We start from the raw sequence: 72089 nt of genomic DNA, 5'->3' as shown, positions 1-72089 counted from the left end.
ACTTGCTGGCAAAGAGAGCATCTTCAATAGAGCGTCTTGGACAAAAAAAAAACTTCTTTGCTGCACATTCTTAATAAAGTTCAATTATATAACATAAGAAAAGCGTTGATTCAAGAAGTTAGAATAAAAAGAAATAATTGCAGAAGACATACTTTTACGTGACCAACAAACTTCATTCATTTTGATTCCCCAATTTTCTGGAACTCAGATTTTCTCAGCAAACAACCATGCCACCCAACGAGAGTAAACAGCAAACCTGCCAATAGCACAGAATGCCCTGAGAAGAACACATGTGTGGGAAGGACTTTGTATGCCAGATGCAATCCTGGCGTTTCCCAAATACACACTGGTTCCCAACTCAAGTCTGGTGACTGGCTCACACTCTTCAGTGATACTAAAAGCAAATACTTTAAAAATATTTTAGACACATTATTATATTTTTCTATATGCTTAAGTCCATTGCCTCACTTGTATTTTATTTGTTATTTGGGGACATTTTGCTGGGATAGTAGATCTGAGCTATGATCAGAAGTCATAATGTTTAGACACACATGAATGCTGTGGACAGTATGGGAGTAACATGATCATTAGGGGTGTGAACTGGGAAAGGGTAATGTACAGTCAGAGAGGAAGGGCTGCCTGTATCCAGAGATTTTATAGACTGCAATCAAGCCCACACATGCGGTTATCCTTGCTTCATTTATTAACGCTTTAGGTGAATACACTTGAGTTTCTGTGTCAACCAGACAATCAATGACTTACTTGAATATTTCATTTCACTTTTGTCACAAATTAGCATTCCTACTTTAGAATCTACTGGACAAGCCGGGCTCGGTGGCTCAGCCTGTAATCCCCCGCCTTTGGGAGGCTGAGGTGAGTGGATTGCCTGAACCCACGGGTTCGAGACCTGCCTGGGCAGCGAGACCTCATCTCTACAATAAATCAAAAAATCAGCCGGGCATGGTAGTGCGCGCCTGTAATTCCAGCTACTTGGAAGGCTGAGGCGGAAGGATCGCTGGAGCCCAGCAGGTCGAGGCTGTGTTGGCCGGGAGCAGCCACTGCACTCCAGTCTGGGCGACAGAGTGAGACTCCAAATCAAAAAAAAAAGAATCTACTGGACTGCTATGAAATAAAACTCTGACGCTTGGAACAACAATAACGGAAACCAAAATTTTATGCTTTGTTCTTTTACAGGCCCTTTTAAACCCCAGGAACAGGTGCTTTAAATTAAGCTGCCGAAGGCCAGCAGGGCCTGACTTTATTATACTTTGGTGAATAATAGTCACTGTTGTCACTGGAATTTTCTACAATTCCAGAAAATGTCACTAGCCACATGTCAGCAGGGTTCTTTGTCTAATTTCTACAGCTAAGGTGGCAAGAAGGTTATTAGAAGTAATAGCAAATTTAAAGTTTTATTAGCAGTAAACTGCAAAAGCTAATGGTGATGCCAACACTAGATAAAATCATTGTCACAGTTAATTCTGAACTCCTTATTTCAAGCTTAATAATAGGAAACTCAATGGAAAGGATATTACACGCCCCATATCACTCATGAGTGCCGCAGGCCTGAGTAACTTGTTATTTTGCTCATGAGTGAAATAAAATGCAGATTATACTGCCTGCTATCAGGGGCATTGTTTTAATTGAGGGTGTATGCATGGTGGTGGGGGAGCTCGGAGTAGGTTCTCCTTTTTGTCAGTGTTCTAAGAATGTTTTCGTTTATAACTGTGACTTGGCACATCGCTTTCCTATTATTATTTTTGTGAGTGTACTTTTAAAGTTATCTTTGTTTCAGCTCCAGAGAAATGAAAGTGAGCTAGGGAGAAGGGGAGGGTAGCAGTGGGTGCTTCTCACCAGCATTTCTGCAAAAGTGCTTCTCCAGCATTCTAGCGCCTTTGTCTCCAGTCCTCAGTCAACAGAGGCAAACAATGGAATATGTGTGTTGTTCTCATTCCAACCCTGTGTGCCAGCACAAAAAAGCCCGTCCATGGACATTCACCCCAGGCCAGGAATACATAATACAAGATGCACTCCTCTAGGCTGTACATTTACCCAGAAAATAGGTGTTTCCAAGAATCAAGATCACATGGGATTTTGTGTTCTTTTCCTAAAGTATGTTGCTTCTTGCCTTTCAAGCAAGTTGAAGCGATTTCTGATCCAGTGCCACAAACCATCCAAACACACTGTCTTGTGAGCTGCGTGCACATTCCTTCTTTAAGGGGTGCTTTCCCTTCACTTGACAGGGACTGTCTGTGATTATACAGGGCTAACTTCAGGCTGCCGCGTGCGAGGAGACGACTATTTTTAAGCAGGTCCTATTCCCTTTGATTGAAGTTGAAATTCTAGGACTTCCACAGCCAAGATCATTTGTGCTTCTCTGAGCTTCAGTATTCCCTTTGAAATATTTGTCTGATGATACGCCGTACGGACAGAGCTGCCTATAGTTCAGTTTCTGAGCAATTATCACTCCGTGGCAATTTGACTTTATGTAGCAGTGGAGAGCTAAAATACTTAAGACTGTAGCCTGCCAGCCTAACAAAGCTTTTAAATAAGTTAAGGGCGCAGAAGGAAGGAGAAGTCAAATCTCTGGTTTCTCATCTAAGTTTGTAAAGCATACAAAATCTGGGCTCAAAACCCTAGCACTTATGAGCAACTTCCTCGTTAGCAGGTAAAATCAGCCCCCAAATTGTAGTCTTGCTTGGTTCAATAATGCTATTCACCTAGTAGTAGGATGAGTTTTATCTTCAATCATGTCCTCATTGCTGTTTTTCTGCATCATATTTTAATTTTCAGGCTTTGTCCTTTAAATGGCGTTTTCATGCTAGCCAAAGCACCAAGCTGTGAATTTATTGAGAAATGGGTGTGTTCACAATAAGACGATGCCATTACTAATTAGTCCCATTCGTTTCAGGAAAAATGAAGCACTAGATTCCCAAATTATAAACAAACTGTCCTAAATTCCAAAGATTATTATTGCCAGGAAGGCAAAGTGCAGGGCTATGAGAATTTGTAAACATGTATAACTTTACAAGATTGATGAGGACACTGATGCACACGGTGTTCATCTCCACTCATTTCCTATTCATGCACACCCTTGTTATGTTTGACAAAGAAAATGGTATTGTGATGCTCAAAATCCTTTTTTTATTAAAAAAAAAACAGAAAAGATGTCAGCCACTTAAACATGATATTAGGATTTCATCTTATTTTTGTTTTACAGCAAGAGAATTTACGAGAACTATCAATTCCCCCTAAAAGATCATTTTGATGAATTGTTATACCTACTTTTGCATAAATGCCATGATGTCTGGTCTGCTTCTATTTAGAGTCTTTTGGGATCTATAGAGATTTGTAATAGTCATAAGAAATTATCTTGTAGTGTGGATCATAGCATTGTCTTCTGTGATAGACAAATATCCATTTTATTTAAGACAGAAGTTTCTTTTGTCATTTTCTTGGAATTGTTTGATGGTTTACTGACATATCAAAATCTGCTGATAATCATATGTTAATATAATTAACGACACTTTAAACTTGTGTTATTTTCAGAGAAAATTTTTGTGACTTTTTCAGTAATTTTTTAAATAGTATACTTTTAAGTCATTTAACAATCTAACCCTAAGCAAAAGCCTTGGTCTTTAAACCTTTTGATGACCCTTAACAGTCCACAGTTTGTTTCAAAGTTAAGTCCACATGTAGTCCTCACTATGCTTCATTCAGTCATTGAATGTGTAATATGCCTGCTTCTTAATGTGTATATATTCATTATTTTTCTTTAAAATTATAGTTTTACCATGGAGAAATGAATACAACTGACAAAATGTCTATCTCAGTGGAATTCACCTTATCATAGGGAGATACATGTTCATATAGCACACATATGGTGATAAGTGCTATGGAGAAAAATAAAGCCGAAAAGAGAGAGTAATTAGGGAGATCCTCTCTGAAAAGGTGATTTCTAGTAAAAGGTTCTAAAGAAAGTGTGGAAGTAAGTCATGCAGCTGGGGGCTGGAGAGAATGTTCTAAGCAGAGGAAAAACCAGTTGCAAAAGCGTTTGGACAGGAGCCTCCCTGGAATGTGTGAAGAATATCAGGGGAGTCAACATGGCTGAGGTGGAGTGGTCAAGGAAGGAAGGACTGCAGTTGATGAGGTCAGAGAGATGGTGATGATAGGCTGTATGCTTGGAGAAGGTGGGAGTCCTTGCGTGGCTTCCACCCTGAGTCAGATGGGCAGCCATTGAAGGATCCTAAACAGATGAGTAATGTAACCTACCTTATGATTTAGAAGGGAACACTCAACTACCTTGCGAATAGATTATTAGGAGCAAAAATGGAAGCACAGAGACTAGTTTAGAAGCTGTTGCAATAAGTGATGGTGGCTTGTATCATTAGTGGAGATGGAATGAAGATGTTAGAGTCTGGTTATATTTGCAAGCTGAAACAGACAGGATTCGCCAACTAATTGGGGAAAAAAAGTGAGAGGAAGAAAGTCAAGGATGTGTCCAAGTGTTCAACCTGGGCAAATGGAAAGATAGAATTGCCATGAACTAGAAAGAGAAAAGTCGGGGAGAAGCAGATTTGGTGGGGCAAGTGAGTCAGAGTTTACACACTTGACACCTAGGAGCAGGGCTTGAGTTTGTTGGTCAGGGAAGTTTTCACAGGGATGTCTTTAGCTTTAAGATTTTGAGGCCATGAATAAAAACAGAGAAGAAATGAATTCCAAAGATTGAGTTATCAAATGGTCATTGCTTAGAGTTCAGAAGGATAAGAACTCACAAAGAAGACTGAAAAGAAATGATCAGGAAGGAGGGACAGAATCCAGGAGACTGCTGTATCCTAGAAGCCAAACAAAGAAGTAAATTGAAGAAATGAAGCGAGGTAGTAAAAAGTGTGTGTTTATTTAGAAGTAAAAATAATTGATTCATTCCAAAATAGCATGGCATTTAATATGTCAGTAAATGTATGTAAATGTTTTTAAACAAAAAATTCTACTCTGAAATCTAAACAATCTGAGTAGTATAATCATTGAATGAAACACTCACAAGAGATGGTAGTCAAATCCCCACTTTATTTATTTGATAGTGTCATGAGCTCTCGAAAATTTGACCCAATTCTGTTGAGATTCCAAAAACGATTTTCAAATTATTTTGGTCTTTTTATAGTGTCATATACATCTAACATCATACCTGCTTTGGGGTACAGTATTGTTTTTAATGCCTGACACTACAAAAATTCTCAAATTTTAGAATTCCTGTTAAGTATCTGCTTTTTGTTTGTTCTTGGTTTAGACTGTCTGATGCTGAAGGTCTCATCTTTGGAAACCTTTTCTTGGCATGGCTTGTGAGAGTATAAGCTTTGAAATAATTAGGACACAAGAATAGTCTTGTGATGTGAGTTTATTTACTGCCTGTGATTGTATTCATCCATTTTGGAGTCATGTCAGCAGCCTTACAACTTGAAGTACCACCAAGTAGGGGACTAATTTTTATCTAAGAATGGTGTTTCTATTTTATTCAGTTTGTACTTTGGTAGAGACATAAGGGGAGTAGGAAGATAAAGTAGAAGAATATAATTTGGTAAGTACCCATTATAATTCCCAATTAGGCCCAACCTCATAACTCAGAAGCCAAACTGAGTCTCTGAACTCCTGGGCTCTCCCATTACAAAAGCCCTCTACTGACCTTCCTCCTCAGTGACTCTTATGGAATGTTGCCTTGTTTTAGAAGGGAGAGTATGTCTTCCTATAGCTTAAATGTCTAACTTCTAGTTATTTATAGCAGATGTTAAATGGCAGGATAAGTGGGTAAATGAGGAATATAGCAAGCACACAGAGACCCGCAGAACTGTTCATGCTCTACGAGTCATCTGTGGCTAGCTCCTCCAATCACTGCATCTCTCCTTTGCTAGAGACAGCACACTCCCAACTACTTTTCAATGCCTCGCCCCAAGACTCCAAATTACATGAAAACACAAGGCTGTACAAGGTTCTCCCTCCAGTACTTGACATCATATCAGTTGATAAAGAATGAGAGGCTCAAACTACCTAGGTGAACTGGAAAAAAAATAAATGGGAAGAAGGATGACAAGGTGTGAATATCTTTCAAGACATGATCATAGCAATATCTATAACTCTATAAGATTAAACCTTACTTGGACAATAAACAAATGGGTGGGTCTCCTATGATATATCAGCAGTATTGTTCATAGTACTGAGCAGAAGTAAAGTCACCAGATACAAAATGAACAGCAAAAGCGTGGAATAGGAAGCAGCTTTATAACAGATGATAAAGCTAGATGTTCCCAGGAAGTGACAAATAAGATCATCAATTTATCTTTACCTTGTGCTTTCCAATAATGGTGATTCATACATTTCTTTATAGTCTGAATGAAAAAAATAATATAAAGAAAGAGCCAACAAACTAAAGGCCTTCCTTCTACTAATAATAGATTATAAGGTCAAGGTCCCCATGAGTTTTACAGGCTCCTTTAGAGAAAGCACACCATTAAGAACATACCCCTTTAAGTGATCAGGATATGTTTTCGTGGCAGTACAATGCTTTTAGGCAAAGAGATAACAGGGCTCCAGAGACAGAAGGAAGACACAGGATGAGAAAATAAGGCAAATGATAGGTGTGGCACATACTTAAATGTGAGAGTCCCACTCCCTAAAGGTTCTCAGCTCTCCAGTACCTTTCCACTGCCGCCCGTATGGTGAAAGACCACAGAAGACTGTGTGTCAATAAGGGCTATGTAAGACTAGGTGATGGAAGAGGATGAGAGAACTAAAAAGTAAAATGTTGATTGCAGTACTATTCACAATAGCAAAAACATGGAACCCACTGTGCTGCCTATCAAAAGTGGACTGGATGAGAAAATCCGGTACATACACACAATGGAATATTATGCAGCTCTAAAGAAGGCAAAAATTACAGACTTCGCAGCAACTTGAATGAATTTAGTCTATCATACTCAGTGATCTATCACAGAAACAAAGAACTGAGCACCACATGTTCTCACTTATAAGAAGACCCTGAACATTTATCATAACACTATAAGAGAAGGTTTGGCAGTAGCAGGATGCTGCCAGCGGATGGGGGAGACACATACATCAATAAGCGTAACTGATCTCAAACCAGGTGAAGCAGGAATGAAAGGGAGGCCCAAACTCTACCTACAATGACCACTTACGTACCTAATCCTGAATTGTACCCCACATCTTTAAAAAAAAAAGTAAAATGTAGATAGAATTAGCAGGGTAGATGATGATGACAGATTAGATAGATAGATAGATAGATAGATAGATAGATAGATAGAAGATAGATGATAGATAGATGATGATAAATGATAGATGATGGATGGACAGACTGACGGATTGACAGACAGATAGAAGATAGATAGATAGATAGATAGATAGATAGATAGATAGATAGATGATAGATGATGATAAATGATAGATTGATGGATGGACAGACAGATGGATGAACAGACAGATAGCAAGATAGACAGAAAGATAGATAGAGCTGGAAAACAGGCTTACTCTTCCTAGGCATTACATTCTGTTGAACACTTTTCAAGACCTTGTGAAGTCAGCATTATTAGTATTATTGACCAATGAGAGCTCAGGAATGCTAACAATCTTGACTTAGACACTAAAGCCCATATCCATCTGGGCCAATTGTCTCTATAAACTTACTTTTTATCGCTCTCTTCCTCATTCATTCAGCTCCAGCCACGCAGGCCACCTTGCTGCTCCTTAAATGTGCCAGGTACATTTCCACAGGGCTTCCACACATATAGTCCAGCTGCCTGCCGTGTTCTTCCACTGAAGAGACACCTGGTTCATTCCTTTTCCTTCTGTCTCTGTTCAAATGTCACCAATTCCTCTCTCCATCTTGATAGCCCTGTATGGCATTCTCTGCTTTACTTTTCGTTAAAGTATTTCTCACCATCGATTCCTTCATTGCCCCTCGATTCCACCCCTGACACCCCCAAAATAAGAAGAGCCTGAGACAAGAGCTTGCATATACATACTTTATTTTGGAAGTAATGCCAAAGAGAATGGGAAGAGTGACAGGACAAGAAAGGAGAGCTAATCTAGCAGCACATTAGCAAGTTGGCTGCAAATAGGGGTGATTCAGGTTCAAAGTGATTAGAGACCCCTGAGGAACTTGTATAATACATTTCTGAATTGTCTACCTGAGGTGCAAACTTCTATCTCCCATTGTTTAATGGTCATTCTATGGGTGTGCTTACTATACTGTTCAGGATGACTGAGCAGCTTCCTGTAAGTGCACCACATAGAGTAGACTGAGGGCAAAAGTTGGGGCAAGTTACTAGCTGCTCACATCAGCAACCAGCTAGTTATGGTAACAATGGCTGGAATAAAATGGTCCTATGAGAGGATGTGAGGAGGAACAGAAGAAGTTCCTGAGAGAGTCCATCTCTTGCACCACTGAGACTTCTCACAGAGCCTTCAAGGCAGTGGCCAGTAGCAATTTATACAAGGGATTTGACATAGAAAATTTATTGGTAAAAGCTAGAGTCCCTGCTATTGCAACTGGTTTCCAGGCTGTAACTAATATGCACCATCCTTTCCCTCCATGCACCCCAATCCCGTTTCCACATTCTTATTCACCACTCCAGGTGATCTAAACTCACTTGTCTGGAGGGATGGCCCAGACTGTCATCTCCAAGGGGTCAGAGCCTTAATTACTACGTCCTGGTCAGGCCATTGTCTTCACAATGGTCCATTTTCTGTTATTACCAGGGAAGTCCCAGGGAAACTCCTGGGTTCCAAACATGCTCTTCTGTGATCCCACCATGCCACAGCAACCATCGCTCCGCATGACAATCGGGTTTAATTATCTCCCCCAGCATGGTGACCTCCTTCTCTGCCTTTAGGATCACTAGCATGAGAAGTTCAAATGGCCAAGCAAATGGTTGTAGTTTCAAGCTTGTGAAACACTTGCTGTGTCCTGTAGTGAAGTGCGCTTCTGCCCCAGTGACCAAAACTCCTCATCCACAGAGCCTAACTTACAGGAATGAGAAGCACACATGTCACAAGTGAGTCAATCTGAGTGATAACAGGCCAAATCTTCTACTTCTTGGCTCCAGACGCTTGTATTTAGAGGTCAGAGCACCATATATTGGCCATTAATGTGGCTCAGATACACATACAGAAGAAGAATTTTAAGCCAACATAATATGGTCCCTCAGTTGGTACCTCAGCATAGGCTGTAACATACCCTCCCATCATTCTCTTAGGCAGTCATGGAAGGCAAGAACCATACCTTTTCACCATTATAGGTCAGTACATAGATTAGGACTTGGTACACATTAGGCATACAATATGTCAGTGAATCAATGGATTAATCAATCAGTCAAGCAATATTTTTAGATTGTCTGGGATATTCAAAATCATAAAACAAAATGATTGAAATTCATTATAAACACATATCTCCCATGAATAAAATTTGAGGCATGATCTCTTAGATACAAATATAACTAGTACATATGATGTCAAAAAATAAAACTAGGATAATTGAACAAGTAACAGTTTCGTAATGTATGTAGTAGTGATATATTAATGTATAAACCATATTTATTTAATCTTAAACACGGCAATATAAGGGGTACAAATTCACTTATTTTTCTTTGTCCTAAACACTAATGAATTTCATGTATGAAAAATCTCATTAAGAAACATGTTCAGGAATAAATTGTCAAAGTCCTACTCTACCAGATTAAATGCATGATAAAATATTTAAAATGACATTTATTGCATCAATTTTTTACATAACACTAGAGAGAGTTGTTAACATAACTTACTAGCCAAAACCTTGCTCTCTTTTCTTTTCTAGCATATTTCTCCAATAATATATTTTGCCTACTACTGCTAAAATATCAGGAAATAATGTCTACAGGACTAAAATGAAATTTTGCAGAATTAAAGAGGAAGTTGTAAATATGTTATGTTTTATACGCATTTGAGTTCTGCCCTTGATAGATCATGTTGAGTTCCCTGCCAGAGTGATTTCAAGTACTTGGGAAAATAAAGTCAGTATATATGTAATTTCATTTTTGAGAGGAGTCACTTTATTGTTAATCACGGGGCAGTTATTGAGCTCTGACAGCTCTAAGTGCTGAAAATATTAGAGACAGTCCATTTTCTGTGCAATTATAAAGTATAAGTTGGTGAGAGAAGCAATATAATCTATTTACCTAGCCTAATGGCAATGTTTCATTTTAACTAAAATGTCGACACATGTTGGTCTCTGCACATATGTCACCAGCATCTAAATTCCACCATGGGGTTGAAAATTTTAAAATGAAATCTTAGTCTTTGGAAGAGAAAGAGCTAAAACTGTATACATAAATGTAAAAACAGCCTATCCCAAAACACACCTATCACAAATATAAGAAATGCTTACACTTGCTTTATCTTCTTTCTGCTTTCCTTAAGGTCCAAATGCAATGCTCTTGGCCAGGCTCAGTGGCTCAGCCTGTAATCCCAGCAATTTGGGAGGCCGAGGCAAATGGATTGCCTGAGCCTACGGGTTTAAGACCAGCCTGGGCAACTTGGCAAGACCTCATCTCTACAATAAATCAAAAACTAGCTGGGTGTGGTAGCGTGTGCCTGTAGTTCCGGCTACTTGGAAAGCTGAGACAGAAGGATCGTTGGAGCCCAGCAGGGCAACACTGGGGTGGCCACGAGCATGCCACTGCACTCCAGCCTGGGCAACAGAGTGAGACACTGATTCAAAAAAAAAAAAAAATGCAATGCTTTTATTCAAATGAACAGCCTGAGCAGTTCAGCTAGATACTCAGTCTAGCCCTTTCTTTCTCCAGCTAAGCTCTTACCAGTTATCTAACTCTGAGTGCTGCCTTCCCAATTAATGAAATTATTTTAAATGTGGCTTCTGTCTGAGTGCCTATGAGTTTTTTGCTATTACTAAAAAGACAATAATAATTCAAAATGATGGCAATAATAAGCAAAAATTTAAGGCACTAGCACCCCCTTTCTGAAACAGAAAAACAATTACATAACTTGGTGCCTCATATTAACTTGGAGGTCACACTAATCTCATAAAAATGGCAAGATCCATTTTTTCTCAGATGTTGCAAGATGCTTTCATATATAGTGCACTCATGCCAAAGACAGCCAAGTTTTTAATCCAGGCCAGTTCAAAGGAAACCATCAGTGAAAACAGGCCAATAGGAAGAAAGGAGAAATTCTGATGTCCAGCACATACATTAAACTCAATTATATATGTTACATAATAACAGAAACTTAATTCAGTAGAGTCCTAAATTTTTATGAATTTCTTTTAAAGGTTTGAAAGATAGCTTTTGAAATGAGCATTATAAAAGTTAACCCCCCATTTTCTCATTCCTCCCTTCAGTTGCTAATGAGCATGGATTTTTAACCCCATTCATTAAGAAATGCTTGTGCTTTAGAATGCTCTTGTTGGTTGCAAAAACAGTGATATGAAGAAGCTCCGAGAAGTGTATTACTAAAAAGTCAAATTGTCTTCAATTATCAGCTGTCTTAAACCCACACAAGTCCTGAAGAATTCTCTTGTTAGTGCCACAGGGTACTCAATTTAAATTTGGAGAATCAACCCGAGCAGAGTAAGTTTGAATTCTTGAAGTTCCCGGATTCCCTGGCCTTCAAACATTATACGCTTCAGAGTCCTTACATTTTCAAATGACAGAGAAACAGAAAATCATTCTAACGTTTCGCGTAGCTCTTCTCTCTAAGGGCTTCTTGCAAAGAATTCGCCTGTTGCAATTATACCACAAATTAGAGATGTGAGTTTCCCTGCCTGGCCCCTTATAAGAACCTTAGCCTTAGCAGAGAATACACGCTCTCGACTCTGCAAAGGTCTGAGTCAACAGCTTGTTGGGCTTTGAAGAACCTCGGCTGTTTTTGCAGCTGGGGCTTTTTTCTCCTTTGGCGTGTTTCAGGACCACTGCTGGCTTTCATTCATCTTCATTCAGCGGGTTTCATGTGACATTTTGGGGCTGGAAACATAATGTGTCAGAAGATAGCTGTAGCTCCCTACTGCGTTAGTTATTGTTTCCTTTGTCAGAAGGTGAGTGAGCACAAACATTTTCCAATTGCTCTGATTTTCAGACGGGTTTAGATCTACTGAGCCATCATAGATGCACACGCCTATACCATTTAGAAACACTTGATACAGATTTCAGAAGAGGTTTCTAAGTTCAGTCCTATACAAATAAAGTTACTATCATTTATCCTTTTACCAGAAGAGGCCTACATTTCATGTCCTCTCCTTGGTGTACCCCTGATCAGTATAAAAGGAACAGATGTGGTGCTTCTGAAAACGCTTCTCATTTGGGTTCAAAACAGCAGCTCACCTTTCTGCTAGAGGTACACATTATCATGATCAACAGAAGCTGTCTCTTGGGATTTGGTTCTGCAATCCTTTCTTGGGTCAAATTCCCATTAGAATCAGAATTAAGTCCTTAGTGAAAACTTAAATTACATTATAATATTCAGCTTCATAAGTTCCACCAAGGCTTTGCCAAAGGCACTGAATGATTTATGATAAACTTAAAAACCTCAGTCCCCTCTTCCCAGGGTGTCTTCAATTAATTCTTTGAAGAACTCTATTCTTGATTCCTTGTTGAACTGAAGTAATAAGGGGTTTAGAGCTTTTATATTTTTCCTCAATCTTTTTCTTCTTAACTTAGAATATCTGCAAGTGAAATATCATTGATTGGATCTTTTAAAAATGTATCTTTTATAAAATGCTGGTTAAATATTATCTTCCTCCTGCAGAATTGTATGACTTATAAGTTTAAATTCTCTATGTCATTTCAGTTCTAAAAATCATATTAGTAATATTAGAACTTGCTCACATCCATTACACTTCAGCCTGAAGAAAGATCACTTAGAAAATAAATCCTGATGAAATTCCATATTGGTCTCCATTTGATTTCCCGATCACTTTGGATGTAAATGCATGCCATGGAGAATGGGATCTATGGATACAGACAGATTGTAGAATTTAAAAGTCTGATTTGTCTTCTTATATGGAGAAACTGAGTCCTGAGCAATTGAGAGACTTATACCAGGTCACGCTTTCATTAAGGGCTGTGTGAGTCCTATTTTCTATTATGGGCTGTGGAGTCAGAAGAATGTAGCTTTAAACACTGGGTCAACTAATTAGTAGCAATGTGTTTGTCAAGACATATTCTACTTAGCTGTGCCATGAATAAATCACTGAGCTTCATATTCTTAACTAGTCAAATAGAGATATCTATATTCTAAGATGGCTGAGAAGATTAAAAAATTGTATTTAAAAGCTCTGGCCCAAAATAGTCATTCAATCATGGTAAAGATTAAAACTATTCATTTTTTTATAAAATCAGCCTCCTAAAATCACCTTTCTGCTCTTTCTCTCTGATGTATTCTTCACACAGCTTACAGAATATCTCTCTAAAGCACAAGTCTTAGTATAATTCTTTTTAAATATTCTCAATGGCTTCCTATCATCAATCAAATTACCTTAAAATTTCTCCTAACAAGCAAGACCCTGCATATCAGGTCTCAGCCCACCTTTTAAAAATGATTTTTTTTTCTGTAATAAGGCTTCTTTCAAGTTTAACTAACTTGTTTTCCATTCCATAAACATTTTTCCACACTGTCCTAACCAAAATGCTCTCTTGTCTATAAGGGATTTGTATATTCTTCCAACCAGATGAAACATGTTCAACAGAAGTGGGGAACAGAAAGGAACCAAAATCTACTGAACAAGTGCCGAGCACTTTAAAGATGTTTCTTTGTTCACACTTTTTGTATGCCACGTTACAGTATTCTACTTCTCACTGTGATCATTTTTGTACTTATTTTAGCTCTCAGAGTGCTTTCCCTTAAAGGTGGGAATTATCTTAATTCTAGCATAGAACCTTTCCAAGTAGAAGGACCTAGGGAAACAAATGCAAATTGAATACCTTAACATATGGCCGGTTAAAAGATCAGCCAGCATATGGAGTAGAGGGCCATCTGAAGCAACTTGAAAAAATCATGGCAGCTTACTTGGGATAGAAGAGCCTCCTTTCTCCCATCTTAGATCATAATCAGATACAAGCTTTTTTAGGAAAAGAGGGCTCAAGCGCAAAATATCATATGGCATATTGCAATTGTAACAGGGCATTGACCTTCTCTCTTCTTCTCCAGGCCTAATTAGTTAAATGGAGAAAAGAAAACAAAATAAAAGAAATGAGAAAAGAAAAGAATCACCAAACTAGTTCTGAAAAACATAGAATTATTTGCATCATCATATGATAATGTCCCCCAAAAAGTTCAAAAATATACGAAACTAATTTCTAAGTGTATGTACTTGGTTGCAATGTAAGCATTTTCCAACATATTTTAGAAAATGGACAATGTGGTGAGTTGAAAAGATGAGTTTACTGAAGGAATTTAACTAGGTGCCTACCCTACATGTGTTTTTATGATCATAAGCTACTACTTACAAAACACATCCACTCATATACTATTAGTCCTGTCAGTAATTGAACATAAATGTTAGCATGTAGGTGGACGGATCTGATGAGAAAATCAGTCACAAAATGTTTTTTCTGTATTTTCTTTCTTGTCAGAAGAATATCAAGATGCTCCTTTATTTTAAGGAATAATTTTCTATCACTGGTGCTGAGATTCTCTAAAATTATAGAACAATCATTCCAGCCTTTCAATACCATTAGGTTTGCTGGACTGTAAACTCCAGGGTAAAGAACACAGCTTTTTTGCTCAACAGGGTACACTTATTTTTAAGCTTAATGACTGAAGAAAGTAAACTCCCCCAAAACATAGGTTTTTGAATGCATCAAAAGAAAAGGAGAAAGATATTTAGAAGAGATCTATAGTTTATCACCTGAGTGCAAAAGTAAACATACAAAGTGGACTCTAGCTTTTCAAGAGATGTGAAATTAACTGACCCCTTTGAAGAGGGTCCTCCCCGCTTCATTGTCCCCCTCCAGAGAGGGGCTGTGGGATGCCATTACTCAAGGAAACAGTGAGTTTTGATTTCTTCCTGATAGTCTATTATCTCCCTTGTTTTATTGAACCAGGGTCTCTCTGCACCCTGGGGAAATGCTGGCAGCTCATCAGGATACCATTTAGGGACTGTTTAGTTCACAGTCCACAAGGCAGCTACTGGGAGAAACTGGATCAATGTGTTTTATGCCTCTGAATTTGGGGAGTAAAGGAAGAAGTCTACAATTCTCATCATCCTTTTTTAAAGAACAACCTAAAGTCCCCTATTTGAACCCAGATGGGACCATGCAATTACAAAATCAGTAGACCCCATTGTAAGGTGGTCCAGGGGAGTTCCTGTTTTCGTCAAATATCTCTTCAGTGTTCATCTAACATATACTCTGGCCTCTTGCACTCAGTTTACAAGGTTTCTAATTAAGCTCCAGAGAGGATGATATAGTTCACTGAACTGAGTCACTATGCTGCAACTGGGAAAGAAGAGGCATTTCTGTTTTATCAGAAAAATAAACACTTTCGTTTCATTTCCTCTGCCACACATGTTATCTCTTTGTCCTGTCACAACATTTTTTATAGGTTTTTATTTCAAAGGATTACCTTGAGATTACTGTCAACGCAAGCCAGAGGGACGTCTCCATCTAGAATACAGGGGCGGTTTTTTTCATCTAAAAAAAAATCTCACCACAGACAATATAATATCACTGAAGTAATCTCTCATATTAAAAACAAAGAGACCATTTTCAACAGTACTTTTGGCCAAAATTTGAGGGAAATAAAATGGTTATCAGCAACAAAGGCACAATTTGCCGACTTGATTTTTAAGTCAAAATTTTCACCTCTGAAATGATTTCAGAAGCTCCACTAATTTCTGCTGTTCCTTGTAACATCTGTAGGGAAAATATAGTAGGCTGGGTCATAATTCATAGTTTAGTAAGAAAAATGCTGCCTAAATAACATAAAGATCCTCCCCTTTCTTATGCAAGGGGAAAAACACTTTTGTTATTATTCAACTCAAGCAAATGCTCATAACCATGGAATTAAATATTTCTGAAGGGTTCATTCCTGAGCTTTCTGGGTTGAATTATGCTTTGCTCAGAACTATACTTCATGTCACCCACATGTCTTAAGAACTGGTGCCTTCTGCTCAGCTGTGCCTTTTTTTCCAGACATGCCGGATGTCTATGCAATAAGTGTTCTGAAACTTCAAAGACTCACAGAGCACTCTGTACTTTCTCTTCCACCATTCCATGTAAACACCATTAATAACCAGACTTTTTTGCCAAGAGGCCTCCATGCCCTGACTTTGGTCTATTTGTTGTTCACATTCACTTTCTGCCTTCATTTTGCTGGGTAAAACCATCTATCCAGCTACTTAGCACTATGTGTGCTTCCTACAGGGGCATAGACACTGACCAAAGCCCAGAATAGGCACGCATGGCATCCTGATCTCTCAGTTTTGCCACAGGCTCCCATACCCCTCAGAGTATACTTACTCAGAAATTGAACACACACGTCGTCAGAGCCTACCCCATATCAAGCATTGGCATCGGTCAGCAAACAAGAAAAAAGGACAAAAGTTCATGTATCTAAAGGACTTAAATTCTGGTGAGGATAAATACAGAAGATAAGTAATTAAACAAGATGATTTTAGATAGTCATAAGCTACACAGGCAAGAAATCCCAGGAAAATTGCTAGAGAATGACTTGGAGGTAGGAAACACCCAGATAGGGAGCTAAGGGAACACCTTTCTGGGCAGATGGCTTTTGAGCCGAAACCCGAAGGAAAAAAAGAATCTAGACATCCTAAACCCCAGACAAAAAAGGCTTTTGAAACAGAAGAAACAGGCACAAAGCCCCCAGGGGCGTTGAGAAAAACCGAGAGAAGCCAAGTAGGATGGAAGTGTAAAACGACTCATAAACTGGAGAAAATTACAAAGTACAAACACTTCTATGCCTGTGAAAGTTCCTTATGATTCTTTCACATTTCTCTGAATCATATCAATGACAAGTTTTTGTAATAACTCTCCACCAAATGTGACTTCTCACACAGAATTTTCACAGCTTATTTGAAAAGTTAGGGATAATAATATCCATCTTATAGGACACAAGGGCTAGTGGGCATGGCAGACCCTACGTGTTTCCTACTCAAGATTCCGTCTCCTCTTACTTCTAAGATGATACAGCATTTGTTTGTAGCGGCCATGTGGTCCCTTAAAACTACATGTCTACATATAAATTCCTACATACATCCACAAACTCCACTCCCCACCACCTCCCCCTAACAGACTGGCGGATATGCCATCTGCAACCCAGTGATACTAATGAGAAGTAAGCAGAATAGGTCTTAAAAATATATATTAGATTTTAAAAAATATTTTCATAAGGAGGTAGATCTGACCTGCACTTTACATTTCCCTTGACTGTTTCCTCTGTTCTTGCCTGGAAAAGGAATGTGATGCTGGAGGTGAAGCAGCCATTTTGTGACCCTGAGTTTGCTATGAGAATAAAGTCACGTATTTAGGGTAGTTGACAGTTGATGGGAACCTGCATGGCTAAACCATCGTGAAGGCACTACATAAACTTTGGATTCTCTCCTAACTTCTTGTGCTTGAGGAAATAAATCCTCACCTATCTAAGTCATTGTTTAGTTAAGTATTCTACACAACTACATAGCTGCATGGAGCCAAATGCAGAATCACGTAAATAGTCACAAAACAGGTATAAGGTCAGGTGTAAGGTCATCACCATTATCATCTATGTTATTGGTGTGTTTTAATGGAACATTGAGTTTGTTTACAAAAGAGGTTGTGCCTGTAATCCCGCGCCTTTGGGAGGCTGAGGTGAGTGGATTGCCTGAGCTCACGGGTTCGAGACCCGCCTGGGCAGCGAGACCTCATCTCTATGATAAATCAAAAAATCAGCCGGGCGTGGTAGCGCATGCCTGTAATTCCGGCTACTCGGAAGGCTGAGGCGGAACGATCACCGGAGCCCAGCAGGTCGAGGCTGCGGTGGCCAGGAGTGGCCACTGCACTCCAGTCTGGGCGACAGAGTGAGACTCCAACTCAAAAAAAAAAAAACAAAACAAAAGAGGTTGTGTGGAGGTTGGAAAATGCCAGGTTAAGATATTTCAAAGTCAAACTATAGAGGAATTTGAAGAGTTATTTAATATAAATTGTCTGTCTGTTATTTTATAGCACATCCAGTAGCTAGGTACTTCCCTAATCATCACATTATGTTGTCATGTCAAAATATCTGGCATTCTAAGAATGCACAATTATAAATAAACATCACTCATTGGCTGACCTAGTATCTTGCCAGTGAAGGAGACCAGGGAGAGAAATTCTCCTCTTATTTTTCTTGTTTTTCTTGCCACCAGTAATAGTGGCACCTGGCATTTCTCCTGCATTCCAAATAAATAGGAAGAAACATCTTTGCAGCTCTATGAGCATGTGGAAATTCTCTTAGGGATGTTACTGCTGTGAATGGAGGTAGGAGTCTTTTGCACAAATAAATGCCTGCTGCTCAAAGGCCCATGTCATTGTGTGCCATCTCCCATATGCAACTCCCATGGAATCTTCAGGAAGCAACCAGACAGCACTGCCAAAAATAAACAGTTGCCCTTTGTCAAGGACCCATCAATTCACCAAACTCACGGTATTGAAACATTAATTCATTGTTGCTTTTCACAAAGCACCTGTGTGCTACCACCATGCCATACAGTATACATACATCATTTTTCATCTTTATGTTACTTAGTAATATGATCAATCATCATGAAACATTCTAAAATTCATTTAAATTATGGCATGCATGGAAGAAACTCAAGTGCACTGTAAAACTTCTGTTTTGTACTAAACTAGATAATGATGCGATCAAATTGCTCTCATCGACTGCCTGCATTGACTTTGTGATGGATGAGCATAGATGTTTTGTCACTGGGACACTTGTTTCTTCAGGTTGCTTCTCCATGGAGGCAGCGATTTTGCACACAGTTCTTCTAGGAATGCCCAGGTGTCCTCACGATAAGGTATGTCAGACACACTTAATAGAATCAGATACACTGGGATACATTTCACCCAGTGGTGGACCTGCTGTTTGTAATGCTTCACCAGGTTTGTGCCACCAAACATAAGAATACTGATATCGTGGATGACCTGCTTCTGGGTCGGTGTTTCCTGCACAGCAGAGCAGCTCCCTCACTGCAATCTATTGAAAGTCAGCTCTTGTAAAAAAAAAAAAAAAAAAAGGACTACTGATAAATTCTATCTTACACAATTTCCATAAAAATAGATACAGTGGGACCAGGTGCAATGGCTCACACTTCTATTCCCAGAACTTTGGGAGGCTGATCTGGAAGGGTTGCTTGAGCCAAGGTGGTCAAGGCAGCAGTGAGTTGTGATACTGCCATTGCGTTCCAGTCTGGGTGACAGAGGGAGAGCCCAGAGCCTCATGACATGATATATCTATATAATGTATGTATCATAATATAGGGATCCCCCAAATTACCTTTATTTATAAAAAATGGTAGCCGGGTTCGGTGGCTCAGCCTGTAATCCCGCGCCTTTGGGAGGCTGAGGTGAGTGAATTGCCTGAGCCTGCGGATTCGAGACCCGCCTGGGCAACGAGACCTCATCTCTACAATAAATCAAAAAATCAGCCGGGCGTGGTAGCGCATGCCTGTAATTCCAGCTACTTGGAAAGCTGAGGCGGAAGGATCGCCGGAGCCCAGCAGGTCGAGGCTGCGGTGGCCGGATGTGGCCACTGCACTCCAGTCTGGGCGACAGAGTGAGACTCCAACACACACACACACACACACAAAAAGATGTATTTATTCTTACATATTTAAACTTCAGTCACCTTCAAAGTAGTCTCCATTTGATGCAATACATCTATCCAGATGCTTTTTCCACTCAAAACAGTTTGAATTTGTCGATTTTGATGCCTTTAGTGCCTCTGCCATTTTTTATTTCGCCTCTTCCACATTGGCGAAAGGTTTCCTTTTGAGGACTTTTTTCATGGAGGAAACAAAAAAAAAGTTGCTTGGGGTGAGATCCCGTGAATAGGGAGGGTGGTGCACAGGGATCATGCTGGTTATGGTCAAAAACTGCTGAACACTCAGTGCAGTGTGTGCAGGTGTGCTCATAAATCACCCATCATGAAGTGGACAAATGCACTGAAAGAATGTCCAAATAAAAAAGGTCCCTGAAGTCGAATGCAGCCTCTCACAGCAACACTAGCTGGTACACTGATGCTGACGGGTTCCTAGAGCACTTACCTAGTAGTAGGAAAGCCTGTGCTATAAGGTGCCCACCCTTCAAAAAATAATTACGTCTGTTTTTTTGTTTGTTTTGTTATTTTTTGGTCAGTGTGTGTGTGTGTGTGTGTGTGTGTGTGTGTAGTAGGATTTTAGTTGCATACACTTCAGGTATATTCCTAATAGAAGAGACCCTTCACCGTGACTAAGTATCTACAAAAACTTATCTCTACTCCTGCTTCTTACAATTTTATATGTCTAATGTTTAGAAGAGTTTTTCACAGACCAGCTTCTAGCTCCAGATATTTCCAATTTTGCTTCTCTCCCACTACTCAAATATTTCAATATATATTTTGAAAATTAAATTTTTTAATAAAATTATGATTGTAGATCCACATACAGTTGTAGGAAATAATACAGAGAGACATCATGTACTCTTTACTCATTTTCTCTATATGGTGACATCTTGCAAAACTGTGGTGTAATAGCAAAGCTAGGATACTGACATTGATACAATCAAGATTCAAAACACTTCTACCACCACAAGGATCATTCATGGTATCCTTCTGCAGCAGACCGCTTCCCTCCTGTCTCCACCTCCTCTTTATCCCGGGCAACCACCAATGTTTTCTCCATTCCTGTGTGTTTAATCATTTCGAGAATGTTAGAGAAATGGAATCATATAATGTGTAACTTTTAGTGAGTGCCTTTTTTTTCCTGTCACCTTAATTCTCTGAAGATTCATCCTGGCAGTTGTAGGAGTAATTTGTCCCTGTTTATTGCTGAGTGGATTTCTACAGTATGGATATACCACCCTAATATCCGTATTACTGTGCTTTGTGGTTTACATTCATATAAGAACATGACCTTCATCCCAGAGCCTCATGACATGATGCCAGGTAAGTCAGTATCGTGGCAGCAGGAGTATTGCTGAAAGACATTCATACCCAAATTAGCAATAACTGAGTTGTACTTGGAAGTTCCTAAAAATTCCAAACTTGGCCTCTAACTCAACTTTCTGTTAGCAAAATGCAAAAGAAACTTCTTTCTTTTTAAAATTCGGCCACTCCAATCCTACTACCATGAAAGGAAGTATGGTGGAAGGGAAGGCAGACTGGAAAGAGTAGTCTCACACAATCTTGGTTAAAATATCTTACCTTTGTAGATTTGACAGCAGTCTATGCTCTGACGAACACATCGTTAAGGCCCCTTTTGGACCTTTGAAAGAGGTCAGGAGAATCAGGGGACCCAAAGCTTAGACTTCTTATAGTAAATCTGCTTCAGCTCTCAAACTGTTAACAAGATCCCTCTTGTTAACTGGAAGAGTTGCCATATTTATCTCGACAGGGACAACAATGCTTTCAGTCAAATCTTCAGAATTGTGCTCAACATAAGACGAAAGCTGCCCATTTTTGAGGTTGATGTATCAAAATACATGTATAAGACTTTCTGATGACTTGAATCTGTGGAGAGCACCCAGAAAAAGAAAGCGCTCACAACATCTCATATAAAGCAACTTGTTTTAATTTTTGAACATTTGGTAGCAGAGGTCAGGGAAGGGGAGTGTGAGGAGAGTCCTGGAGGAAAGTAGAAATTTTTTCTTTATGACTCTCTAACAATAACAGCTGCCAATGGCAACAGCAATTATTTGTGGAGCATTTACCCTGTGCTGGTACTATCACCTGATTTAATTCATAAAACAATTCTCTGAGGTAAGCACTTTAGTCTGTCCATTTTTAAAAATCAGATTTGTTACGGTATAATTTATTTATTCTTTTTATTGCAAGCCTTGAAGTCAAGTAGTATGAGTCTGCTGGGTTTGTACCCCTTTTCAAAGTTGTTTGGGCAGCTTTGGCCCTTTGCTTCTCCCTATAAAACTGTATATCACCTAGACTTTTTTCTTAAAAGCCTTCTGAGATTTTGATTGTGATGACATTGAATCTGCAGGTGAATTCAGGAATAATTGATATCTTAAAGATAACAAGTCTTCTGAACCACGAACATAGTATACATCTCCATTTAATTGGGCCTTTAATTTCTCTCAGGAACAATTTGTCATTTTTAGCATGCAAATCTTGCAGATATACTGCCGGATACATCTCTAAATATCTCATGGCTTTGATGCTATTTAAATGATATCTTTTTTATACATTTTAGTTTCTAATTGTTTACTGCTAACATAACAGCTGGTTTGGTAATATTGACTTATATCCTGTGATCCTGTTAAGTTCATGATTTAGTTCTAGTGGATTTTTTGTAAGGTCTCTGAGATTTTCTTTGTAGACAATCATCCTTTTTATGAATACACTTTTATTTCCTTTATTTTTAAAAGAATCTGTATGTCATTTCTTTATTTCTCTTGTTATGTTGCACTTAGTAGAACCTCCAGTACAATGTTGAAAAAAAAAGAAATGAGAGTGAACATCCTTACCTTGTGTGTGATCTTGAAGGGAAGGCATTTTGTGTTTCACTAATAAGCCTAATATTAGCTGTAGGTTTTTGTAGGTATCCCATATCAGGTTGAGAAAGTTTTCTTCTATTTTTAGTGTTCTGAGAGTTTTATAGTGAAAATCAACTGTGCCGGGCTCGGTGGCTCAGCCTGTAATCCCGTGCCTTTGGGAGGCTGAGGTGAGTGGATTGCCTGAACCCGCGGGTTCGAGACCCGCCTGGGCAGCGAGACCTCATCTCTACAATAAATCAAAAAATCAGCCGGGCATGGGAGCGCATGCCTGTAATTCTGGCTGCTCGGAAAGCTGAGGCAGAAGGATCGCCGGAGCCCAGCAGGTGGAGGCTGCGGTGGTCGGGAACAGCCACTGCACTCCGGTCTGGGCGAGTGAGACTCCAACTCAAAAAAAAAAAAAAAAGAAAATCAACTCTTTTCAATAGATGCATGGTTTATTTTGTAATGAGAATAGAGTCTATGTTGGTAAATGTTTCCTATGTGCATAAGAAGTATGTGTTTTCTAAGAAGTATGTGTTTTCTGCTACAGTTGAATGGGATGCTTTCTAAATCTGAGGTAGATTTGTGTTACCAAAATAGATTAGTGTTATTAGATAATATTATACAGGTCTTCTATATCCTACTAAAGTTTTGTCTACTGGTTCTATCAATCAATTAGATATCAATATTGAAACATCTAACTATAATTGTGGATATACCTATTTCTTTTTGTGTTGTATCAGGCTTTTGCTTTACATATTTTGAAGTATTGTTATCAGATATATAAAAACGTATAATTATTATTTCTTTTTGGTGAATTCATCTCTTTATGATATGCAATGCCTCTCTTTATCCCTGAAATTATTTTTGATTAGTGATTACACTGTATATATTTTCATTATTTTAATTTTAACCTGTCTGCATTGTTATATTTTCAGGTTTTGTTTTTGTCTTGTTTTGTTTTGTAGACAGCAAATGGCTTATTCTGGCTTTGAGATTCAATCTTAAAAACCTATGATTTTAGGCTGGGCTCAGTGGCTCAGCCTGTCATCCCAGCAATTTGGAAGGCCGAGGTGAGTGGATTGCCTGAGTCCACGGATTCAAGACCCAACCTAGGCAACTTGGCAAGACTTGTCTCTACAATAAATCAAAAATTAGACAAGCATGGTAGCTCGTGCCTGTAGTTCCAGCTACTTGGAAGGCTGAGGCAGAAGGATCACAGGAGCCCAGCTGGTTGACGCTGGGATGGCTGTGAGTGTGCCACAGCACTCCAGCCTGGGCAAGGGAGTGAGATTCCAACTCAAAAAACAAAACAAAAAACCTAAGGCTTTAATTGAGGTAAACTATTTATTATTACTATTTAATTTATTGTTTTCTTTATCTAATCTGTTCTTTGTTACTGTTCCCCTCTTTCTTTACTTTTTGCTGGATTGAGAAGTTTTTATAACTCCATCTTATCCCAATTTTGGTTTCTTAGACATCTTTTTCCCTTCAACTTTTTAGTGGTTACTGTAGAGTTTAAAACATATTTTTAAAAATTCATCCAGTCTATCTTCAAATGATATTTCATCACTTTATGTACTATGTACAAATCCAAAAAAAAGTATATACTTTCATTTCATTCATGCCATTGCTTATGAAATTGTTGCAATGTATTTTATATCTACATATATTATGAACCCCAAACTAAACTATTAATATTTTTTCTTAAACAGTTAATATTTTTTAAATGATTCACAATTAAAACCAATGTCTTGTTTTTGTATTTATCTTTACTTTATCACCTCTAGAACTCTTCATACCTTATGCAGATCAAAAGTTTCATCTAGCATTATACTCTTGCCTGAAGAACTTATCTTGACCATGCTTATAGTGTGGATCTACAGGCAATGAGTCCTCTTAAATTAGTCTTTTTTTAAGTCTCTATTTTTACTTTTTATTTTGTTATTTTTACTAAAAATAAAATTCTGAATTGCCATATTTTTCCCCTTTAAGTATGTTAAAGTTGTAACTCCATTGCATTTTTTTTTGAGTTGGAGTCTCACTCGGTCGCCCAGTCTGGAGTGCAGTGGCCGCTCCCGGCCACCGCAGCCTCGACCTGCTGGGCTCCGGTGATCCTTCCGCCTCAGCCTTCCAAGTAGCCGGAATTACAGGCATACACTACCAACGCCCGGCTGATATTTTGATTTCTTGTAGAGATAAGGTCTCACTGCCCAGGCGGGTCTCGAACCCGCGGGCTCAGGCAATCCACTCACCTCAGCCTCCCAAAGGCGCGGGATTACAGGCGAGCCACCGAGCCCGGCTTGCATTCTTTTTTAAATTATAAAGATGTGGGGTACAAGTGAGGATTCATTACATAAGTAGGCTGCATGCAGGTGAAGTTTGGGCTTTCAACTGGCCCTCACTCTCCCTGGTAGTAGACCGGATACCTTTTGTGTTTGTACATGCCCCAGCTACTGCTGATCTCTTCCTGGTGCTGTGACTAGGGTTCAGGGCCCACTTATGAGTGAGAACATGCAGTATTCAGTTCTTTATTTCTGGGATAGTTCACTTAGTATGGTTGTCTCCAACTCCAACCAATCTGCTCCACTGTACTTTAGTTTGCATGATATCTGATGAGATGTTAGGTGTTGTTCTTAGGGGTTTTTTAATCCTATTTATAATGTGTTTTGTTACCTCTTTCCTTTGACTGTCATAACATTTTCTCTTTATGTTGGTTGGTAATAGTTTAAGTGTAATGTGACGAGGTGTATTTTGTTTTAGAGAAATATCTATCTATCTATCTATCTATCTATCTATCTATCTATCTATATCACCTTCTATTCATCTATCTACCATCTACCTTATTTATGCTGCTAGGGATCACCTGAACTTCTGAACTGGGGATTTGTTGACTTTCACTATTTTGGAAAATTCTTATTCATTCTTTTCAAAATTTCTTCTGCCAAGTTTCTCTCTCTTTTCCAGGACTCCAATTATAGATATCTTAGAATATTTGATATTTCCCCACAGCTCTTGGATGCTGTGTTGTGGATATATCTTTTCTTTATTGGTCTATCTTTTAAGTTAACTAAGTCTGTTCTCTACTATGCCCAGGTCACTCATATACCCACTGAGATAATTGTTAACTTATGACATTATGTGTGTTTGTTTTTATTTTAACTTTTTTGCAATTGACCTTTTTAAAATATAGTTTCCATTTCTGCTGAAATGGTTCACTTGTTTAAGGATGTTGAACACCTAGTCCACTAAGTCCTTGAATATATTAATTATAATTGCTTTAAAGTTCCTATGTGGCTGGGCTCAGTGGCTCAGCCTGTAATTCCAGTGTTTTGGGAGGCCGAGGTGAGTGGATTACCTGAGTTTGCGGGTTCGAGACCCACCTGGGCAACTTGGTGAGACTTCATCTCTACAATAAATCAAAAATTTAGCCGGGCATGGTAGCGCGCGCCTGTAGTTCCAGCTACTTGGAAGGCTGAGGCGGAAGGATCGCCGGAGCCCAGCAGGTCGAAGCTGTGGTGGCCGGGAGCAGCCACTGCACTCCAGTCTGGGTGACAGAGTGAGACTCCAATTCAAAAAGAAATTTAAAAAAAATAAAAAATAAATAAAGTTTCTATGTGATAGTCCCAACATCTGGGTCATCTTTCAGTCTGGTTCTGCTGGCTACTTTATACCTTGACAGTGGATTTTTTGTTTTTCCCCTAGTCCCCACCTCGCTTTAACCTGGTGAGTATTTGTATATCTTGTACGTGCACTTTTTGGTTTACTACTGAATGTTATATTTAGAACAACATAGAGTAAGATAAATAGTATTTGTGCTGGAAAATGGGTATGTTTCATCTTTTCTCTTGTCATTCATGTGTATGCCATACTGGGAAGCTTTCGTTGGTCTAGTCAATTTTTGAGCTTAGTTTGTTTTATGTTATTGCCATGGTAACCTTCATACCAGCAATAATTTCAAACTCCTCTAGCAGTTCACTGCTGATACGTTGTGTTTAATTTGAATTTTTTTGTAGGAGTACTTTTCTCAGTGTTCTTCTTTTACACTTAGCTTTTAATAGTCCTTATATACACTTAGCTTAAATCATGAAGGCATATCTCTGTATACTATTGCCTCTCCTTAATTGCTATCTGGTGCACGGTTCACGGAATAGTAGGACAGGTAGATAGTTTGCTATTCTCTTGACCTAGCCTCATACGTGGGTAAGACTCGTGTGTCTAAACCTTGGGTGTGGAACTTTCTCGGTCTTCCTTCCCACTCTCACAATAGTCAGACGTTCCCTTATTTGGGTAGGAGAGAGAATACTATGACTTTCTTACTGTGCATTGTATCATTTCTGAATCCTGGGCTTAGCAGTCTTTCTTCCTCTCTTTCAGGGAATAGGAATGTTGCTTTCATTCCTCTTTTACTCGCAGTTTTCCCCTGCCTATTTCTTTTGCCAGGGGTTTTCCTGACACTTTTGCAGTAGCACAATGCTATTATTTTTTACTCAGTACAAACCTACTGGTGGGAACAGACAACTTTTGCTTTTACTTCTTCCTCTATAACTATGCCTGGGACTGGAGGCAGGTGACGTTTTCTCTCTCTCTCTCTCTTTTTTTTTTTTTTGATTTGGAGTCTCACTCTTGTCGCCCAGGCTGGACTGCAGTGGCATGCTCTTGGCCAGTGCAGCCTCTACCTGCTGGGCTCCGGGGATCCTTCTGCTTCAACCTTCCAAGTAGCTGGAACTACAGATGCATGCCACTACGCCCAGCTAGTTTTTTGTGATTTTGTGATTTATCAAAGAGAGGTGAGGTTTTGATCCTTCCTCCAGAAGCAAACTGCTTTGTTTTTACCTTCTCCTAAGGGCAGTGGCTCTTTGCTTGGGTGTGAATAGAAGGAGGATTGCCTGCCCCTTTCCTGAAGGCATATGACTTTTACTTCATTTAAGAGAAATGTAAAAATGCACCATTGAGGGGATGATTCTCCACCCCTTCCCTAAATACTTTTTGTGAGTACAAGAGGGGTGGGGGCGGGTGGAGGGGTTGGCAGGGAACACTAGAAAGTATAGACTTCACTCATATCTGAATTCCTGGGAATTCTCCTCTGTCATATTAGTTTATATTCGGCCTTTTAAAATGTGCTAACCTCTTGGTTATTTTCTCCTTACCTGATGTTATTGACAGTCACCTTTCTTTCATAATCTTCCAGAAGTGACCCATTTGTCTCATCTCTCTTTGGAGGGAGTTTCGCAGCCTTTGAAAATCAGTTCATATGATTAGAAGTCTCATCTCTCTAATGGTCTTAAAACAGAGAAATGCTTGTGTAAATTGTGCTGTTGCTTGGAGTAAAATGGCATTCTCTTGAAGCTTTCCATGTTTTTAGCAAAAAAAGGAGTCAACCAGAACCATTTTATATTAGAAAACTGAAACTTGGAGAGGTCAAGTAACTAGCCCTATATCATAATCTATGAAATGCTGGGGTCAACATTTAAGCTCAGGTTTTTTCTGAAATAAAAGTCTATTGTTTTTGGGTTTTTTTTTAAATCATGCTAGGCTATATCTTGTGTAATCTTTTTACCAAAGAACCATATTTTAGGTGTCTAATAAGTTCTATCAGACCCAGCTATTATCTTTTTTATTCCAATGGAGCATTAGAAACAATGTTACAATTATTCTATGAGTCAACAAGTTTCCTACTCTAAGTGTGTCTAGAGAACAATTTTTTTTTTCTTTTTTGGGTGAGTATGCCTAGGAAATCACACCACTTCTCAGAGACCTGAGCCATTTTGGAAAATAAATGCTCAACACTTTTGCCATTATTAAATAGGGTCAGATCTTTCTAAAATTTTCTAGAAATTTTAGAAGCACACAGGTGAGCCCTACGAGAATAGCACGAGATCACAGGAGCTTTCGTTTGAAAGAAGAGGACAGCTTCAGGGCAGAAGAATTCTGCCTCCAATTGAGAAAGGCGGTGGACAGGCAACTCGGTTGGGGTGGCACAGCAGACTGGGGCTTAACAGAAACTGATATTATTACCGGAGAAAGTATCAAATTCAAAGACAGAAGCAAAGATAGAAGGTAAAGCACATAGGTCAGGAAGGAGACCAGAATTGGGCTTTTGGAAGTGGTTTGGAAGAGACCTATAAATATACAACATGTTCTTTTAGTCACCTGCGGAAACCATCCTGGTAGTTGGAAACCTGCAAGAGTCTTACATGTAGCCAGATGGCCCTCACACCTCGACCAGACATGTATTTACACAGTAAATTTTACCTCACAAGCCACTTTCTCATATTGGCTTATTTGATATTCATAACAATCCCATGTAGCAGGAACAGAAGGCATTTTAGCCCTGTTTTGTAGAAGAAACCCTGAGACACAATGTTCCCAATTCATCAGGTTTCCCAAGCATACCTGCCCTCATAGATCATGATACAGACAACAGTGCTGTTTTTTTCATCAATCTGATCATGCATATTTATATTTATAAATTTAATTCCAAGGTGTTTACATCATTGCACACATTCTCTCAGTGTTGTTATATATATATGTATGTATATATAGTTACTTTTTTTAAAAAAATCACAAGAAAGCCATTAATGAATCATTCCACTTCACAAATTACAATATGATAAAAGGGAAGAAATGCAAAAGGGGAGCATTCTCTCCAAAGTTCAAGCAACAAATTTTCATGTGATGCTGGAAAAGCAAAATGTTTTATAGCTTTTAAAGGCATAAATCAAAACCTTCCCACTAACACTTATAACCATTTGGGGGCTTTATTAAGGTAAAAAATTATCTGCAAATTCATTACACAGATGATGAATAGGATTAGAAAAAAGAGGAAAGTCCTGCATGTGGTAGGTGAAAGGCATTGATGAATATTCGGAACATTCTTTTCTTAAGCCCTTCTATGAAGCATTTTCCTACATCGTGGTTAGACTGCACATATGGGTTTATAAATCTGGCTTTCCCACTACAGTATGATATTCTTAAAGGCAGGAACTGGGACAGATTCCTTTTTTTTTTCATCTTAAGTGCCCAACAAAAATGGGCAAATACAGTGCTTAGACACAATGTTCAGTAATATTTGGTGAATAAGAGAACGGTGTCATCACAAAACAAAATAGCCACACACACTCACACACACACACGCTAACAGCATCCATTCAATCCATATATTTATACAATTTCATATATATTTTTATATACATGTGTGTACACATACATTTTCATGTATATAATGGGATATGTATCATTATATATAACATGAAGTTGTATAGGTGTTATTATATTTAGGTATAGGTATATATATATTTATCAATGTACATAGTAATTTGATCTTTGAATTTTTCTAGCATGTTTTTAATCTCAAATAAACTTTAGGGAAAGTGAACTATAATAAGTGAGCATAACTGATGTTAGTCTTGTCCTATAAGGGTCACAATTAAAAATGTAAATGTCAAGTGTATATATTTATATAATATAAATAATTTTGATGGCCCTTGCTACTTTTTATTACCCGATCACAATCCCAGGTGATTGAAAGTTATTAGAAACTGGTCATAAACCTGTGCATTCCTGACACTGAGGACCTACAACTCAGTTGTCAGTTGAAACAACTTTCTGATATAATCTGCACAATGGCCCTGGTAGCTGTCTGACTCCGTTCTGGTTTCCTCCGGCCTGACACAGCACCAGTGACAATTTACTTATGTCACCTTATGTGGTCTGCAGCTTGACTGAGGTCTTGTTGTAATTTACAAGGGCGTACTGAACAAAGTCTGTCTGGAATACACTGAGGATACATACATTCAGAAAAAATTTCATTTCACTTAATCATTTATTTCCTCGTTCTCAAGCATTGAGTACCTGAAAGTTTACAGGTCCTACATTAAACATTGAAGGCACAAAGGGAAATGAATCCCTGTCTAGCCACTGCTGAGGTTGCCACAGTGGCATTTTCCTTAAACTCCAACTTGTGCAGCATATTTCCAGAGTAGGGCTGTACATGTTCCAGAAAGATGTACAATGACCTGAAGCTTAAGTGGTCTGGTTTTATCATTTTAACCATCAAAAAAATCCAATTTGAAAAATAAATCAGACCCAAGTATGTAACATCTCATGTCAAAGAAAAATTAAGCTTATACAAATATTAAAAGAAATATTTCATTCTTTGAAGAACACTCAGAGTGGTCAGAGTTCAAAAGCAATGTGAGCATGTGATGACCACGGAATCTACAACAGAATCTGATCTGAGCTCAGTTTTGACTAGAGCAAGTTTGATTTTCCTCATTTAAGCTAAGACCAGAACTCCAAGGCTGAGGCTTGACATAGGTATACTATAAACGAAGTGTTAATGAGATGGAAATTCTCCAAGTTGCTTTTGAGCCTCACTCTATATCAATGTAGACCTGCCTGAAATAGCGAAGAGTTGAGAATCCTTTTGGAATGATCCCAAACTCTTGAGTCTGAAAACTGAATTGGGAATTCCTTTGCAAGAGTCCTGTGGGTTATTTTGGCACTGGTTTATAACCTAGCTGGACCTCGTCTGAAGTTCTAAAGACCATGAAATAAGAATGAATGGTCAGTGTAAATAAGCCAAATTTGAGAAACTTCAGACCCTGCTTGACTGAATGTTTCTGTTAATCTACCTTGTCTTTCCTTTGGCGCCTTCTGGCTAGAACTGCCATTCTGTTATAACTCCTTTGCAAATAAGAACCTTTTCTTTTCATCGTGCAAGGGATCTTTCTCTTCAAAGACTGTGATGCATTGGACCATATTGAAATTAAATTGTTTGGATATGTTTTGTGGCCAAACACTGATACAACTATGATATAAAATGCATTATCCTTAATCAAAGGTTACTTTTATTGTTAGATTTTAAGGGCAACTAAAATTTTTATTTGACAGGTTCCAATCGTTCTAGTTTGGCAACCTGCACATTTTTATTGTATCCTGGGATCAGGCATAAATCAACTGATTTCCCACAGACAAATAAAAGCTGTGCAGTAATATAGTTCCTGGAATTTAACACTTCACGGTCAGGAGGTCACATATGCTAAGTTGCTTATTTATATGCCTCTTAAAGTTTAAGTCTGTGGGCAGGAAGACATGAAGCAATGTGACTTACTTTATCAATGAAGAATGTATTGTTCTTTTTCTTCGTGTAGATAAAATTAACAGTGTTAGAACAGCAGATCATATAAGAATGTCATCAGGAACATCACTTTTGTCATTTTATTTTTGAAATGTGCTTGCTTTATGACTCTCTTTTTTATTATAATCATCAGTTTTAAACAGAGATTTATTAAACTTTTTTTTTTTTAAGTATGGAAGAGAGAGTTAGTGTGTACCAGTCATCAGCATGCTAGTTGACATCTCCCAGCCTAACCTAGGTTGGGATAATGTTGCCAGATTGAACATTATCCCAATGTTTGGTCATAAACCTGTGCATTCCTGACACTGAGGACCTACAACTCAGTTGTCAGTTGAAACAACTTTCTGATATAATCTGCACAATGGCCCTGGTGGCTGTCTGACTCCGTTCTGGTTCCCTCCGGCCTGACATAGCACCAGTGACAATTTACTTATGTCACCTTATGTGGTCTGCAGCTTGACTGAGGTCTTGTTGTAATTTACAAGGGCGTACTGAACAAAGTCTGTCTGGAATACACTGAGGATACATACATTCAGAAAAAATTTCATTTCACTTAATCATTTATTTCCTCATTCTCAAGCATTGAGTAATTGAGTGATGCATGTCACTTCTGGGTTTAGGCAGCCAGGATCCCAGGTGCCTCACCCAGCCCTGTCTCTTGCTGACAAATGTGACCTTATAGACCACATGTTCCAGATGGTGACTATAAAATAGAGATAGCCATTTGACCCACTTTAGCCATGACATGAGACAAGTGTTGGATACTATTTGCAACTTTCCATATAAAGGGCTGTAATGAGAATAAAGTTAGGTATAAACAAAGTTTTATGGGATAACTACTTTATTTATGCCACACAAATGTATTGAGTTTCTAGCACATAACTAGTACTAAGCACATTTTTAGACATTACCTCCTCTTCACGTGTTCACTCATTGAAAGTTTCACAGCATTCTTCAGATCCATATACTGAGACCCAGAAAAGTCTTGATTTGCTCAAGGAATATATTATAGCTGGAAAAGAAATAAATCAAGACTTGAATCCAGACCACCTAACTAAGCATCCAGACTTCTCTTGCCTGAAGAGTGTCTTTGAAGCCTGATCCGATCATATGCTATGAAACCTCAGGTCATTTTTTATCCCGGGGATCCAGTCTATCTCTTTAGAAACACATCTTCCTTTAAATGCACCTGGAAATTATAGGAGAAGCATTGGCAAATTAATACAAGAAATCACATCAGTGCCCCGAGAAGGGCAAGCCAAGGGCCATAGTAGAAACCTTGGTAGCAAGAAAACCCCTGAGGCTTTATCACAGCCCACATGCAGTTACTTGTGGCAGCATTGAAAACCTTGAACACTTGTCTTTATCTGGTGACCTCGCTGGCTACCAGCAAGGAAAGAGGCAGAAGGAGGGGCTTTTCTCCCCTCTGTGTTAAGGAGGCCAGTTACGTTGCCAGGACTCTCCTGGAGGAAGACTGGGGGAATGAAGCTCTTTCTGTTTCCCTACGCACAGAACAATGCTGAACTTTCTGAGACCTGGCATCGTGCAGTCACGTGTCTTGTTTTTGCATTCAGAATATTGTCTTTTCATAGTCCTTCAGAATATGCTAAGAGAGTTTCACTATATATCACAAATCATGGTTTAAATTTCAAAGCATTAGATAAAAATGACCTTACACTACATTTGTAGATGTCACTCTCAAGCCATCGCAATGTAGTTTCCATGGGAACTAATGTACATCAAAGGAGAAAGAAAGAGAAAGAGAGAGATGGTTAAGATCAAATTTTCAGTTCCTGCCTCCTCTTTCTTTGGGAAAACCAAAATGAGTCCCGTGTTAAATGCTGATGAAATTAGATACTGAATCTTATTTTCAACGTGAATGCAGCTTTTTTCCCCCTAAGGATCTAACTTTTTGTACTGCTCACATGGTTATGCAAAATTTGTTATTCAGAGACTCAGAAGGCACACAGACTTATTTAGGAGGAGAGTCAACATTATTCATTATTACTGTTGTTATGAAGTTGTTTTCAGAATTATGATAAAGATGTACAGCTTATTGAGAATGCACTCTATGCCGGATGCTTGAATGGAACCGTGAATGAAAGTCTGTAGTCCTATAAGGACACATTCTAAGCCTGTTTCTAATGTTATACATAGAATGTTTTTTAGTCATACCAGCCGGTGTAATGTGGGTAGCGATCATTAATTTCCCATTCAGAAAGAACAGTTACCAAGCAGCATTGTTGAACACAGCAAGTTACAACTATTATTTCTAGACTCAATGCCACACTTCAAGACCAACTTTATCTACCTCTGTCCGGTAGGGCTCACTTGGGCTGTAAAATGAATTCAATGCTTTAATTTGGGGGTTGGTAGAGAGAAACAATAAAATAATATCTTCTCAATTGTAATTGAGGATGATGACATAAAATGTATTTGTAGCCTGTAGGATATTAATTATAAAGGGAAAGAGAAAAACCCATGGCTAGACAAACTGAGAGAGGACTCAATCATGTGATACAAAATGACAATTGCTTTTAAGAGACTGAACAACAAGATTTTTTTTCAGGCTGGAAATTATTCTAATATTACAAAATAGCCAATATATAATTTCATCATCCATACTCTTTTTACCTTCATTCAACTCATATTTTTTGAAAATAATTTATGCCAGATTTAGGTACAAGAGACATGGTGGTGAAAAAGACAAATAAAACCCTAATCTCATGTAACTTAACAGTTTAGCTACAAGAGAAAATGTAAAGAAAATATCAGGGGAAGTGGGCCTGAAAGTGTAGGGCAAGGTGTCAGAAGTTATTCTTGGGGTACAGGTAACTAATAGACCCCAAAACAGCTAGAATCTGGAAAAGAAACAACTAGGATAAGAAACATAGTAATGGGTACTTTGTTCTTAAATAAGAACCGAGAAAATGACGAAGGCAGAGGATGTTGCTCAAGAAACTTATTCCTTACAAACTGTCACAGAATACAGAATAGAGAACTTTATGAAACACAATGACGACCAATAAATACTGTAATACAAAATAAGATGATGAAAGAAAATTCGGGAGAAAAACATGTCCCTTAACCACAAAAGGCCAAGGGTTTTATGAATTTACTATGATGAGATGCAAGCTAGAAGGATCACATCGTATGTCACTTGCGGTCTGTCACATACCTTTGTGCTCATTCCCGTGTACCTAATAAAGGCACTATGTGTGACCCACAGGTAATCATTTTTAAGTAATACTCTTTTTTTTTGGCTGTCATTATAAAAATCTGAATTTAAAAATCAAAATTAATGAAATCCTTTCAAACATGGGTATGAATATAATGGATAATGAATCGGCTTTGTTTTTGTTGGTAGAGGGTAGAGTGTGACATATTACAGAGGACTTTGGCAGGAGACAGACCTGGATTCAAGTTATGCCATGTCTACTTACTGTTGTGTGACATTAGGTACGTGAGTTCACTTCTCAGAGCCTCAGATTCTTCGTCTTTAGAATGAGAATGAAAACTGTATGTGTCATAGATTTGTTTGAAAGATTTGTTTCCTCATCCTTCCATGTGGAATAGCTCTCTGGACTTCTCTCTTCAATGTTACTCTTTAGGAAAGGTGTGGAGGTAGAGCAAGGAGGCAGGGAAAAGTGGTTTAACTGGCAGGAGAATGTAGAAGGAAATAGGTATGCATGGCTTTTCTCCTTTAGATGTGGAAGAGAAGCCCATTTTCTAAGCTGTGTCTGGGACTGGATGGAAGAGTTCAGTTCTGGGCTGGAATATTAGGAAGTCCTTTCTTGCCAAACATCTATGTCATGTTCTCTAACAATTTTATCAGAAATAAAGTTTAAATGGCAACTTTGTTCTATTAATCCCTGTATGTATTTTTGGTTCTGATCTCCAGTGGGAAAAGGGAGTTATTTATTAAACCTCAGAGGCACACAGTATGTACTTCTGGTTCAACAAGTGACAACTAATAATAATAATAGTAAGGTATAAAGATATATAACAAAAGTTGTAAGTATTAGGACTACTATTAGAAAACTATAATTACGCTTATGGTAGTCATAAAGATAGAAAGGCAAGTAAATAATAACCATTTATTTTATATATTAGTCACTGCTTTAAGGAAGTTTCTAATTTTATTTTCACAAGAACACTATAAATAAGGAATTCATGTTCCCATCTAACAGATGAAGACATTGAAAGCATAGCAAGGTTAAATAAAGGACTAAAAAATCATATAATGGACGCAGGCAGGTTCAAAATCTGCTTCCTTAGCTGCTATGCTATAAGCATCTGAACAAGATATTTATATTGACAAGTAATTATCAAGTTTCTAGAATTTATGAAGAATACAAGAAAAAAAAATTGCAGCATTAGTTACCAAATGGCAATTAACTAAATGTGGGGCTTAGGTGAAAAAAAAGCAAGGAAATATACAAGGTCTTGAATGTTCTAACAAAGTGAGCAGTCATACCCTAAAGGACCCATGAGGGAAAGAAGGTGACAGAACAGGCTGGAATGGAATGTGGGAATTTCGTAAAATGAAAAGGGGTCTGAAATGCAATTCTAAAGATTTTTGTCTAATATAAATGAAGAGTAGAAAAATGTTTTTAAAATTCAAGTGTAAAGAATCTGATAAGTATTGTAGAACGCTAACTGGATGGCACAAAGAAGATAGATTAGAGGAAACACTAGTACTGTTATGGGTTGAATTAGAAGACATGTTGAAGCTTTGACAACCGTGAACTTATTTGGAAATAGGGTCTGTGCATATGTAATCCAGTTAAGATGAGGTCATTAGGGTGAGCCCTAATCCAATATGACTGTTGTTCTTATAAGAAAAAGGGAAGACAGAGACACAGGGAGAAGAATCCATGCAACAACAGAGCAGAGACAGGAATTATGCAGCTACAAACCAAGGAATGTCAAAGATTGCTGCCAACACCAGTGCTAAGAGAAAGGCATGGAACAGATTCCCCCCTCTTGAGCCTTGAGAATAAGCATGGCCCTGTCAACACCTTTTCTGACTTCTAGCCTCTAGAACTGTGAGAGAATAATTTTCTGTTGTTTTAAGCCACACAACTTGTGGTTTACTCTTAATACAGCAACCCTAGAAAACAGATACAAGTATGAGTAGACCATTTCAGCCAAGAAATAATGAGGACTTGAATTAAAGTAGTTGGCAGTAAAAACTGGAGAGGAAGTCGGGCTCGGTGGCTCAGCCTGTAATCCCACGCTTTGGGAGGCTGAGGTGAGTGGATTGCCTGAGCCCGCGAGTTGGAAACCCGCCTGGGCAACTTGGCGAGACCTCATCTCTGCAATAAAAACAAAAATTAGCCGGGCGTGGTAGCGCACACGTGTAGTTCCAGCTACTTGGAAGGCTGAGGCGGAAGGATTGCCAGAGCCCAACAGGTTGAGGCTGCGGTGGCCGGGAGCGGCCACTGCATTCCAGTGTGGGCGATTGAGTGAGACTCCAACTCAAAAAAAAAACTAGAGAGGAAAAAGTGTGTGATGGGCCAGGGCTAGAGTTGTTATAAGACGAACAAAGCAATGAGAAGTAGAAACAGAATGATGGAGCCACAAGGAATCCCTTACATGATAATACGGTACAGACCTGAATGTGGGTGGGTCCCTGTCCACCACCCTCCCAAACTGCTTCCAGATCCCATCAGGGCACTGCAGGGGTGTTGAGGAGTGATGCCTATAAAGAAGCCAGGTCCTTTGGGAGTCCCAGGCCCTCCTCCAGCTAGTCTAGTCCTAATAGCTCTACAGGCCAATCTTGGAGGTGGTGTAGAAGGGGAAACTAAGGACCCGGGACTCCGGCTGTCAGGCCTGAGCAGGGAGCCTAGCAACGAAGACTGGCATTCGTTTGACGTTTCCATCTTCTCCTAGTTCCCGCACGTCTCAGGAGTGTGTTGAGGAATTTCTTGGAAATGAGAAACCAGAAACCGTAAGTCTAACCTAGTCATTCTAGAAGGTGGGAGGCAATAGAAAGGAGAGAGATGGGAAAGTTGCTCAAATACAAGACCAGTGAATCAGAGGGAAGAGGCTCAAAGCAGCAGAACAAAGCTTCAATAAAGAGATATGGTTACTTGGAGAGATGGCCTTTTGTCCTTTGTTCTATTACTGGTCAGAGGATGGGGAAGAAAACTCGAACCTGAGACAACAGCTCTGCTAAGTGCCCTTGAGAGGGTACAGTGGGGTCAGCAACAAAGCCAGACCACTAAAGAGAAAAAGAAATAAAGGGAGGATTGGTGAGGAGAAATGAGAATGATGGGAAAAAAAATAATTTTTTAAACCAAAAAAGAATCAGAGAAGAGCAGAAGTGCCTCTAGGATAAAGCTTGGCAGGCAGTTAGGGGAAAAGGGTTGTTAACCTCTTTGAAACTCTGACTACATTAGAAGCCTCGCAAGACAGTCGTCGCTGACACGGGCAGGGAGAGAAACGATTCTGTCTATTGTTCTTCTGAATTATAAATCACTGACCTATTGATGATTTCTAAAGGGAAAATGACTTCAAGCTTCTTAGAGTTCCCCCAAAGCATTCTCTATACCCAGTATAACACGGGAAGCGCTGCATTTGTCTTTGGGCATTTTATTTGCCATGCCCTGAAATCTTCCATCACCCTCTTGCTAGTAAGGGGCAGTCAGCAACAAGAATGAGTGGAAGAGGGAGAAACCCAGAATATGATGAGGACAGCATTTCAACCATCAGACTGTGTGTTGTGTGATATCAAAAGACTCTGACAATGTTCTAGAGGTAAATTCAAATATACAGCCTTTTGGGATTATCACATATATTGTACAATATATTTTGTGTCTCTAAACATGGAAATTATAAGCTGAGTAGAAATAAATACTTTAAGTTATTCAACAAATACTTGATGAGTATTCATCATAGCAACTAACATGCATTGAATAATTATTGCACATCAATGCCTATGCTAAGTGCTTTGCATGGTTTACGTCATTGAAGCCTCACCAATAGTACAATGAAAGAGATGCTCTTGTTAGCTCCACTTTACAGATGAGGACACTGAGACCCATGGTCCCATGGCTAGGATGAAGCGGAGTCAAGTATGGACTGAGGTAACATGACTCAAGAGGCACATACTTAACCTCTTTATCATGTACCCCTGTATCATTTCCTGGGTGAGGCATAGAAGATGCAAGGGTTATAGGGGGCTTTAGAGAAGGGGAAGGTTGATGGAGGGGAGTTAATTAAACAGGCTAAGTGAGAGGTGGTACATGATCGTAGCCTTAAAGAATAGGCAGATTTGAGTTGGCAGAGAGTGAAACAGAAGGCTCCCAGGTGAAGAATGAGAAAGTATTTGAACACAGTTCAAAGACAACATGAAATAGGAGTCTTTGTAGATAATTAGAGACTACTTTGACTAGAAGAGACACTCTATGAGCAGCAAAAGAGGTCCAACAAGATAGAGTTGGCCATCAGGCAGAAATGTCTGACCTGGTGGGAAACAGGAAACCATGGGTGTTTTTTTAATCTAACCAAATTGTTAAAGGTACCAGCAATGGTATGCAGGATGAATAAAACCTTTTTAAAAAATAAAAAGCCTAGAGCCCAAAGATTCCAGCTAGAAGGTTTGTAGAAAGAAGTATTAATATGAGAATTGTTTTAAAGGAAAAGTGATAGAACTTACAAACTGTGACATATTAAAAGAGAGTAGATGAACTGATTATACCAAAAAGAACCAGTATTTACTGAGTACATACTGTTTCCTAGAGTGGTTTACATGTAATCATGCCTTAATTCTCATAATAGCACCATGAATTAGAATTAAACCAAGACCTGTTCGAATCCTAGGATTTTTGTGGTTACCCTACTGAAGTTAGTAAAGACACTAATTTTTCAAATAGTATTATAGGGGCTATTGTGATACCATTGACAGGGTGAAAGAGTTTGGAAGTTTAGGGGCAAGAAATAACAATTTTGATTGAGGATGGATAAACTATTCAAGTGCAGTACAACTCATTATGTAACAATAATTATTGTTATTAATTTTGATTCTACTATAAATCAGGACCCTCCACAGATAGGAAAATCAGCAGATACTCAAGTCCCTGATATAAAATGGCCTGCCCTGACTACCCTCCTTTATAATAATAATTATTATTATAATAATTATTAATTATTGAGTGCCTATTAGGTACCAATATTCTCAACATTTTAAATGCCATAACTTAGTTAAGATAGTAATAATGATAACATTCACTATTATAATAATAAGTGTTTATATTTGCAGTGCTGATAGCATGCCAGGCACTGGAATATGTTTTAAAATATATTAACACATTTAAGCCTCACAAAAAACGTGTAAAACAGATACCGATGTTTTATCTTCACTTTAACAGATGAGGAAACTCTTATCCAGATAATTTAACTTACTCACCCAAGTCATAGAACTAATGATTAGCACAGTCAAGATCTGAAACCAGGCTCTCTAGCTCTAGACCCTATGCTCTTAACAACAGCTCTACAAAAATCATAAACTGAGGTCAGGCAGGTCTGGGTTCAAATCTCCATCTTGCTACTAACTACTTGTGAGACCTTGATTATGTTCCTTTTTGTGTCTATGTCTCAGTTTTTCCATAAGTAAAATCAAGGATAGTAATAGTACTTTTCATGTAATAACTATGAGGGTTAAGCTGTGTTTATCACAGTGCTTCGACACACAAAGAGTTCAATGTGCATTTTATGAATCAGAACATACATGAATAAAATGCTTTCTATCCATGCGGCACAATTATCATTTTGTTATAGCCTCCTTTATATTAATTTTTCTGTGCATACACTTTTTTGTCAGTCCAGCTAGACGATATGCATCCTGGGAGCAAACCACATGCTTTCACTTCTATATTTGATCTTGTGCTCCAAACAGCAAATAGAAAGTTACTCAATAATAATGACTTGCAAGAATAGGCCCTCACTAGGGGCCAGATATTGTAGTAATAGTCTTCACAGCAATCCTCGACCAGAAGTTCTAATATTAATTCCAGTTTACAGACTAGGAAACTGTTCCTTAGTGCAATCAAGTGATTTTTCCAGTGGTCACACAATGAGTCCATGCAGAGTCAGTAATCAAACTCAGTTCTATTTATCTCCAGAACTCTTGGGCTTACCCACCATGCTCTACTGCCTCCTCAAAGACCTGACTGACACACTATTTGACAAGGTCAGGACCATCCTCACCTGCCCTGGGGGGAAAAAAAAAATTCTGCTTCTGAGGTTTTGGTCTGTTTGGCCTACTTGGCTCAGTCAATCTCCAAGTTCAAAGCTTTTCTGTAGGTCCTTCCTCTTAGTGACCCAGGCACAGCCCACCTAACCAGGAGTCAGTGATGGATGTCACAAACAGGGCTGCTAGAGACTGGAGCACCCACGAACACCCTCTGTCTTCTCAGTACGTTATGTCTTCGGCATTTTCTGTGCTTAATAACCTCTAGCAGATCCACTGTGAAAATCACGCTCAATAGTCCTCAAAATTTCTAATTTCATACCTGTGGTGAAGTAACCTTGTAGCTGATCAAAGAGAGCACCTTTAAAGCTCACAGTGGAAAAGGCATTGGCTCCTAACCTTCTGCAGAGCTGTTTTTAATACTTCCTGCAAGCCGTTATTGGAGACTTTATTTAGGCTGTATTTCTTCATTTCAACATCTATGTTTAGCAGTTCTATAAAGGAGCAAAATGGGTTTAATGGCCTGAAGTAGCAAAACAAATATAAGTGGGCCTCCTTGGAGAAACAAAAAATCAAAAGACCATGGGGGCGACTTCCTGTTTCCTGGTGACTAGGGGTTCAAATTTCTTTTGTGTGACTGTGAGTCAAGGGGAAATTCATGACCACCAGGAAACAGTCAGATCTTCCTTTCAAAGTCTGCTCTTGTAGGCTAGATAATGACAGAGGGGGTGAGGGGGGTGAGGTGGAGAAGATTCCTTAAAAAGCCATGCAGATGATCTTCTCATCTGCTGATTTGTTTTTTGTTGTTGTTTTTTTTTTTGAGTTGGAGTCTCACTCTCGCCCAGACTGGAGTGCAGAGGCCGCTCCCGGCCACCGCAGCCTCGACCTGCTGGGCTCCGGTGATCCTTCCGCCTCAGCCTTCCAAGTAGCTGGAACTACAGGCGCGCGCTACCACCCCTGGCTAATTTTTTATTTATTATAGAGATGAGGTCTCACCAAATTGCCCAGGCGGGTCTCGAACCCGCGGGCTCAGGCAATCCACTCCCCTCAGCCTCCCAAAGGCACGGGATTACAGGCTGAGCCACCGAGCCTGGTGATTTAATTTGTCTTATTGTGGATGAGACAGACTCATATTCCCTTTCTGGAGAATAAAGAGTTTTCATTACACAAAACAGATATCCGCTGGGTTTGGGCGTATATACAATCTAGAAACTGGGGGCTTCTCAAGGCATCTACATTCAGTTTCCTAGTAAGTGTCATGGGTGCCATTCGCTCTGTCTTGGAATCACTCCCCTCTGCTCTCACATGGGTTGTTCCTCTTCTCTCCTGCCCTAACACTCTGACCAGATCAGATACGATGGAGCCCTGAGTAGGCTGACTCTGACTCCAGGATCGTTTTTCTTATTGACTATGTGATTTTAAGGAAGGGAATTGACTTTCCAAGTTCCATGTCTTCATGTGAAAATGGAGACAATGATAATACCAGAATGATGGATCTGTTGTGAAGAGTAGAACCAACTATATAAAAATCCTTTGGACAATAACATTGCAAGCACTAAGACCCCAAGGGCTGAGTGCTGTTAGAGCAGGCAGTTGGAGTATGTTTCCCCAGACCAATCAATCCAGCATTCCTGTTTCAAGGCCTCCTATCTAGACCTTCAGGAGCAATTCTCAGCTTATTCATAGTAGAATCAAAATAATCAGGTGAGAGGTAAATTTATTCATACATGTTTTAAGTCAAAGCTTTCCCTGTGTCTACCCTGAAGCAGTGTGAGCACTAAAATTATCTTAATTTTACCATCTATTAAATAGGAACCAAAACTCAATACTTCTCTTACTGTTGTACAAGTATCATCCCATTCAATAATCTCCAAAATCTCCCAAGTCTGAGTCTTTCCTCCTATCTTCCTCTCCTTTGATAAGCAACACACCTCCCTAAGCATGGAGCAAAGGAACTTCCTTTTTCCTCTGCCCCATAACCAACTTCGTACATTTGTATAGAACCTCACCTAAAGTCAACCAGCAAATGACAGGCCTTTTCATTCTGATGGACTGTCACCATCCCTGACTGCCCTAGACTGCCAGACTCCCCTTGAGGCTCTGTCATTGGCTAGGTGCAGCGATATATGACCATTTTGCTATGGCTCTACATTGGTGAATGGGGCTGGGTTGGGGAGGAAGGGGTGTGGATGTTTTTGATCGTTACAGTTGTTTTTGAGTAATTAATTTGCAAAATTTCTCTTCTCTTTCTCCTCCTCCTCCTTTCTTTCTTTTTTGTGAGTGGGAGTCTCACTGTGTTGCCCAGGCTGACTGCACACATGCACGGCTCACTGCAGCCTCAACCTCCTGGACTCAGGTGATTCTTCCACTCTTTTACTCCAGTCTCCCAAGGAGCTAGGATTACAGGCTCGTGCAACCATGTGCAGCCAATTTTTCTTTTCTTTTTTTTTTGTAGAGACAAGTTCTCGCTATGTTGCCCGGGCTGGTCGTGATCTCCTGGCCTCAAACAATCCTCCTACCTCAGCCTCCCAAAGTGCTAGGATTGTAGGCACGAGACACCACACCAGGTTGTAAGATTTCTATTCTTGCCTGCGCCCGAGTCTCTGAGTAGGTCCCAGGTCATGGAGGAGTGGAGTTCTAGTTATTGCTGATATATTTTATTTTTTGTTTTTGAGTTGGAGTCTCACTCTGTCGCCCAAGCTGTAGTGCAATGGCACATTCACCACCACCCCAGCATCAACTTACTGGGCTCTGGCAATCCTTCTGCCTCAGCCTTCCAAGTAGCTGGAACTACAGGTGCGCACTACCATGCCCAGCTAATTTTTGATGTACTGTAGAGAAGAGGTCTCACCAAGTTGCCCGGGCTGGTCTTAAATCCACTTGCCTCAGCCTTCCAAAGTACTGGGATTACACGCTGAGCCACAAAGTTCGGTCTGGTAATTTTTTTTTTTACATGCCCAAATAATCCATTGCCCTTTAGATACAAACATGCTTAATATTATCTTCAGGTTTGGTGCCAATCCTCTAGTGGTCCAGTAGTTCCTTGGTATCATGAGGGATTGGTTTCAGGATTTCCCTTAGAAACCAAAATCTGGGGATAATCCAGTCCCTTACATAAAATGGCATAGTATTTGCATATAACCTACACACATCCTCCTGTATACTTTAAATATATCATCTCTAGATTACTTATGATACCTAATGCAATATGAATACTATGTAGATATTTGTCAGTACTGTGTTGTTTAGGGAATAATGATAAGGGGGAAAAAAGTCTGTACTCGTTCATACAGACACAATTTTTTGGGGGGGAGGGAATATTTTCAATCCACGGTTGTTTGAATCTGCCATAGGGAACCAAGGGATACAGAGGGCCAACTGTATTTAGAAACATGAAATAATATTCTCAGTTTTTACCATGACCATGGCTGGTTGCTACTGGCATTTTGGGATGGGGCAGGATACCTTGCAATGAGAACGTTAAGACAACGAAAATTATCATGCCAGTGCTTCCTTTCTTAAGAAAACTGCAATTACGAGGGTGGGGTGGGGGGAGAAGTAGAATAATATTTTGGAGGGCAGGCCTCTAAAACATAAGTACAGGCCTCCCCGCTAGGTAAGTATTCCAGGAACACATCAACATCAGTGTTCCAGCTAGCATTGTTGCGAGAGGCTGTTTTCAGTTTCAGTGAAAATTTTTTGGAGAAGATTCTTTCAGCGCTTTTGCCCATTTCATGATGGGTGATTTACGAGAACACCTGCCCACACCGCACTAGGTGTTCAGCAGTTTTTGACCAAAAAACAGTATGACATCCATGCCCCACCCTCCCTATTCACCCGATCAGCCCCAAGCGACTTTTTTTGGTTTTTTGTTTCCCTAGATGAAAAAAGTCTGAAAAGTCTGAAAAAAGAAATGTTTTGCTGATGTGGAAAAGGTGAAGCCAAGAAAAGGTAGAAGCACTAAAAGGCATCAAAACTGATGGCTTCAAAAACTGTTCTGAATAATGGAAAAAGCATCTTGATAGGGTGTATTGCATCCAGTGAAGAGGACATTGAAAGTGACTGAGGTAAGCCCAGGCTCAGTGGCTCAGCCTGTCATCCCAGCACTTTGGGAGGATGAGGCGAGTGGATTGCCTAAGTCCATGGAATTCAAGACCAGCCCAGGCAATTTGGTGAGACCTTGTCTCTACAATAAATAAAAAATGACAGCGACTTGGAAGGCTGAGGAGAAGGATCACCTGAGTCCAGCAGGTCAACGCTGGAGTGGCCATGAGCATGCCATTGCATTCCAGCCTGGGCGACAGAGTGAGATTCCAACTCAAAAAAGAAAGAAAGAAAGAAAGAAAGTGACTGAGGTTTAAGCAAGAGTACATATATAATTTTTTATAAATAAATTCCTTTTGTGTTTTTGTAGGTCTCTGCTTGTATTTGTACCTTTTCTCTTTCCTCAAAAATTAATCCAGTCTGAGGATTTCAATCAACATCCTTCATTCAAACTCAAATGCAAGTCTTAACTACTGAGTGTCTATAACTGCTAAGCACATTATCGTTCAATATCTCATTGAATTTGCTAAATGAATTGCAAGTTTCTTATGGTTACCCTTCCTCATGGAGGAACTAAAAGTAAGAGAAAACAAAGACTCCATACCCATATTCTGATCCTGAGTTCGGTACAATTCTATCACCTTAGGCTGCTTCTGTGATATGAGTTTTATAGCATTATTTGGATTACTAAAAATGTTCAAGTTTAGGTCTCATAATAGTAGAAAGAGAACAATATAAAGGAAAATAGAGTAAGGATAAAAGTAACTAACACACCTTTAAAAAGTAAAAACTGCATATATTGATTATATATAAAAGAGCCTTAGAAAAATGTTTAGGTGAATTTATGTCTGTGTACCTATGCTGACATCACAAAATAACTTCCAGTTTAAAACACATTTCTTCTATACATTTTTCTCACATCTATTTTATTTTATTTTAAAAACATTTTTATTTTAAAGATGTGGGGTACAATTAGGGTTAGGTATACAAATGGTCATTGTACAGGTAAAGTTTGGGCCTCACTTTGGTCTCTACTTCACCTGGTTTGAGATCAGGTACGCTTCTTGAAGACGTGTGCTCCCCCATTCCCTAGCAGTTTCCCACCACTGCCAATCCCTTTCTTGTAGTATTTATTTGTCTCATATCTATTTTAATTAAAAGGTTTAACTTAAATACTCAACTTTCATGTCCTTCTTATCTATCTGACCTTCTGGAATACTGCTGAGTAACACGGCATTCATAAGAATACTATTGTGTCCGTTACACAATGTAAAATGTATTCTCAATAGCCAAACTGTCCTCCTGACTCTGAAACCCAGCCATCCTGTGTTTCAGGTGGCCTTTCACTTGGGCTTTTAAACCACTTTACAGATATCTCTCTATTCTCCTTTATTTTTTAAATTGGGAAATAGATCAAATAGAAGTTAAGTGGCATATAGAGGTCAATGGCAGATTACTGGAAGACCCAGGGAAAGGCATCACCCTGGACTCACCTACAGTTATCACTCAGGTAATTTAACATTTCTTCAGAAGATTGAGGTAGCCTGTGACTGTAGGAGCCAGACTAAAGAGATTATTTTTTTCATGAGGTTTCTGCAAGCAGGTTTACAATTAATTCTGATTCAACCGGCATCTCTTTTCTCGCTACCACAAAATATCTATATTGAAATCAGGTTGACTGCTCATCTTTTCTTTCTATTTGTTACCTCTGCTAGGGATCAATAAAGATAAAAATATTTGGAGCTTTGTGTTCAATATAAAGTTCCTGTATGCAGTTTCTTGATACGATGATTTTGTAAGGAAGCAAGTAGCCGAACTAGTTTTGCAGTGCTTTTGATAAGAAACTGCTCTATAATGGTGCCCATCTCTTTACTGCTAATTGACAAAACATCATGAGAAAAATACCTATATTTTGAAATTGTCTTTAAAAGCTCCGGTGACACCGAATACAGACCACTGTTTTGATAAAGATGTATGTAAACATTTGACTATTGCAATCCCAGCTTTCTTACTGTAACATTCTAGATCGGGATCTGCAAGCTATGACTTAGGACTAAATTCAACTGCTGCCTGCTTTTACAAATAAAGTTTTTTTAGAATAGTCTTGCTTGTTCATTTACATATTGTCTATGACTGGTTTTGTACTACAATGGCAGAGCTGAGTAGTTGGAACAGAGACTGTATGGCCTACAAAGTCTGAAATATTTACAAACTAAACATTTACAGAAAAAGTTGTCAACAACTGTTCTAGATTAAACAATATATCAGCCCTGGCAGGTGTAAATAGTTTCCTTGTCTATATCACAGCACTTATAAAGTTTAATTCCAAGGTCCCAAGCAAAACCTTCCCAAGTTTTTTCCTTGAGACCACACACTTTGGAGTTAGAATCATCAAGTTTTGAATTATCTGAGCAAAGCTGCTTTGCAAATGTCAAACCAGTAAAGTAGATGATGACAATTTTGCTGAAAGACCATTCCACTTGTATCAGGGGAAACAAGCTAGTGGGAACATATTTGAGGACCTCAATTTCCCATACATTGCTCTCACGAGAGTACCATAGATGCATACCTCTGATGTACAGTCTGCCAAGTCAAGATTTCTGAATTTCTTGGCATAAGTTTGGTAGTACAGTATTTCTTTGATTATGGCTCCTTATAGCTGGCATAAATCTATTCCCTTTGTGCATATCCTTTTTAGATAAAGTACCAAAAAAAAGCATGACTCTTCCTTTTTTCTCTCCTTTTTCTTCAGGAAAAGCAGCTGTGAAGTCATAATTATGTTCACTTCCCACTGGCAACTAGCAAGTCCTTTATTTTTGTGCATTTGCAACTCACCAAGAATAAATAAAGTCCATTTCCTCCTTGAGGAGCTATTCTGCCATTCCACCTAGGACTTAACCGTTTGTCAATTCCTAAAACATCTATTGTTATAAACTGTTTCATACCCTTAAAAATGTAGGCCTTGTAAAATGAGGTAAGGAGGGAAAAAAATCTCAAAAGAATACTGAAAGAAAACATCTCTAAGAAGGAACAACAAATTTGCTAGCTTTTAAAAACGTATAATTACTGTTGTTGGTTAATTGGTATTATAGATTACCTAGTACTGACATGTAATTTTCTAAAACAAAGAGGTTTTTATCATGTTACTTTGTGCCATAGATTTAGAAACTTTTTGTTTTATTTTTACACATTGAAAAACAAAGGGCACAAGTCTTGAAACATGTGAGGATTTAGATAATTAATTGCATCTTATATTTAGAAATGATATCAGACAATACAGAATGATTCATGTTAGAATTTATGATTTCGGAAAGACTGTTATCGGGACTTTTGTTTATAAAGCAGCCAACTTTTCTTGGCTCAAATCTGGGTGAAGGCCAGGAACATTAATGACCACTTCTTCAGCATCACAAACCTTCAAAAAGTTCAGAAACAGAATCTATTATTGATGCTTTATGGAAAGATACATTTAATATTTGTAAATCCATTTGGATAGTAACATTGTTTTAAATAGACTGACAGATGTAATTTGTCTTTTAATGTTCATTATAATAACAATCATCTAAAGCCTATGAAAAATTTAATGTCAGTTTGTTGATTAGCCTGTTTTGGATTCACAAGTGCCAATTACTTCTTTTTTTTTTTTTTTGAATTGGAGTCTCACTCTGTCACCCAGACGAGTGCAGTAGCATGCTCACTGCCACCAAAGCCCCAACCTGCTAGGCTCAGGTGATTCTTCTGCCTCAGCCTTCCAAGCAGCTGGAACTACAGGCATGCACTACCACACCCAGGTAATTTTTTTTTTAATTGTAGAGATGAGGTCTCACCATGTTACCAAGGATGGTCTTGAACCCCCCGGGCGTGGGCAATCCTCTCTCCTCAGTCACCCAAAGTGTTGGGATTATAGGCTTGAGCTACCGTGCCCAGCTATGCAATTACTTCTTAAATGCAATTTTTACAAGGCACTATCCTCTCCTCAGAGGGTAACCCTGTTTGTTTGAGAATGTGAACAGACTACAGATTTGATTCTGGCTTTATGCTCTGTCCCGGGAAGCAACCTTGGTATTTAAATGGCTTCTCAGCTATTTGGCCCATGAAGAAACACTTCTGAGGGAAGACAGATGTTTGCTTGGGACTCTATTGTTGAAAGAGCTGAACTCTTTCTGTAACAGCAGGTATGAAGATCAGAAAGGAAGATTGGGAGCCCAGAAGAAGACATTAAGATTTTGTAAACATAGGCCTCATGCCTTGGTCTGAATGGATTGATGATAATGCTACAAAGAAAAACATAGCACAGAAAACTTGAGAATGAACCCAAAAGACGCAGGGTCTTAGTAAACTAAAAAGAAAGTAAATGAAGACCTTCAAAGCCCAGTGCATCTAAGAGATTTTTTTAAAAAATATTAATCCTTAAAGAATGCCACACACACAGCTGAACTCATGGAATTCCCATTCAATAATTGATGACTTTTTGACACTTATTTGAAGTTTCCTTGCAGGGAAAATGGCCCAACTGGCTCTTTGGAATTATTTCATAATTAAGCAGCCCTTTGCATGTACTAGATGTAACCACCAAATCAAGGTCATGTTTCATATAGCCTTTCCAACTTTTTAAAATCCAGAGTTTTAGAGTAATTTAATATTTTCTTTAGAGAAACAGGAGACAGGCGGTATCCACTGAGCATAGCAAACAGTCTCAGATCCAGAAGATAAGCCTACTGGCTATTCTTTTTTTTTTTTTTAAGATGTGGGGTATAATGGCTATTCTATTCTAGCAGCTCCTGTAATCTGCAGCCAGGACAATACCATCAGTATTAATAGCGACTAGATTTGCCATGCCATGTTGGCTTTATGTGAAGACAGCACATACAACCAAGGGGTAGACAAAGAAAACATGAATAAAGGCAAAGGTAAATAAAGCAAACAAAATAAATAAAATAAGCAAGTTAAATAAATTAACAATAAACAAAGAGTGAAAGCAAATGGCAACAAAGCATCAATTCCCCATCCAAATTACATACTTCATGTAATTTTTTGTTAGAATTAAACAAACGATGTATCTAAAGCCCCCAGTACACTCCCTGCCACGTAGTAAAACTCAATAAACGGAGGCCCATTCATTTATATTTGTTATCTGGAGGTTGCATAGGATGGTGATGAAAAGCACAGGATTTGGAAGTAGGTCTTGCAACATATTAGTAAAATTGAGTCAGCTTTTTAACCTCTCTGAGTCCTAGTTTTCTCACCTGAAAAAATGTTGGCAAAAGATTTCCCTCATTACCTTATCTGCACTCATTCTGCACTCATATCTGAATTGAAGCTGCTGTCACTGGTTAAGATTTATGATCTAGAATATTACACATTCATCTAGAGGATCGCCTTGCTTTCCTATCCCCCCATTTCCCTTCATTTCCTCTCTGCATTCATTCGTTCAATACGCCGCCGGTAATAGTCTGCTACAATTCAGAGTTTGAGTTCCTTCCCTTAAGACTTGCAAGCTATACATGTAAGAGACCAGTTGGAAAAAAAAAAAATCATTGTTTTTAATTTTTTAAATGATTTCATTTCTATTTTGAAAAGGAGATTTTTTTTCAGAGATAGATGGACTACCCTGGACATTTTTAACTTTGACAAGGACATTCTGTAATGTTTTGTGGGAGAACAGAATTTATCCTTGTACTGACTTCAAAAGGTCAGATATGTGCCTCAGTCCTCATTGATGTGTATTACAAACATCTTAGGAATCCATAAACTTGTATAAACTTTTTTTTTTTTTTTTTAGTTGGAGTCTCACTCTGTCGCCCAGACTGGAGTGCAGCCTCGACCTGCTGGGCTCCGGCGATCCTTCCGCCTCAGCCTTCCGAGTAGCTGGAATTATAGGCATGCGCTACCACGCCCTGCTGATTTTTTGATTTATTGTAGAGATGAGGTCTCGCTGCCCAGGTGGGTCTCGAACCCACGAGTTCAGGCCATCCACTCACCTCAGCCTCCCAAAGGCGCGGGATTACAGGCTGAGCCATCGAGCCCGGCTTCAACTTTCAAATACTCTGAGATTTGGTGAGGAAACACATGTCCATTCTGTTCATTACCTTTATGATGTACCAAACTTCAATTGTTTTATCTTTGAATTCCACATATGAAGGGACGCCTATCACCCATCAAAAAGCAAGTCACAAAGATTTAAAAAATTTGTAAAACAGTCTTGCTTGAAATTGAACTCTTATCATCCTTTTTTAAAAAATTGCTGCTAATACTTCTCAAAGAAAGTGAGCATATTAGATTGTGTCTTCATGTAATGAATTGTCTGTGAACTTCACTGTTTAGTCCTTGGAAGAGCATTACTAAAAATAAAATTGGATTCTTCCTGAAAGAAGGTTACAGACTGACTGCATGAGTGGACACATTGTGGCTAAAATGTCCATATTTCAAACTGTAATATAGTCAAGTTACATTGGTATATACATTCCTTGGCCACTGAAACAGTGTTACAGAATCAATATTTTTCTTTTTTCTAGAATACAACCAGTTAAGCTGTCATTATGAAACAAACAAACTGAGAATCAGGGGGAAAAAAATCTAACGAAGTAAGAAGTTGAAACTTGGGCTGCAAATCTTGTGCAAGGTAAAATGTTGCTATTTTTTAAAGGGCAGATTCTAACTAAGATATCCGGTTTGCTCTCTGTTTAAAATAGTAATTGAGGGATATTCAGTTGAGACGAGAGCAAAAGGAAGCAAGAATCATTCATCAAGTACATATTGTGTGCCCGTTGCAAGCGGTGTCTTTCAAAATTAGTACTAGAATCTTTATGAGGAGATTAGACTTCAGGCAGCAGGCACAGAAAAGCTAAGACTCTTACCCACAGTCACCTGTGCAGTAAGATTACACCAATGACTATTAACAGTCAAAACTTTTGATTAAAAGTCAGGTATTTTCTATTCTAATTATTAGAACAAATTAGAGAACCGAGATTTAGAAAGGCTGTCTCCCCAGCCCAAAGTCACTCCAGATCTAGTCATTTAATCTCTTTGGTATGACACTTGCCCCTCAGAACAAAACTAACACTTCCTCCATTTATCTTGTATCAAATGTGAAGTAATCAGATTATTGTATACTTGTTGCCAGTTTCATTTTCTGTGTTCCTTTCTCCCTTGCCCTTCCAAGTAATTTAATTGTCTACTTACGGGTGGGTTTAGTTCAGAGATGATCAAGAACACTGCACCTCCTCTACCCAGTGTTGTGGAATAAGTTAAAATCTGTTCAACAGTTGTTGATTGCATACTACCATAGATAGGAGAGCTAGAGGTAGTGATTCAAAGATGGAAAACACAGTTCCTACCTCTAAACACATATGCAAATTCAGCAATTGGATAGATAGGATTCAATAAGTCTAAATGCCATGTGCACAGTTAACATGCTCTTGGTGCAGAGAAAGAAAAAATTCCTACAAATGGGAGGCAAATAGATGGAAAGTGCTGAGATGAACTTGTTGAAGACCGTAGCATTTAGACTGATCTGGAAGGATGATTTAAAAGGATTTTAATTGGCCAAGAAAGCAATGGTAGAAGAGACTGCATAAGCCAATGCAGGAGACTCTGACATTCTAATTATATTCGGAAATTCACATATGATCATAGGACAATAATACTAATGTAAAGTGCTTATAAGGTAATAAACAAGGTACACAGTGCTGAAGAGAAAGGGACTGGGAAGATGAACATTCTGCCTTTGATAATTAATGATGTACCTAGACCAGGGGATTGAATCTCTGTTCTGTACTATCCCCAACTTTGCAGTGAGGAAAAGAATGGCATCGTCTCTGTCTGGGCATTCTTTTGTCTTGTTTTTTAATTTCGTTTATTTTTATTTCTTGAGTCAAAGTCTCATTCTGTTGCCTAGACAGGAGTACCGTGGCAATCCATGGCTCACCACAGCCCTGACCTCTTGGATTCAGGTGATCCTTCCACGTCAGCCTCCCGAGAGACTGGGACTACAAGTGCACACACCTCCAAACCCAGCTAATTTTTTTTTCTTTTTTTATTTTTTAGAGATGAGATCTCACTATGTTGCCCAATTGGTCTTAAACTCCTGTCCCCAAGTAATCCTCATCTGGGCATTCTTTAGAGTCACCTTCATAAAGATTTAGGTATACAGAAAACTGGGCCCAGTGAGAGACACATAACAAGCACTGAATATGTGACTCTAATATATTTCATTAGCAGTAGGATTAATTTTACCATTGATTATATATAATTAATAGAAATAATTATTACTCCCCAAAATCAACAAGAGCGAATTTTTGAAATAAAACAAAACCTTAAGCTAAAGATACTTTTCTTTAATAGTAGGATTTTTGTCTCAGCTAGTTTATGAGAAAAAGATTTAGGAGAAATAAGGGAATGTTCTAGCATCTTTCAAACCACATGATGTAGTTGCCTCCATATTCCAAAGGCTTACATTCTTTGTTCCGTGGCATTCGTATTGCCACAGAGAAGGCTTGCTGGCTTCAGGGCATTATGCTAATGTCTGAGACATTTCATCTATATCAAAGGACTTTAGAATTATTGCTAGTGACAACAATATGGTTCTTTGGGTTATGCATGGAATAAGAAGAAAAACAACAAACACACACTATCTTGCTCACTAAATAAATGACCACTATCCTTCAAGTGCTATTAAACCGAACTCTACCAGGTATTTCGGAATGATGCGTTAATTCTTTCCACTTTATTGTTAAAGAAAAAGGCGGGGAATCTCAGAAGTTTTTAAGCAGATGCTTTTTGGGCTGTGGCTCATGGAGTAGGTTAATTTGAGCTGGAAGAATGTGGAGAAGACATGCTAGTCCTTGCCACACTGGTGTCCCTGTCTGAAAAGCTATCCAGAAGTTAGAGTATCTAGGGCTGGCTTCTGCTCCCAAGTGGTTTCATCTTCCCTCTATAACTCTCTCTCACCTCAATGTTATCCAAGGGGAATTCTATAATTTTTCCTGGTTTAAGCATCAGGCATGCAAAGTCAGCACACAAATAGTCCTGCCTCTCCCCAGAAATTCTGGAAGTTCTACCTTCCCTTCAACCTAGTAAATCATTACTTGATAGTTAGGTCAACCCATATTTTAGTTAGCACATATAGATTCTAGTTATAGCATTTTATTAACATAATAGAAACAATTCCTGTTTTCTGGTTACACCATGGCAAATTTCCTCTTTTAGAACATTTGTTAGCAACATCCTGGAAATACAATTATGTCTTTACGTTAACAACTTTTAACTGAGATAAGAAGGCATCACTTCCCTAAGTTTATTTTGTTAAATTGTGTTTGTCATTTTTTAAAAGAAGCTTCTGCTCAGAAAATGTGAAAGAAATAATCTATCTCAAGTCCTTGGTTTTCTTGACCGTTCAAAAATTCTTTAAATAAAATATAATATGGAAGCTGTGTTCTGCATGTCAAGACCATTTCACTGTTGAGCCTTCACAGCCAGAAAACAGGCTCAAAATAATTAGAGTTGAACAAAGTCACGTTATCTATTTTTTTTCTCTCTGATAAGGAGGGGATCATTATAAGACCAACCGTGAGTACGCAGACAGCAGGTAAAGACTCTTTCGAAAATAAATTTAGATGAAGCAGAGTATATGAAGGGAAATAAATGCAATGTATAGCAGGTTAATAATACATTTACCTAAATTATCATCTGATTCATAAATAGCTTATTAGAAGCAGTAAAAGTCAATGGAGAATGATTGCAATATAGGGGTGCGTATTTCAGGGGACGTTTTCCTGTAAATCACATGTGAAAGATGCGGCCACTCATGAAGGACAGCTGTCTGGTGCTCCCAAGAAGCATAAGAACAACCCAAGGGCACCTCAGTGAGTTTGTCCTGAACAAATGATAATAAAATCCTGATCCCAAACCAGACGTTCAATCTGGAGGAAAAGATGAAAGCTTTTGAATGGGACTGGTCGTCACTGAGGAAACTGTGGTTAAAGTAACAATTTTTAAAGAAGATACCAACACAAAGAACATTGCGGTAAATCAGTCTATCCTGGACATGTGTTTTGTGTCACATTGAATTGTCCTAGGTGTCAGCAAACTGCCTGTTTTAAGGCCTCACTAGAGACAACATGATCCACTCCTCCATCTTTCCATAGATGCACAGAAGGACGGACTGATCTATTTATGATGTGTTTTTAGAAACGCAGACACTCACTGGATTATAAAAACTTAACAACTTAGACACTCCTTAGATGCGAACAATTAATATGAATCACCTCCCTTACCCTCTGATACCATATTCATCACTCATTAAAACAGGTGGTAACTTATCCTAGGCTGCCCGTGGTGCCAACTTTGACTGTACTATGAACCGTAATACAATATATCTTTCTCTCAACATCCCTTTTCCTCCCAGTTAACGGTGTCATGAATAGGAGAAGCTCTGCATTATTCTCTGACTTTCTTCACTTAAAACTTTATTGATTTCACCTGAGGTAAACTCACAAATCTATTTAATCATCTTTCCCATTTCCTTCTTTCATCTCTCCTCCAATTACCTGACTAAAATTTATGTTCAATTGTCTCTATTTTTCCTATATATTTTATCAATGGCCCTAATTAGAGCAGAAAATATAAGAACGATACCAGTAAAAACACAGTCATGTTTTTAAATATAATTATATACAATTAAAAAATTCTTTCATGCTCAAATATTCCTAGACAATAACCTGAAAACCCGAATTCCATTTCAAAAGTTCTAAAAGCATGTCAAATATCTCTTTTTTCTTCTTTAAGTAGAGAAGCATTTTATTAAGCCATACATACTCAAAGTAATGAAATACTATGTTATTCAATTATTATTCATGTTACCATACTACTGCTGTCTTAGTTCGTTCAGGCTGCTGTAACAAAATAAGACAGACTGGCTATAGAGAAGATAAATTTATTTCACACATTCTAGGAGGCTCGGTAGTCCAAGATCAAGGGATTAGCAGCTTTGGTGTCTACTGAGGGCCCTCCTTCAGGTTAACAGATGGTGCTTCTCATTGTGTCTTCACCTGGTGAAAGAAGTAAGAGGTCTTGCTCATGCCCTCATGACCTAGTCACCTCCCAAAGGTGCCATCTCTTAATATCTCCACCTTGGCAGTGAGAATTTGAACATTTGAATTTGGGGAGGGGACACAGACATTCAGATCATACCTCTCGCCTTTTTCCTCATTCCACATAAACACTTAAGGTATATAATGTGCTAATTAGACTTTAGAAATTTGTTTAAAAATTGAACTGCAATGTTCAAACAACTAGAAAATAATGAAATTGTAAGTTGGAGACCTATTATATAACTGCATTAAATTGGAAATCTCCAATTCAGTTTTTTTCATTTGACTTCAGTATCAAGATACTTCACATTTTTGCCAGGCTACTCACCATGTTCAAGTTATCTCTAATGACTACATCAAAATAGAACACAGCTGAAAGCAAAAACAAAAATCGAACCTCAGACATGAAACAAGTAGCAAGCAGAAAATATCTCTGAGAAATGCCTTATAATTCTAAAATTAATGTGGAAATATATTTTATAGAAATACTGCTTATGAAATTAAATCAGTGGTTTAAAAAATAAGAGAATAATTTGAAAAAAGAATAAGATTAATAGAAAAAGTTCACTCTGGTTTTGTCTCTAGAAACCATATTCAGCCAATAAATTAGACTGAACTTCATTGTTGTTGTTGTTTTATTTCATTATGATCAAAAGAATTGAAGTGAAATATAAAAAACAGATGACCAAATAAAGCCCAGATGAATTAAGTATATATAAACTAATATAAATTATAGTCAGTATAAATTGAATGTCCTCTCTGGGGACATTTTTCAACAACAATTTACATCTTTTTTTACCATAGACAAAGACCCCAACTAACAGTCATCGAGTGTTTGAAGAATGAGTCACTTTCAAAACCCATCCTAGTAATGAGACCATTGACTCTTAGTACCCAATTCACAACATCAACAAAAGGCTTTCAACTGCAATGCAAAGCCTTATTCCCGCACATCAGCTACCCAGAGTGCTGTGTAAAGGATTCTGTGGTCACCTGTATGATGAATCACAAAGAACATTGCCAACACACTTAGTAAACAACTGATCCAGGACTTCTCCAGCATTAAAATCCCAAACAGCAAATAAATGGCACTCGTGTTGCACCATCTCCTTCTGTGCCCATGGCAGACAGCGGGTGTAATCCCTGCCATAGCAGGGAAGATGTTGTCCACATTAGTGTCATTCATTTACTGTCATTTTCCCAGAATGTTTGAGAAGTACTTTCTGTTGCTCAGAGTTACAGAAAGCCTTTCCCTACGTGCTTATGCCATCTGTACCCTTCCAGGCACTGTTTTGTGGTGACTGTTCCAATAATAGTAGGGAAGATGCCACCACCCATGACATGGCAAGACATATCTTGTGTCTAGAGTTACAATGAAAATCATTTCTTCACAGAAACAAGCCTGGGCATAACAAGTATACATGAGGGGTGGGGTGACCCCAAAAACCAGAATTTATTTATTAAAAATTGTGTATGGATTCTTACATGTTTAAACTTCAGTCACTGTTAAAGTACTCCCTGTTTGATGTAATACAACTATCAAGACGCTTTTTCCACTGCTCAGAACAGTTTTTGAACTCATTGATTTCGATGCCTTTTAGTGCTTCTGTCATTTTTTGTTTCGCCTTTTCCACATCAGTAAAATGTTTCCTTTTGAGGACTTTTTTCATGGGGTGGGAGGAGTTACACAGAGTGAGATCTGGTGTATTTAATAGAGAGGATGGGGCATAAGGATTATGCCATTTGGGGTCAAAAACTGCTAGCTTAGGCAAGTGCACTCATAAATCCCTCATCATGAAATGGGCAAATGCGTTGAAAGAATCTAAAAAAAAAAAAAAAATTTATTGAAGCCAAATGTAGCCTATTGCAACAACATTAGATGGCACACTGATCCCTAGCAGGGAAAACCTGTACTACAAAGGGTCTGCCCCTCAAAAGATAATTCTGTTTTTTAGGGGTTCTCCCTTGTATAAATATAGTTGTTCAACAAATATTGAGACAATACACTATGTTTAGTACTCATATACATAGATATACATTTATACTAACTATAGTGTATTATCTCAAAATAGATATGTATATAGAGTTGACCCTTGATCAAGGCAGGAATTAGAGAGACTGACCTACAACATGATAAAAAAATTCATGTATAACTTTCAACTCCCCAAAACTTGACTATTAAAAATAGCTTCCTGTTGACTGGAAGCCTTACCCATAGCATAAATAGTCAATTAAAATATACTTACTATCTATTAAGTGGAAGTGATTCATCACTCATTATTTTCACACTGAGTAGGCTGAGGAGGAGGAGGAAGAGGAGGGGTTGGTCTCGCTATTTCAAGGGTAGTAGAGGCAGTGGAAAATACGATTCAAAGTGGATAGCCGGGCTCGGTGGCTCAGCCTGTCATCTCAGCACTTTGGGAGGCCGAGGCAAGTGGATTGCCTGAGCCCGCAGGTTCAAGATCAGCCCGGGCAACTTGGCAAGATCTCGTCTCTACAGTAAATCAAAAATTAGCCAGACGTGGTAGTACTCGTCTGTAGTTCCAGCTACTTGGAAGGCTGAGGTGGAAGGATCGCCTGAGCCCAGCAAGTCAAGGCTGCGGTGGCCATGAGCATGCCACTGCACTCCAGCCTGGGTGACAGTGAGATTCCAACTCAAAAAAAAAAAAAGTCTACGCCCTCAGTTCAAACATTTGTTGTTCAAAGGCCAACTGTATATCTAATTTTAAGTATAGGCTTTAACATGATTTCAAGTTTAATATGGAAACTTTAGATAAAACTCTCCCATGGGGATATGCAGACAACACCATGGATTTTCATATGAAAAGAGTTCTGGCTGTACCGTTTATCAAGCATGCTAAATCGTCACTTCCCCTCTCCAAGTGTTCATGTTTTTTAAATATCAAAGGGTTTCAAACTTCAGACAGCTGTATGGGACAAATCAAATAAGATATTTAAAAATGCTTTATGGAGTGTAAAAATGCTAGCAAACACAGATGTCCCAACCAATACGTTACCTTCCGTTTCTCTCCCCTACTCACATTGCTTTCTTATCCTCAGCTGTGTTTAAACCATCCAAAAAAGCTCCCCAAATGCTTGACATTCTTTATAAAAGTTTCAAATGAGAATTTGCGTGTTCATCTTCCACTGAAAATGGACTCAAGGCAGAAGAGAAGGTGATTTAAGCAGACTGGTTGCCTGGGTGATACTTAACTGGGTATTGCTTTCAGGAAGTCATACAGAAAAATATAAATAAATGGCCAGAAAAAATGTCCTACAAGTTTGAATGCTGCAGGTAGTGGAAGGGGTGCTGATGAAGAAACAGTTGAGGAACAACCATGTTAGAACCGCTTGGAGAATTAAAATTTTAATAAAAAGGCATTATTTTACTTTATTTTATTTTATTTTAAAGACATGGGGTACGATTCAGGGTTAGGTATACAAACGTTCATTATGCAGGTGACCTTGTTGATGAGGTGTGCCCCTCCCTCCCCTGGCAGTTTCCCTCAACTGCCAATCCCACCCCCAATCCCCTGGCAGTTTCCCACTACTGAGAATCCCCTTTTCATAGTATTATGATAATTGTTCAAATTCTGCTTATGAGTGAGAACATATGGTATTCTGTTTTTTGTTTCTGTGATAGATCACTGAGTATGAGAGACTCTAAATCCATTCAAGTTGCTGCAAAGTCCATATGTTTGTCCTTCTTTATGGCTGCATAATATTCCATTGTGTATATATACCACATTTTTTTATCCAGTCCAGATTTGATGGGCAGCATGTTTGGTTCCACATTTTTGCTATTGTGAATAGAGCTGCAACAAGCATGCATATGCAGGTATCTTTTTTGTAGAATGATTTCAGTTCCTCCAGGTATATTTCCAATAGGGAGATTGCTGGGTCATATGGAAGGTCAATTTCTAGTTCTTTCAGAAATCACCACACTGTCTTCCAAAGAGGTTGCACTAGTTTGCATTCCCACCAACAGTGTAGGAGTGTTCCAAAAAGGCATTAATTTAAAGTGCAGGGAGGGATTTATCCTAATTGGTTCTTTGCAAAGAAGAATAACACAAAGTAAAGACCTAAGAAAAAACTGCAAACCTTTGTAGTTTGTAATCATTGCCCACGATTGCAGTTAACAGGCCATGAAAAGAATAGTTGTAAATATCTGAAAAGGTGCATACAAATAATTCAAATTGAGGAAATCACTGCCTACACAGAGACAGAAAGTCAGTAATGCAAGTCACCAAACCATACTCAAGAGAAAGGACTCATTATTAATAGAAAGTAGAATAGTTTTGATGTCTACGCCGGAAACCAACATACTAGGCCCACGGGCTGGCCCTGTTTTTGTAAATAAAGTTTTATCAGAACAAGGCCATGTCCACTCATTTACTATTGCCTACAGCTGCTTTAGCATAGCAAGGACAAGGTTGATGGAATTGTGCATTGTGATGGAAACTGAACAGCCAGCAAAGTCTAAATTACTCACTCTTTGGCCCTTTTCAAAAAAGTTAGCTGACCCAATCTAGACTGTCACTCTTAGAATGAAAATAATTAAGCATAAGAAGTTGGAAGTGCTGTGGCCATGAGTGTGCCACTGCACCCAGTCTGGGCAACAGAGTGGGACTTCAAATCATAAAAAGAAAGAAAGAAAAAAGAAGTTGGAAGGATAATTCAGTAATCCCATTCAGTTGTGATATATATTGTCATTTATTTCATGAAGTTAGCAAGTGTGACAAAATGTGCTCAGCATTATGAGAAATGCAAAATCATTAATACGGAGGGTGTGTCCTGTTGTAGTAGAGAGGATTTTGGACTATGACAACCTAAACTTGAAACCCAGCCTTAATGAATTAAGTGTCTTTGGGGGAGTAGTTACTTAGAATCTCTTTTTAAAAGAGTGTATATATATTATACACAATAATACACTATATTCTTCTAATAAAGTCTGATCCCTAAAATGGAGATAATCATATCATTTTCTACAGGTATATCCATCCAAAATTTATTTGTCTTTTTCCCCCAGTCAGTATGAGAATTGTTGTAGCCACCAAGAGGGAGAGGTGTTACGTAAGGTCTAGAGTTAGAATTCCAAAAGAATTTGTTGACTTGGTTAAGGTTTTGTCTGGTGTAGCCCGATGTATCATAAGTATGCAAAACACATTAGCACTTTTAATGCTTTTTTATATTATTTATATACTTATATTATTTCCCAATCAATTCCATCTTTTGTATTGTTATCTTCAAAAGTTCTTGACATTTATGGTCTCAAAACACACTCATCATCTATGCATGAAAAATAAGTGATGTTTTCAGAATTTTTCCATCGAAATAGTGATGCAAAACTAGTTGACATTTTTCCTCAGACAGATGAGGGAATCACCAAATTAATTGAACTAATCATTTACCTCACCACCATGTAGACCAGCCACAGATAAGACAATCTTTTATAAAATCTCTGCAAACCTATCATTACAAACATTAACTGGGTCAGTTTTGCCTGAGGCAGAATTATTCTCTCCTATACTGATTTTGTATTTCCAAGATTTCCATTTTTTTTTTTTTTTTGGCAAATGGTGCATTAACATTATATTCAAATGTCTAAATGCTTAAAAGCTGCTTTGAAAAACACATTCAAGCCGGGCTCAGTGGCTCAGCCTGTAATCCTGCGCCTGTGGGAGGCTGAGGTGAGTGGATTGCCTGAGCCCGCGGGTTCGAGACCCGCCTGGGCAGCAAGACCTCATCTCTACAATAAATCAAAAAATCAGCCGGGCATGGTAGTGCATGCCTGTAATTCCAGCTATTTGGAAGGCTGAGGCAGAAGGATCGCCGGAGCCCATGAGGCTGGGCGACAGAGTGAGACTCCAACTCAAAAAAAAGAAAAAAGAAAACAAAGAAAATCACATTCAAAAGTAGAAACAGGGTTTTAAGACTGCCAGGAGAAGTATGAATCAGGGTTCACTAAATGTAGCATGAGACTTTTGCTATAGAGACAAAAGGATTAATTGAGCAGTGACATCATCAGCCAAAGTTGGACCACTGAGTAGAGATAACAAGAAGTGTTATAATCCTGTAAAAATAAATCCATTCTCAGTGTAGATGTCAGGCAGGAAGATACTACTGCTACTTCTTGGAGTACTTCGTTCTTTTTCTCTAAAGCTTGAAAAGTCACTTTACCCAGGAGTGGGTGAATCCAGGGGGCTCTTTCTGTGTCTCTTCATGCAATTTGATTGGCATACAGAGATATTGCTACAGGTCTCCATGTACCTCAGTTTCTATTGCCAAAAACATGCTTCCAAAATTAGAAATTATGAACTTAACTCTTATAACAGCTGAAGAAGAGTTTACCACCTTAGAAGATGTCACACTGTAATTTCAAAATCACTCAAAAACTATTTTAAAATTTCTCCTTCCCCAGGCTTCCTTCTTCCAACACATAACATTTTCCCCAGGGAAGACTTGTAAAGGCATCTCAACAGAAAAAACTCTTAGGAAAGAAATGGAAAATTATAGCCATATCAGTGAAACCTGAAAATCAGGCAAAATACATAAAAAGGGAAGAAATGCTATTCCTCCAGTCTGATACATTCACATCTCTATAGATGAAGGGTTCTTTCATAGAGGTCTGCCCTGACCCCCTGACATGATATAACTCACAGTCATTTCTCATACTCACCAGCTTTATTGTCATCATAGCACTTTGTCACTGTCTGAACTTGAGTTGTTTTGGCTTATGTGATTACTGACTATTCACCATCCCATATTTGAATGCAGATACCATGGGATCAGAACTCCTCCTCTATTTAACTCTGCAACGGGCACATAGTGGGCACTGAATGAACAAGAGAAGGAGATATTCCATGGCAGTGTTCACCACCCACCTCTGGGTGACATTCAACCCAGCAAAGATGTGCATCTATCAAGAAGTGAACATACACTCTAATCTTACCACATGGAGGCAACCTCCTTTGGACTACTGTAACAAGTTTCCTATTACTGTATAGGAAAAGTGATTTCAAAACGCTAATGCTCTAGACAAGTATAGGTCTCTTAACTTATACTTTTATTTAATAACCAGAAAAGCCCTTAGATATTATCTAATTCACATCCCTTTATATACTAATAGCGAAATTAAAGTTAAGTGATTCTTTTTCTGAGGATCACAAGCTAGTCAGCTTGAACCAGTGTAATATGCCATGTCTCTCTCAACTCCTATCCCAGGCTCACTTTATTATAGCCACGTAGACACCCACACTGCTGGGCAACAGAACCAACAATTATTGCGTATCTAATCTGTTTTCAGGCACTTTATTAAGTTCTTGCAGTAGACAACATGTGTTGCTGACCCAATAACCATTTTTTCTTCCTTACAGAACCGCATTTATTTTAGGTAAGCAGCTCATCACTAATCCCAGGTGAGATTCTGTTTAGTCTAAACCAGTTCGTGACAACAATCATTGGTCCGGTGGTGGCCATGTGATATAATTTGGTTCAATCGAACAAAAGAGACAGATATGTGCCATGCCTGGAGTACATGGTTCTCTCCCTCCCCTCCCTTCACTTGTGTTAGTTATAGACAAGGAGCCCTGCAGCCCAATTGCTATTGACAGCCATCGCGTGACCCATAAAGAGATCTATCCTTAGGATGAAATTACTGCTGAAGTTTGTAGCATCACTACTTATATTAAGGGTCAGGAAGTTCTTTCTGCAAAGGGTCAGATAGCAAATACTTTAGCTTTGCCAACTTGATGGTCCATGATTCCTGTGGCAACTATTCAACTCAGCCATTAGAGTGAAAAAGTCACCACAATGTCATGGCTGAGCTTCAATGACATTTTAGTTTTAAAAACAGTCATTGGGCTGTTTACATCATTGAACCATTATGACATCATCGAGTCACAGATTATATCATTCCTGGAGCTCATCCTGCATACTAACTCCCAATTTTTTGAGATGATCAAATTTCTTATTATTTAAACTACTTTTAGGAAGAGAATTTTTAAAATGTTATTATTATACCAAATCAACCTAATTGATTCAGCTCTTCATATACATTATTACTTATAATAGTCACAAAACTCCTGTAAAGTTGTTATTAGTAGACCATTTTTAAGATGAGACACTAGAACCTGAGTTCAGAGTTACTGTCAAAACCAGTGTTTGAACCCTAACATGCCTGATCTTCTCTCCTATGGTGGCCAGCTCCTAATTATCTATTCCTTAGCCCTTAAAAGTGGAAGGATAGTTGTTTCTTCAGGTAAGTTCTAAACCCACCACAAGCATATCAAACAGAAAGCGATTTCATTCAGGGAACTGTGTGCTTACAAAATCTTTAAAATGACTGGAGGAGACACCAGTAGACTGCCCCTGAACTTTTAGTTTCAAGGTCATACCATTATACATGAAATCCAAAGGTCAGGCAACAGCTGCTGCTATCAATTCCTACCACAGTCACCACCACTGCCTCCTCACACCCGCGACACTGGTGACTGCTCTCCAGAATGTCATGTTGAACCACTATGAACTGTCACAACCGTCAAAGCTTACCTGTCAGCAGCAACAGCTGTAAGAAAATGGCCTCTGCCTCACTTCTGTTTTCTGGATCTTGTACAAGTGCATCTATGTGATAGAATCTAGCTGCAAAGGAGTTTGGGAAGTATAGTTTTTCATCTCTCCAAGTAGGAAGGTCAAATGGAGATTGGTAAGGCTTCTCCTCAGAAGACTGAGTAAGGTTTCTCCTTAGAATGGCTTGCCTGTTTATCTCCTACACCTGGAGACGAATAAGGGCTTTAAGACAGTTAAAAAATTTTTTGAAAAAGCTTGGAAGCACTATTTCCTCTTCTCCAGCCCCATCAGCTGAGCCAGAATAATGACTTCATAGTAATTTTTCACTGTACATTTGAGGGAAAGCAATGCATTCATTATTGGAATAAAAGTGGTTCATGTGTATAAATCTTGCCCTTGGCAAAATAAATTATCAAAGCTCATGCCAATGGGAAAGATGGCAGGTCTATGATACTAATAGCCAAGTTCCATAAAGTGATAGGAAAGCAGCTTTTTTTATCCCCAAAAAAGTTGTTTTATGGTTCCATATCAGTGAGGTGTTGATCTTCCAAATGAGACATTGTGGCTTCTGTAAATAAATTAGGTAGGTGTTTAATTGGCCTAAAAACATAAGCTCAGTTATTTAAAGCATGTGACACTTTATGCAGGAACATCTTCCATTGGTGCTATATGGAAGGATAGACCATAGACTTCTTCAGTACAAAGAGCACCCTGGAAATCTATTCCTAAGGTCTTGACTTAGCATAGTACATTTTAAGGTAAGTCATGTTACTTCTTTCCATCTCAATATGCACAGCCCTGAAATCTGGGGCTAATAGCATGGGAGGATTAATGACAAAATGTGTGTGGAATGACTTGCACTTCTTGAAGCATACTTTACAATATATTCAGAATATTGTTATTTATGATGAGATAGTGTCAGATGCATAAATTTGGGTTCTTTGAATTATTGCCATACAGGAAACCAGTGAATCTAGGTCAGCGGAGACCTTTTTTTCAGGCTGCCTTTACTATGAATAAAACACGAAGGAAGATTTTCAAACTTCTTCAGAAAAAAATGTCAACTTTTATAATTATTTCAATAAATAATCTCCCTCCAAGATGATATAATTTTAAGGCAAGTGCGGTGTCCTTTTAAAGAGAACTTTGTAGGTCTCACTTTCTTACATTTCTAAGTTATCCTCTGGCAACAAGAACTGTTTATGTGTAGTATTAAAAAAGCTCCAGGACTGTGCTCAGAATTCATTCCTGTGTATCTTGTTTTAATCTGATATTACCCAATTTCCTATGAACTAAAAACGAAATACCCATAAATTTCAGGTCCACTGAGATGTTCTCTTTCCCTGGAAATTAGAGAACTAAAGTGAGTTTTGTAGGAGATCATCCAACAGTTAAAAAAAGTCTTACTTCAGAATCATATTGAAAGCATTATGTCTTTTGCAAACTAGCTCGTGGTCAAAAACTAATTTTATTTAAATTTTTGTGAAAATTCTTGGGTGCTATTGCAAAATAATTATTGTTTTACTCTGCATGGCCTGTTGATCTAGTCAATGAAAACATCACTTTAAAATGTATTTCTCCCCAAAATACTATTTCTGTATATTTGATCTAAATATAAATGTATTCAAATATAGATCTACCTAGCTCTTTCAAGATATAGACCCATTCACTGAATTATTGCTATCATGAATTTTAGAAAGTGCCCCATTTTGATATTTCAGGAGAAAATAAATGGCTAATAGTTTAGATTTGTAAATGTGGTGTGGGCTCTGGAACAATGGGTGTTTTGGGTACTTCAAAATCAGCTTCATAGTGTCACCTTCCTTACCAGGATTGGTTAAGTAAAATAACAGACCTACACCATCTTGCAAGGGATTTAAGCAGAGAAAGGAGAAAATTCCGAACTGCCACCTGACACATTTTCTCTTCATAAATGCTTGTATGAACATCACTTTAAACACTTAAACATGGAAAGGTGGAAAATCAAAAGGGAGCTGGAACTCACTCATCACCTGTAGTGGAGTGCTTGTGTCATCCTGTCCACCCCTCCCTGAAAGCAAGGAGGATGTGATATACCCCTTGGTAATAAATACTTCTCACTGAACAACTCTGTGATAAGGTCTGTAGGTCTTAAGGGGAGGAGATACAAAGATTTGTTGCACACGTGGAAATGCTTAGAATCCAGTTAGAGACCATCACACAAAATAGTAAAATCTAAATGGACAGTCAGGTAGTGGCATTCTAGAAGGTACCACTGGAAACACACACACTGGAAGAGGCATTGTACCTGACAGTGAAACCACAGAGAAAAGACATCTGTGGGAAGGAAAAAAGAAAACAAAACAGAGAAACGATAACAGTAAGAGCAAAACATATAGTGCATTTCACCCCAAATACCTAGAGGCTTAGTGCATGTGCATTCCAAATTTTGAAAGTGAGTGAATGAGGCCAACATGCTGATGAAAGCAACAGTCAGAGAGGAAGACATCACCCAAACCCAGGACAGGAAGTGGAGCAGACTCCATTCTGGGACTCGGGATTGCCTGCCTGCGACAAGTGAGATTTCCAACTTTTGATCTATCTTCATTGACTTGATAAATTTTCACTGTCAATAATTTCCCCAATGTGGCCGTGATGGGTCAGTGTCACTTCCTATTTGCAGGCATTGACTTGTGTTAATTATCTATGCTTTACAAGATGTAAACATGTTAATATAATACTGTGCCAACACTGCTTAGAAAACGTGTATATTGAAGAGATACCGCTTAGTTTCATGAATGAAATATCCCTGAACACAACACATTGTAATCAAAAGAAGCATATTCATAAAATGTTAACTCTTTTTGCCAACTTCGTGCCAGCAAGCCCAGAGAGAGGAAGAGAGAACATAGATGCAATTTTTGGGTAGAGCACCCCATTATAGATCCATTCAATAAGAGTTTCTGTTGTTCCAGAGAGACATCTCTGTATTTGGAGAGATTTTCTTTTAAAAAGGCTCTGTGAAGAAGGGAGCATATTAGTTGCTCTAAAAAAAAATAGAGATATGTAAGAAAGAAAGAAAAAAAACAGAAGTATGTAGACAATGAAAGAACTTTGAGGGAATGTGGTAGGAAGGGTACCAGTAAGTTTTAACCTGGGGTAAGAGCTCAGGCAAAATCTCCAGTGTCTTCACAGTGCTCAGGAGAAGGCTTATAAATGATTTGCACATAAAATATTGAATTTGAAAAAAATCTCATATTGAATTCCCAAGCCACTTGTAGAACACAGTATGGCACACTAATGTAGTAGAAGGAACATAAAACAAACTCTCTATACAAATACTCTTGGGAGAAGAACAACCTCACAGAACTTCACAGCAACAACAAGAATCTCTCTTTTCCAGTGTATGCAAACACGTATTTTCTAAGCAAGGACAAGATTATAAATATGCAGAGTATAAGATGTAAGAAACACTGGGAAAGTTTACGTCGTCCCCCCACCTCGACCTACAAACCAGCTCATCAGCAAACAAGCTGCTACTGACTCTGCAGTTAAATATTTGTACTTTTGGCCTAAATGTTTTCTTTTCTTGAACAGCAACTAATCCCAAGATTTACAAATTAAGCCTTATGAAACATCCATACATTCAAGAAAACGAATTTGTAAGTCTTTCTCTTTTTTTTGAGTTGAAGTCTCTGTCGCCCAGACTGGAGTGCAGTGGCCACTCCCGGTCACCGCAGACTGAAACTGCTGGGCTCCAGCGATCCTTCCGCCTCAGCCTTCCAAGTGGCTGGAACTACAGGCATGCGCTACCATGCCAGGCTCATTTTTTTTTTTTATTGTAGAGATGAGGTCTCGAACCCGCGGACTCAGGCAATCCATTCATCTCAGCCTCCCAAGGCGCGGGATTACAGGCTGAGCCACCGAGCCCGGCTTATTTTATCTTTCAACAGCTTAGTGAAATCAGTATTATTTCCTCACTTTATACATTAAAAAATCAAGACCCATAAATGTTAGTCAAGTCTTCCTCTGATATATAGTTAATAAGTTGTGGAATTTGGATTTGAGTTCAGTTCCTTTTGTTTGCAAACTTCAGTTCTTGACCATATCAAGGTTTTCAAAATTGTACTGTATTTGTTTTAAAATTCTGTCAATAGACATTCTGAGAAAAAGAACATACAGGTAACTTTTTTCTAAAGTAAATGTTTTAATGTATATTTTAGGAAGATATTAATGTTTATTATTACTATATAGCAATATTTCTTTAACAATAAAGTATGTTTTATAATGTTTAGTTGTGGTTTTTTTTTTTTTTTTTTTTTTTTGAGTTGGAGTCTTACTCTGTCGCCTGGGCTGGAGTGGCCATGGCATGCTCATGGTTACTGCAGCCTCGACCTGCTGGGCTCAGGTGATTCTTCTGCCTCTGCCTTCCAAGTAGCCAGAATTACAGGCATGTGCTACCACGCCCGGCTGATTTTTTGATTTATTGTAGAGATGAGGTCTCGCCAAGTTGCCCAGGCGGGTCTCGAACCCATGGGCTCAGGCAATCCACTCACCTCAACCTCCCAAAGCATGGGATTACAGGCTGAGCCACCGAGCCCGGCTTGTAAGTCTTTCTTAGGAGTGAGTTTATTGTCATTGGATAGTTGAGAAGATAGGATGAGAAGATATAAGGGTACTCTGGGAAAGGTGGAAGAGGTTAAGGAAGGTATTTAGGATAAAGTGGACAGAAGTTTATAGTAGCTTTGCTCATTGATTACCAAGACCTTTATGGGAATCTGACTATATAATTGTGCCAAACATCCCTTACCTTGGCCAAAATTCTTTCCATCTAACCTTTTAAAATATTCTTTATGTTCTATATTTAAATATTAGTACCATAGTTAAATATTGACAAGCATATTGTTAGCTTCCTTTTGAGACTGGGTCTTACTATGTTGTCCAGGTTGGTCTCAAACTCCTGGGCTCATATCATCCTCCCACCTCGGCCTTCTGAGGAGCTGCAACTACAGCCATAAACAATCTCGACTGGCTTCACTTCCAATCATTTTCTATAAGCAAAATGTTATATGAAAATACTTGTCCTTACACCCTTGTACTTTTGTGCAAGAACTTCTGAAGAAAAAAAATTCTAGAAATGGAATTGCCAAGCCAAAGTTATATGTAATTTTATATATAAAAATTATATATAAATTATATATATATAAAATTTTGTCTATATAATTCTAACAGGTCTTGTCCTATTGCTCGCCATAGAAAATACATCAATAGATCCTCCCACCTGCTATGTATAGAGCACCTGTGTCCCTATATTCTTGCCAACATAGTGTGTTATCAAACTTGTTGATCCCTGTCATTCTGATAAGCAAATGCAATATGCCCTTATCATTTTAACTGCTTTGGCAGTTAATACGTCAATGACAATTTTTCTGAGTGAAAAATTTAGAGATCGCATTCTCTTTTCTTTAGGGGTAATAGTCATTGCCTCAACAGACTCTAGCATTTTATGTTATTATGGAACTAATAAAGTTGACCTGACTTTTTTCTCCTAGAAGGGTCTTCAATATTTTGCCTGATTGAGGAGTCCTTTATTACCTTCCAAGTCCAGTAGCTTTGACAGATTATGTCCTTTAAGAATGTAAATGTAGGTTTCCTTTTATTTAAAGTTCTCTTGAATTATGTTTACAAATATATTTGAATCATCTACCTCTTTTTTAAACTCTGCCAGTTCACATATTTTTCTATAGTCTTCCCGTATCTTTCTTGAACTCTTCTATATCTTCTTTGTGATTTTGTTTCACAAAAGTAGGTGCTTTAAGTTCTATTATAATTTCATTGATATATTTAGTAAGCATTTTCACTGTAGTTTGAAAAACAGTTGTTTTTCAGAGATTATTCTGTATCTGCCACTCTGATTTTTTATTTGCTCTTTCTTTAAAACAACAAAAAAAGCAAATACTATGCTAGTTGCTTGTTTTTGTTATTATTTTTGTTGCTTTCTAGAACATATCTTTTTATTTGACTAAACATCCTTGATCGACTCTTTTAGGAGTATGTGGAGAGGAGACAGAGTCATGTTCAAGCCTAGAAAGACAGAATTATATATTATTTCAATTTATTTCTCCCCAGTCTACAAAACTCAGTTCTGCATAGCTACCCACAGCGAGAAGTATCCTCCTGTTGTCTGTCTCACTGATGTCCTGCTACCTGCAAATGCTTGTCTGTGAGCATTGCCCAAGCAGCTTTCTTCCTCTACCTCTCCTCAGAACCAGATCCATGGAAGGTCGCAGTGATAAGCCCCTACACCCTCGTCATGCTGCTGTAAAGAAAAAAAAAATGTTGCTTTTGCAATAGAACATACCATTCACTTAAGCTAGAAAAGAATACTTTCCCAATGTTTCCAGAGCTCTGAGATTATGACCATTATTTCCTTCTGTCTTTCTACACTCCTGTTTCACCTTTACTGATTTTGGCTGCCCTCCGTCCTATTTAGGAGTTCAGAGATTTAAAAGTAGTCCGCTTGTTTCAACAACAACAAAAAATGAACTGACATATTTGTTTCATATTGTTCTGGTTAGTTTTTCATAATATTTGAAAGAACACATGAGAAATGGTGATTCTAATCAGGCATGTTAAAACTAAAAGTTTTAAAATATTTCCTCAGGGGAATATCTTTGACTATATCTTGTTTCTTTTGTTATATGTGGTCACTAAGACTATTCTTCTTGATGCAATTTTAGTAATTTAAATTTTCTAAAAACAGTGCATTTCATCTGGATTCCAGATTTTTTAAACGCATATCATGTTTTACATATACATATACCATTCTTTTTTAGTGAAAAAAGTTTTCTCTTTATAATTATATCCCCTTCTTTTCTTCAACTAACTTATAAAGTAAGTTGATATGGGTTTTTTCAAACTTACCATTTATTTTTGAAACGTTTATTCACAATTTTTTCTTTACAAGCTCTTATATTTTACTTGCATTTTGCTTGCTCTTTTCCTAGATTTTGAGTATAATTCTTTATTCTAAACTTGTTTTCAAATAAGTGTTTTGGGGATTGTGAAATTAACTCTGAATATTGCTTTTACTGTATCTCACAGGAATTGGTGAGCAATATTCTCACTGCTTTAAAAGTTTTTAACATCAATTTTGATCGTCTGTTTTTATAACACGTATTTTTAAAAATTTCTATGTGAATAGATTTGGGGGACTAAGTTTTTAAAAAAATTTTTAAATTGTGAGGTACAATTCAGGGTTAGGTATACAAATATTCATTGTGTGGGTGCCCTTGTTGATAGGTGTGCCCCCCTTACCCAGGCAGATTTCCACTACTGTCAATTCCACATCC

The 72089-nt window shown here is 38.4% G+C and overlaps 1 long non-coding RNA gene across 1 annotated transcript; it reads left to right on the top strand.

Annotated features, from left to right (window-relative positions):
- The first annotated feature begins 38012 nt into the window (after nt 1-38012).
- LOC110595495 lies at nt 38013-47966 on the top strand. Its single transcript, XR_002481885.1, has 2 exons — nt 38013-38622; nt 47853-47966. It is a non-coding gene; the product is annotated as an uncharacterized LOC110595495 (long non-coding RNA).
- Nucleotides 47967-72089: the final 24123 nt, after the last annotated feature.

The sequence above is a fragment of the Carlito syrichta genome, unplaced genomic scaffold (genome assembly GCF_000164805.1).
Source record: "Carlito syrichta isolate Samal-C Ts95f unplaced genomic scaffold, Tarsius_syrichta-2.0.1 Scaffold302367, whole genome shotgun sequence".
In the NCBI taxonomy this organism is placed as follows: Eukaryota; Metazoa; Chordata; class Mammalia; order Primates; family Tarsiidae; genus Carlito; species Carlito syrichta.
The sequence above is the reverse complement of the archived record's forward strand: the minus strand, read 5'-3'. Positions and strand labels throughout refer to the sequence as shown.